At 35.2% G+C, this 72,089-nt stretch overlaps 5 protein-coding genes and 1 pseudogene across 5 annotated transcripts; 3 read left to right on the plus strand and 3 right to left on the minus strand.

The window, feature by feature from the left end:
* Positions 1–19,548: 19,548 nt before the first annotated feature.
* On the minus strand, positions 19,549–20,478 carry LOC122479089 (olfactory receptor 14A16-like). The gene has a single exon (XM_043573076.1). The coding sequence runs from the start codon at positions 20,476–20,478 to the stop codon at positions 19,549–19,551; it is 930 nt and encodes a 309-aa protein (XP_043429011.1).
* A 2,453-nt stretch (positions 20,479–22,931) lies between these two features.
* LOC122479093 (olfactory receptor 14A16-like) lies at positions 22,932–23,861 on the minus strand. Its single transcript, XM_043573089.1, has one exon. It carries the CDS (start codon positions 23,859–23,861, stop codon positions 22,932–22,934), a length of 930 nt encoding a protein of 309 aa, XP_043429024.1.
* A 13,232-nt stretch (positions 23,862–37,093) lies between these two features.
* Positions 37,094–38,041, plus strand: LOC122470572 (olfactory receptor 14A16-like). The gene has a single exon (XM_043558369.1). It carries the CDS (start codon positions 37,094–37,096, stop codon positions 38,039–38,041), a length of 948 nt encoding a protein of 315 aa, XP_043414304.1.
* A 9,415-nt stretch (positions 38,042–47,456) lies between these two features.
* Positions 47,457–48,407, plus strand: LOC122479100 (olfactory receptor 14K1-like). Its single transcript, XM_043573101.1, has one exon. The coding sequence runs from the start codon at positions 47,457–47,459 to the stop codon at positions 48,405–48,407; it is 951 nt and encodes a 316-aa protein (XP_043429036.1).
* Positions 48,408–49,480: 1,073 nt separating this feature from the next.
* On the plus strand, positions 49,481–50,541 carry LOC122479106 (annotated as a pseudogene).
* Positions 50,542–64,740: 14,199 nt separating this feature from the next.
* Positions 64,741–65,685, minus strand: LOC122470629 (olfactory receptor 14K1). Its single transcript, XM_043558481.1, has one exon. It carries the CDS (start codon positions 65,683–65,685, stop codon positions 64,741–64,743), a length of 945 nt encoding a protein of 314 aa, XP_043414416.1.
* Positions 65,686–72,089: the final 6,404 nt, after the last annotated feature.

The raw sequence follows: 72,089 nt of genomic DNA on the forward strand, positions 1-72,089 counted from the left end.
ACTGCGCCACCCAGGCGCCCCATGGGTGACATGTTCTTAACCACCCACAACTGAAAATAGAATTCTTTATTCTTGTTAATATGGTAATATTTCCAAATCTAATTTTTTGGCCAGAATATATCTATATCTTCCCTTTTTTTATTATGCTAGTCATCCCAAAGCTCTAACTGGATTTTTCATTTTTTTTTAAGATTTATTCATATTTGAGAGACAGGGGGTGAGTGAGGGAGGGAGCAGAGAGAGGCAGGGAGACATAGAATCCGAAGCAGGCTCCAGGCTCTGAGCTGTCAACACAGAGCCCCACGTGGGGCTCAAACTCACAAACTGTGAGATCATGACCTGAGCTGAAGCCAGATGCTTAACCCCCTGAGCTACCCAGGCACTCAAGTATCTGGATTTCTTTTAATGCTAGGGCCAACCTGGGAACAAATGTGTCTTGAGACATTCATGACTCAATTTAAACACATACAAAAGAAGCTTTCCTGTTCCATTCATTCATTTTCATCCCATTGTTATATTTTTGTAACTTCTTTGGTCTTACTTTCAAAAACTGCAATCAAGGTGGTTCATTGGAAAGCTATCCATTACAAGCTGGTTCATTGTAACCCTAGTACATGTTTAAGCAGGATGCATTAAAGCAAATTATCATGGAATCTCAAAATCTATCCTGCTGATGATATTCATAAAGCAGTGTAATAGCATAAGACAAAATGCAAATGTGAGTTTAAAAAAATGAGGAAAACTAGTTTAAAAATTAAAAAAATGAGGAAACATCAAAATAAAAGTCAAATAATATTTAATTTTACTTTGATTATAGGACTACAAGTGTTTTATGAAACTTCACAAAAGGTACCAGAGATGAGAAATATATTGAGAGAACATTTACTTGTTGTTTTCTAAGTTGAGACAATATATTCATACATAAAGTTTTGTGAACAGAGTTGGCAATAAATGTGTATGTAAACATTACTTTTATAAGTATTTAAGAAACTTCCTGAAATAGGAATTTGTAAACATCTTATTGGTCTGACTATAGCTTTCTCTGTGGTGTAAATGTTCTAGAATAAATGTTACCTTTTATATTTTTAATGCCAACTTTTTACTTATGTATTTCTTTGAAATACTAGTTATGGGATTTCATGTAAAATATCTACTTGTCTCATTGATGATTTCATAGTGAGATCGAAGGCTTTTGTAGGCTTGTGCTGTGAAACCTCACACGTAGAAAACTGAAGTCAGCTTTATTCCACCCTCCTCAAGAAAAAGAAAAGAAAACTATATTGTTAGAGGCTCCTCAGTATTTAGGTTGGAAAGTATGGCACCAACGCCATCACTATTCTCCTATGCTATCATGATTTATAGCCAATCCATCACAAATTCTTATTTTTACTACCAAATTATTTCAAAATGCATGAACATATTTCCAAGTCCTTAGACATTTCCAGAGTCTGAACTACAATGCACTCATACTTGAATATCTTTATCTCAGGACATACATAGTTCAGTGAGAACTACATGCACAACCAGAGGTGACATTTTACAGAACACGTTTTCTCCCTGCTGAAAATAGATCAATACCTTTGTCATGCTTTAAAAATATAAACTGAATAAGTCATCCTGACTGAGAAGCCCTGTATGGCCCATCACTAATTGCCTTGCTCTTTCTTTTTTCAAAGGTAAAGCCTCACTAGATTGTCTTATCACTATGTCCTTACCATGTTCGTTCTCCCACATGCCACAGCTCACATTGTTTCCTCCACTGGACCCCCCCCCAGCAGCAACCACAGTGTGCTGCTCTTCCTTCAGGATGTTTTTGTAGGCATCACTTCCTAAAGGCAGTCTTGGAACTCACTGAAAAACTCAACCCTTTCTATAGCACCATTTCCCACTCAACAGGTATCTTTCACTCAAACATTGCTCACTTAAAGTTTCACATAGTTCATATGTTTATATATTCATAGTACCTAATTCATGTTATTTTATTTCACTTCAAATAATAAATTATGTCATGGTTATCAAAAATCAAAGCTATTATAAGAAGACGTACATTTAGAAATCACAACACTTCACTTTTCTTGTCTACCCTATTTTCTTTTGCCTACATAGGGAAACAATTTAGAGTGCTTTCTTGTATTCAGATCCAGTGTTTATTTGACATTCTCCTAGATTTTTTTTTTAATTTTTTTTTCAACGTTTATTTATTTTTGGGACAGAGAGAGACAGAGCATGAACGGGGGAGGGGCAGAGAGAGAGGGAGACACAGAATCGGAAACAGGCTCCAGGCTCTGAGCCATCAGCCCAGAGCCTGACGCGGGGCTCGAACTCACGGACCGCGAGATCGTGACCTGGCTGAAGTCGGACGCTTAACCAACTGCGCCACCCAGGCGCCCCGTCCTAGATTTTCTTTGTAAAAAGCTAAAGACATAGGTTTATGAAATAAATAGGAACTTACAATACTTACTACACAAAAACCTAGTATACTATACACATCATACTGTAGCTTAATTGTTTTTACTTTGTGATTAAATATATTGAATAATGATTAATGCTGTGGTAAGGAGCACTTTTAATTTGTTACTTTATATTCATGGGATGCCATATATTTTTAAAATCTCCCTAGTACTAGATCCTAATTACTGCCCTCATACATTGTGACATATTGCCCTAATCTGCAATTAGATAAGTGTCCCCTTAAAGGTAACAATCTGCCCAGGAAATTCGAGCAATCCTGGGGTTATTTCTGGAACCCAAGAATTTTATCCATATTTTTAGAATTAAAAGCGTGTCCAGCCTACTCAACTGCCCTTTACCTTGTGTTCAAGAGTGAAATTTGCAAATGGACAAGCTCCACTCCATAATGTTCTCTCACTTTAGGATAACAGATAATAGCAAAGTATATGAACTATAAATTATAAAGATATATTCTTTAGTATGTATTTAAAAAAAAAAACAAAAAACCTCTACCCCTGATAGGAATTACTACCAACGTTAAACAATGAAGGTAAAGAAAATTAGTTCAACTAAATTAAAATAAATACTCCAGAAAGAACATGGGGCATCTGAAAAAGTAGCATACTTTTAAAAATAACCATTATATATCAAATAAAATTTCACGAACAAATTAAAGCGTAGTAAGAGTCTCTCTGATATAAAGATTACAACAATTAGGATAAAATGAATCTCAGTGTAATTTGCTTATTAAATACTGTGAATTGTCTGTATTACCTTTTATTTATCTTCTTTTTTCTTGAAGTATAATTAACATATGGTGTATAATATTTCATGTATACACGATAATGATTCAACAATTCTATATATTACAGTGCTCATCACAATAAGTGTACTGTTAACCCTTTTTTACTATTTTTCCTTTCCACTTACACACTTGCCTTCTAGTAGTAACCAACAGTTTGTTCTCTGCATTTAAGGATCTATTTTTTTTTCTTTGTTTTTCTGGGCTCTTAAATTCCACATATGAGTGAAATGGTATGGTATTTGTCTTTCTCTGGCATTTCATTTAGTATAATACCCTCTAAATCCATTCATGTTGTTAAAAAATGCCAAAGTCTTGGGTGCCTGGGTGGCTCAGTCCGTTATGCATCTGACTTTGGGTCAGGTCATGATCTCATGGTTTGTGAGTTAGAACCACATGTCAGGCTCTTTGCCAACAGCCCAGAGACTGGAGTCGGCTTCGGATTCTGTGTCTCCGTGCCCCTCACCTTCTCACATTCTGTCTCTCTTTCTCTCTCTCAAAATAAACATATTAAAAAAAAATTAAATGCCAAACTCTCCTTCTTATGGTTAAGTACTATTCCACAATATTCATATATATATACATACATGTATAAGGAAGTTCATATATTTATATATGAATGCATATATTTATATATGAATGCATATATATATATATGTATGCATCTGACTTCAGCTCTATTGTCTGTTCTATTGATGTATATATCTGATTTTGTGCCATAAATAGTATTTTCTCTATCCATTCATCTGTGTATGAATACTTGGGTTGCTTCCATATATTGGTTATTGAAAACAATGTTGCATTAAACATAGAGGCCATATATCTTTTGAAGTTAGTGTTTTAATTTATTTGGTAAATACCAAGTAGTGGAATTAGTGGATCATATGGTAATTCCACTTTACTATTTTTTTGAACCTGCATACTGTTTTTTCCACAGTGGCTGCACCAGTTTGCACTCCCACCAACAATTCATGAAGGTTATTTTTCTCCACATCCTCTTCAAAACTTGGCTATTTCTAGTGCTTTTGATTATAGCCATCCTGACAGAAACAAAGTGATATCTTGTGGTTTTGATTTGCATTTCTCTGATGATGAGTGATTTTGAGCATCTTTTCATGCATCACTTGGCCACCTGTATATCTTTTTTTTTTTTGGAAAAATGTCTACTTAGGTCTTCTGCCCATTTTTTAATTGAATTTTTGTTTTTTTCTTTTATTTCTCCTTTTTTTGGTACTGTATGTTTATTATGTATTTTGAATATTGACTGATTATTTTATATATCATTTACAAATGTCTTGTTCAAAACAGGTTGCCTTTATTTTTTTAATTTTATTTTTTTCTTTTTTTAAAATTTACATCCAAATTAGCATATAGTGAAACAATGATTTCAGGAGTAGATTCCTTAGTGCCCCTTTCCCATTTAGCCCATCCCCCCTCCCACAACCCCTCCCATTACCCTCAGTTTGTTATCCGTATTTATAAGTCTCTTCTGTTTTGTCCCCCTCCCTGTTTTTATATTATTTTTGTTTCCCTTCTTTTATGTTCATCTGTTTTATCTCTTAAAGTCCTCATATGAATGAAGTCATGAGTTTTGTCTTTCTCTGACTGACAAATTTCACTTAGCATCATACCCTCCAGTTCCATCCATGTAGTTGCAGATGGCAAGATTTCATTCTTTTTGATTGCCGAGTAATACTCCACTGTGTGTGTGTATACATATATATATGAAATATATATATTTATATAAAATATATATAAATATATAAAATTTAAATATATATACATATATATGTGTGTCTGTATATATATATATATATATATATATATATATATATAACATTTTCTTTATCCATTCATCCATTGATGGGCTGCCTTTAAAAAAAGGTTGGCTTTTTGTTTACTTGATTGTTTCCTTCACTGTGCAAGAGATATTTAATTTTGGTGATGTTGTCACAGTAGTTTAATTTTGCTTTTGTTTCCCTTGCCTGAAAACACATATATAGAAAAATGTTTCAACAGACAAAGTCAAAAAATTACTGCCTAACTTTTCTTCTAGGAGTCTGATGGTTTTCGGTATCACATTTATGTCTTTAATTCATTTGGAGTTTATTTTGGTATATGGTGTAAAAAGTGGTCCACTTTCATTCTTCTGCATATAGGTGCCCAATTTTCACAATACTATTTGTTGGAGACTCTCTTTTCCCCATGGTACACTTTTGCATCCTGTGTCATTGACTATAAAGCCCGAATTATATTTCTGGGTTTTCTATTCTGTTCTATTCATCTATGTGTAGGTTTTTGTGCCGGTGCAATACTGTTTTGGTTATTAAACATTTATAGTATATCTTGTAATCTGGAACTGTTATGATCCAGTTTTATTCTTCTTTATCAAGATTGCTTTGGTTATTTGAGGTCTTTGTGGTTGCATACAAATTTGAGGATTATTTGTTTTAGTTCTGTGAACGATGTTGTTGGTATTTTGAAAAGGATTACAATAAATCTTTACGTTGCTTTGGGTAGTATGGACATTTCAACAATTGTGGTTCTTACAATACATGGTGGTTCTTCCAGTACCTGGGGATAATATATCTTTGCATTTGTTGGGTGTTATCTTCAATTTATTTTATCAGTCTACTTTTCAGAGGGTAGGTGTTTTACTTCCTTAGCAAAGTTTATTCCTAGGGACTTTACTCTTTTGGTGCAATTGTAAGTGGGATTGTTTTCTTAATTTCTTTTTCCTCTACCTCATTATTGGCATATAAAATTACAACTGAATTAATTTATCAATTCTAGTAGATTTTGGTGGAGTCTGGAGGGTGTCCTATACATTCTATTATGTCATCTGAAAATAGTGAAAATTTTATATTTGTCTTATTAATTTGGATGTCTTTTATTTCTTCTCTAGTCTGATCCTGTGGTTAGGACTTTCAGTACCACGTTCAATAACAGGGGTGAAAGTAGATATCTTTGTATTGCTCATGGTATTAGAGAAAAACTTTTCATTTTTTCACCATTGAGTATGATGTTTGCTTTGGCTTTTTCATATTTGGCCTTTATTAATTGATACATGTTTCATATAAACTTACTGAATTGCAAGTTTTTTTTTTTATCACAAACTGATGTTGTTCATTGTCTCATGTTTTTCTGCATCTATTAAGGTAATAGGTTCTAATCCTTTTGGTTGTTAATGAATGTATCATATTGATTGGTTTACAAATGTTGAACTATCCTTGCACCCTTGGAAAAAATACCACCTGATTGTAGTAACTTTTGTTTTTAAATATATTGTTAGATTGGTTCACTAATGATTTGGTGAGCATATTTGCACCTATCTTGGCCATTGGCTTTTTGTTTGTTTGTTTGTTTTGATTTTTTCCCTTTTCTTTTGTTTTTTTTTTTCTTTCAGTGTCTTTGTCTGCTTTTGGTGTCAGGGTAATGTTGACCTTATAGAATGCATTTAGAAGGTTTCCTTCTCCTTTATTTTTTTGGAAAAGTTTGAGAAATGTGTGAGAGATTGCAGTAGTGACTCCAATGTTAGCCTTCTGACTTGTGAACAAGTCAGACCATCCACTAGATGGTCCTCCTGAGGCTATGTGCTCTGGGGCCCCTTGGACATGAATATATATTCCTTATAAATGTCCACCAATCTAGGATGGAGAGAGGTTTGCTTCAGTCCTCCATAAATATGTTAAATATAACATCATCACTCTTCTTCCTTATGCACAAGTGATTCTATTATATCTAATTAAATATTACATGTTAATTAGGTGCATATAAGATCTTTGAAATGCATGTAAAGACTCTTTTTTTTAATATATGAAGTTTATTGTCAAATTGGTTTCCATACAACACCCAGTGCTCATCCCAAAAGGTGTCCTCCTCAATACCCATCACCCACCCACCGCTCCCTCCCACCCCCCATCAACCCTCAGTTTGTTCTCAATTTTTAATAGTCTCTTCTGCTTTGGCTCTCTCCCACTCTAACCTCCTTTTTTTTTTTTCCTTCCCCTCACCCATGGGTTTCTGTTAAGTTTTTCAGGATCCACATAAGAGTGAAACCATATGGTATATGTCTTTCTCTGTATGGCTTATTTCACTTAGAATAACACTCTCCAGTTCCATCCATGTTGCTACAAAGGGCCATATTTCATTCTTTCTCATTGCCACGAAGTACTCCATTGTGTATATACACCACAATTTCTTTATCCATTCATCAGTTGATGGACATTTAGGCTCTTTCCACAATTTGGCTATTGTTGAGAGTGTGGCTATAAACATTGGGGTACAAGTGCCCCTCTGCATCAGTATTCCTGTATCCTTTGGGTAAATTCCTAGCAGTGCTACTGCTGGGTCATAGGGTAGGTCTATTTTTTAATTTTTTGAGGAACCTCCACACTGCTTTCCAGAGTGGCTGCACCAATTTGCATTCCCACCAACAGTGCAAGAGGGTTCCCGTTTCTCCACATCCTCTCCAGCATCTATAGTCTCCTGATTTGTTCATTTTGTCCACTCCGACTAAATTGAGGTGATATCTGAGTATGGTTTTGATTTCTATTTCCCTGATGAGGAGCGACGTTGAGCATCTTTTCATGTGCTTGTTGGCCATCCGGATGTCTTCTTTAGAGAAGTGTCTATTCATGTTTTCTGTCCATTTCTTCACTGGGTTATTTGTTTTTCAGGTGTGGAGTTTGGTGAGCTCTTTATAGATTTTGGATCCTAGCCCTTTGTCCGATATGTCATTTGCAAATATCTTTTCCCATTCCGTTGGTTGACTTTTAGTTTTGGATGGTTGTTTCCTTTACTGTGCAGAAGCTTTTTATCTTCATGAGGTGTCAGTAGTTCATTTTTGCTTTAATTTCCTTGCCTTTGGGGATGTGTCAGGTAAGACATTGCTGCGGCTGAGGTCAGAGAGGTCTTTTCCTGCTTTCTGCTCTAGGGTTTTGATGGTTTCCTGTCTCACATTCATGTCCTTCCTCCATTTTGAGTTTATTTTTGTGAATGGTGTGAGAAAGTGGTCTAGTTTCAATCTTGTGCATGTTGCTGTCCAGTTCTCCCAGCACCATTTGTTAAAGAGAGTGTCTTTTTTTCCATTGGATGATCTTTCCTGCTTTGTCAAAGATTAGTTGGCCATACTTTTGTGGGTCTAGTTCTAGGGTTTCCATTCTATTCCATTGGTCTATGTGTCTGTTTTTGAGCCAATACCATGCTGTCTTGATGATGACAGCTTTGTAGTAGAGGCTAAAGTCTGGGATTGTGATGCCTCCTTCTTTGGTCTTCTTCTTCAAAATTCCTTTGGCTATTCGGGGCCTTTTGTGGTTCCATATGAATTTTAGGATTGCTTGTTCTCGTTTCGAGAAGAATGCTGGTGCAATTTTGATTGGGATTGCATTGAATGTGTAGATAGCTTTGGGTAGTATTGACATTTTGACAATATTCATTCTTCCAATCCATGAGCATGGAATATTTTCCCATTTCTTTATATCTTCTTCAATTTCCTTCATAAGCTTTCTATAGTTTTCAGCATACAGATCTTTTACATCTTTGGTTAGATTTATCTATAGGTATTTTTTGATTCTTGGTGCAATTGTCAATGGGATCAGTTTCTTTATTTGTCTTTCTCTTGCTTCATTATTAGTGTATAAGAATGAAACTGATTTCTGTACATTGATTTTGTATCCTGCAACTTTGCTAAATTCATGTATCAGTTCTAGCAGACTTTTGGTGGAGTCTATCGGATTTTCCATGTATAATATCATGTCATCTGCAAAAAGTGAAAGCTTCACTTCATCTTTGCCAAGTTTGATGCCTGTGATTTCCTTTTGTTGTCTGATTGCTGATGTTAGAACTTCCAACACTATGTTGAACAACAGTGGTGAGAGTGGACATCCCTGTCGTGTTCCTGATCTCAGGGAAAAAGCTCTCAGTTTTTCCCCATTGAGGATGATGTTAGCTGTGGGGTTTTCATAAATGGCTTTTATGATCTTTAAGTATGTTCCTTCTATCCCGACTTTCCAAGGGTTTTTATTAAGAAAGTTGCTGAATTTTGTCAAAGGCCTTTTCTGCGTCGATTGACAGGATCATATGGTTCTTATCTTTTCTTTTATTAATGTGATGTATCACATTGATTGATCTGCGAATGTTGAACCAGCCCTACAGCTAGGAATGAATCCCACTTGATCATGGTGAATAATTCTTTTTATATGCTGTTGAATTCGATTTGCTAGTATCTTATGGAGAATTTTTGCATCCATAATCATCAGGGATATTGGCCTGTAGTTCTCTTTTTTTACTGGGTCTCTGTCTGGTTTAGGAATCAAAGTAATACTGGCTTCATAGAATGAGTCTGGAAGTTTTCCTTCCCTTTCTATTTCTTGGAATAGCTTGAGAAGGATAGGTATTATGTCTGCTTTATACATCTGGTAGAACTCCAGAAGTTCTGGGAAGCCATGTGGTCCTGGACTCTTATTTGTTGGGAGATTTTTGATAACCGATTCAATTTCCTCGCTGTTTATGGGTCTGTTCAAGCTTTCTATTTCCTCCTGATTGAGTTTTAGAAGCGTGTGGGTGTTTAGGAATTTTTCCCATTTCTTCCAGGTTGTCCAGTTTGTTGGCATATAATTTTTCATAGTATTCCCTGATAATTGCTTGTGTCTCTGATGGATTGGTTGTAATAATTCTATTTTCATTCATTATTTTATCTATTTGGGTCATCTCCCTTCTCTTTTTGAGAAGCCTGGCTAGAGGGTTATCAATTTTGTTTATTTTTTCAAAAACCAACTCTTGGTTTCATTGATCTCCTCTACAGTTTTTATAGATTCTATATTGTTTATTTCTGCTCTGATCTTTCTTATTTCTCTTCTTTCCCTGTGTTTATTCTGTCTTTGCTGTTCTGCTTCTATTTTCTGTAGTTGTGCTGTTAGATTTTGTATTTGGGACTTTTCTTGTTTCTTGAGATAGGCATGGATTGCAATGTATTTTCCTCTCAGGACTGCCTTCGCTGCAGCCATCCCAAAGCATTTGGATTGTTGTATTTTCATTTTTGTTTGTTTCCATATATTTCTTAATTTCTTCTCTAATTTCCTGGTTGACCCACTCATTCTTTAGTAGGGTGTTCTTTAACCTTCATGCTTTTGGAGGTTTTCCACACTTTTTCCTGTGGTTGATTTCAAGCTTCATAGCATTGTGGTCTGAAAGTATGCACGGTATGATTTCAATTTTTGTATACTTGTGAAGGGCTGTTTTGTGACCCAGTATGTGATCTATCTTGGAGAATGTTCCATGTGCACTCGAGAAGAAAGTATATTCTGTTGCTTTGGGATGCAGAGTTCTAAATATATCTGTCAAGTCCATCTGATCCAATGTCTCATTCAGGGCCCTTGTTTCTTTATTGACAATGTGTCTAGATGATCTATCCATTTCTGTAAGTGGAGTGTTAAAGTCCCCTGCAATTACCACATTCTTATCAATAAGGTTGCTTATGTTTGCGAGTAATTGTTTTATATATTTGGGGGCTCCTGTATTCGGCACATAGACATTTATAATTGTTAGCTCTTCCTGATGGATAGACCCTGTGATTATTATATAATGCCCTTCTTCATCTCTTGTTACAGCCTGTAATTTAAAGGCTAGTTTGTCTGATATAAATATGGCTACTCCAGCTTTCTTTTGACTTCCAGTGGCATGATAAATAGTTCTCCATCCCCTCACTCTCAATCTGAAGGTGTCCTCAGGTCTAAAACTAGTCTCTTGTAGACAGCAAATAGATGGGTCTTGTTTTTTTTATCCATTCTGATACCCTATGTCTTTTGGTTGGCGCATTTAGTCCATTTATATTCAGTGTTATTATAGAAAGATATGGGTTTAAAATCATTGTGATGTCCATAGGTTTCACGCTTGTAGCAATATCTCTGGTACTTTGTCTCACAGGATCCCCCTTAGGATCTCTTGTAGGGCTGGTTTGGTGGTGTCGAATTCCTTCAGTTTTTGTTTGTGTGGGAAGACCTTTATCTCTCCTTCTACTCTAAATGACAGACTTGCTGGATAAAGGATTCTCGGCTGCATATTTTTTCTGTTTATCACATTGAAGATCTCCTGCCCTCCTTTCTGGCCTGCCAAGTTTCAGTAGAGAGATCAGTTACGAGTCTTATAGGTCTCCCTTTATATGTTAGAGCATGTTTATCTCTAGCTGTTTTCAGAATTTTCTCTTTATCCTTGTATTTTGGCAATTTCACTGTGATATGTCATGCAGAAGATCAATTCAAGTTACGTCTGAAGGGAGTTCTCTGTGCCTCTTAGATTTCAATGCCTTTTTCCTTCCCCAGATCAGGGAAGTTCTCAGCTATGATTTCTTCAAGTATACCTTCAGCACCTTTCCCTCTCTTCCTCTGCTGGAATACCAATTATGCGTATATTATTTCTCTTTAATGCATCACTTTGTTCTCTAATTTTCCCCTTATACTCCTGGATTCTCCTATCTCTCTTTCTCTCAGCTTCTTCTTTTTCCATAATTTTATCTTCTAGTTCACCTAGTCTCTCCTCTGCTTCTTTAATCCGAGCTGTGGTTGTCTCCATTTTATTTTGTGGCTCATTGATAGCATTTTTTAGCTCTTCCTGGCTGTTCCTTAGTCCCTTGATCTCTGTAGCAATAGGTATTTGCTGTCCTTTATTCTGTTTTCAAGCCCAGCGATTAATTTTATGACTATTATTCTAAATTCACTTTCTGTTATATTGTTTAAATCGTTTTTGATCATTTCGTTAACTGTTGTTATTTCCTGGACGTTTTTTTTGAGGGGAATTATTCCGTTTCGTCATTTTGAATAGTCCCTTGTGTGGTGCGGAACTGAGGGGCACTTCCCCTGTGCTGTCTTGAATAACTTGCGTTGGTGGGCGGGGCAGCAGTCAGACCTGATGTCTGCCCCCAGCCCACTGCTGGGGCCACAGTCCCACTGGTGTGTGCCTTCTCTTCCCCTCTCCTAGGGGTGAGATTCACTGTGGGGTGGCATGGCCCATCTGGGCTACTTCCACACTGCCAGACTTGTGGTGCTGGGGATCTGGCGTATTAGCTGGGGTGGATTGGCAAGGTGCACAGGTGCAGGAAGGGTAGGCTCAGCTCGCTTTTCCTTCGGAGATCCGCTTCGGGAGGGGCCCTGCGGCACCAGGAGGGAGTCAGATCCGGTGGAGGGATGGATCTGCAGAATCATAGTGTTGGGTGTTTGTGTGATGCAAGCAAGTTCCTTTGCAGGAACTGGTTCCCTTTGGGATTTTGGCTGGGCGATGGGCTAGGGAGATGGCGCTGGGAGCGCCTTAGTTCCCCACCAAACTGAGCTCTAGAGCTCAACAACTCTCTTTTCCATTGTCTTCCAGCCCTCCCGTTCTCCAAGCAGAGTTGTTAGCTTATAACCTTCCAGATGTCAAGTCCCGCTTGCTGTCAGAACACCCTCCATCCAGCCCCTTGGCTTTTGCAAGCCAGACTCGGGGGCTCTGCTTGGCCGGCAGGCTGCCCCTCCATCCTGGCTCCCTCCCACCAGTCCGTGTAGTGTGTACCCCCTCTCTGCACTTCCTACCCTCTTCTGTGGGCCTCTTGTCTGTGCCTGGCTCTGGAGACTCCGTTCTGCTGCTAGTCTTCTGGAGGTTTTCTGGGTTATTTAGGCAGGTGTAGGTGGAATCTAAGTGATCAGCAGGACGTGCGGTGAGCCCAGCGTTCTCCTACACCGCCATCTTCCTAAAAGCATGTCAAGACTTTCATATCACTACAATACCATTGTACATGTCCTCTTTTATAAAATTCTTTACAATTATATAAAATTTTAAATTAAGGTCCATACTGTACACAGCATAACTATATAGCTGGATTTTTTCTTGCTCAACCTTTTCTGTTAGTAAGTGGACCTGAATAAAACTCTTTGTAAACTGTATGGAGTGCCCTGCTTTGTTATTTAGCCTCAATGTCTTTTAGTTTGGGAGATACTTTACAGTCACTTCACCTTCCAACAATTGTCAAGCCAACCAGGAGGAAACCATAACTGGGTAAATGAGCCATGCTGGGAGGAAAGCCTTTGGTCTGTGGGAAATTCAAAGTTTGCTCTCCACCCTCATGTTTGGAGACTTGGCCAAGTGTTTTGAGTGTTTCAGATAGGTGTGTGGGTATGAGGGCATCCTGAAAAGTGCCCACACTCTTGTTAGATACCTTATACAAAACAGTGAGGAAGGGAAAATGGAGAAGAAAAAGTGAGCGAGTTATTGTAAGTGGTAGGTTGACCATTGCTCTGTGTGTTATGAATGCCACAAAAAAGGTATCACAAGTAAGGACAAAATTGGGACAGGCTAGGAAAATGTTGTCTTTAGAAAGAGATATGAAAGCTGCATGTTCCTCTAATACAGACATTAAATACAAAATAATTCAATGGTAGGAGAAATGCTTGGAAAATATAGCATGTAAGATGACAAAGATGTGGGCACAGATTACCACTTACTAAAGTGAGAACTATTATATCTCAAGAGAATTAGGACCTTATTATGTGGGATCCTTCAGAAAATGATTTTGATGGAGGAGGAAAAATTAACATGGTGACCTTTGATTGAAATGAAGAACGAGACCCCTCATGAGCCTGGGGATGACTGCAAGAAAATTCTCACTAGTCAGAAACTATGATGAAATATTGTGCCACTCAATTAGTCAGACTAATGAGCTACTATTAGCAAAAGTGTCAAGGGGCGGCATTCAGGGACTCCAGGGTGGCTCAGTCAGTAAGCATCAAACTCTGGATTTTGGCTCAGGTCATGATCCCATGGTTCGTGAGATAGAGCCTCATGTCAGCCTCTGTGCTGACAGTGCAGAGCCTGTTTAGGATTCTCTCTCTCCCTCTCTTTGTGTCCCTCCCCCACACATGCTTGCTCTGTCTCTCTCAAAAATAAATATATAAACATTAAAATAAAAAAAAAGGAATGTGCCTCCAGCTGTTTTAGGTTGGAATGTTCTGAGCATATATTTTAAATACATATGTTCCAGTATGCCATTCAAAGCCATTGTGTCCTTGTTGACTTTCTATGTAGATGATCTGTCGATTGATGTAAGTGGGTTGTTTATGCCCCCTAATATTAATGTGTTATTATCAATTAGTTCCTTTATGTTTACTATTATTTTTGTTTTAAATGGGTGCTCTCATCTTGAGTGCATAAGTATTTACAATTGTTAGATAGTCTTGTTGGAATGTCCCTTTTATAATTATATAGTTCCCTTTGTTGTCCCTTTTCACATTCTTTGTTTTAAAGTCTAGTGTCTCTGATTGTATCAAAATCAGACAAGTACAGGAGCACCTGGGTGGGTCAGTCAGTTAACTGACTCTTGGTTATGGCTCAGATCATGATCTTATAGCATTGTGAGTTCAAGCCCCACATCAGGGTCTGTGCTGGCAGCATGGAGCCTGCTTAGGATTCTCTCTCTGCCTCTCCTGCACTTGTGCTTTCTCTTTCTCTCTCAATATATAAACAAAATTAAGAAAATTTAAAAAAAATAACTAGAAAAAACAGACAAAGACATTTCAAGAAAATAAAACTATAGGCCAATTTCCCTGATAAGTATAGATGCAAAAGAAAAAAGAAAAAAAAGAAAAGAAAAGAATGTGCATTCTGCTATTTTAAAATGGAATGTTCTGAGTGTTTGTTTTAAGTCCATCTGGTCCAGTGTGCCATTCGAAGCCATCGTGTACATGTTGATTTTCTGTTTAAATGATCTGTTCATTGATATCAGTTGGTTGTTAATGCCCCCTAGTATAATTGTATTGACTATATAAAACTAAAAAGATTTTGTATGGCAAGTGATCAATGAAAGAATGACCTACAAAATGGGAGAAAATATTTGCATATCATGTTATCTGATAAAATGTTAATATCCAAAATATGTACAAAATTCATACAACTCAAAAGCAAAAAAAAAATTTCCACTTTCAAAATGGACAGTGGAATTAATAGACACATTGCTAAATCAAATATTAACAAAACTTTCAACAGTGAATTAAAATAATCATGTACCATGATCAAGGGGATTATTCCAGGGATGCAAGGATGATTCAACATCATCAAACCAATCAGTGTGATACACCACAGTAACACAAGTATGTAAATCATATGATTATTTAAATAGATGCAGAAAAACATAATTGACAAAATTCGACATCCATTCATGATAAGAAGTCAATATATTTGGTATAGAAGGAAGATTCCTGTAATAAAGGCTACATATTACAAGGCTTCAGCTAACATCATATTCACCACTCTCACCACTTTCATTCAACATGACCTGGCAATCTTGCACAATTTATTAAAGAAAAAATAAAGGTATTTAAATCTGAAAGGAAACAAACTTTCACTATTTGCAAATAACATGACATTATTATAGAAAACTCTAAAGATTATACAAATATTAGTAGAACTAATAATTAAATTCAGTGTAACTCCAGCACACAATATGTGAAGTTTTATTGTGTTTCTATACCATAACAATCACCTGTCAGAGAGGGAAATTAATAAAACAATTTCACAATTGCATCAACAAGAATAAAATATCTAGGAATAAATTTAACCAAGGACCTGAAAGACTTCCAGACTGAAACTATGACATTGATATAAGAAGTTAAATCAAACACGAATAAAAGTTATTCTGTATTCATGGATTGTAAGTATTATTATTGTTAAAATGTCTGTGCTACCCAAAACAATCTATAGTTTTAAGGCAATTATTTTGAATACTTCAATGTTTCCTTTCATAGCATATTTTGGGATTTTTTTTGGAGATGCTGGCCATTTTTATAACTTTGATATTGAGGGGAAAAGATTCTACTTTTATACAGCTGTCCTAAATGTCATCAGAAATGCAAATAAAATTTTACATGTACAAAATTATTTGGGCATTTATTCATAACAGCCATAAACTAGAAATAATCTCTTCATAAGAGTTGGTTAAGGACTATTGATATATGTATAGACTTCCATATTATATAGTAAAATATATATTTTTAAGAAATTGTATTGACTTACATATGACATTGAAATATCTGAGCACATGTTGGGGAAATGTAATAACAAACATAAAAGTAATTTGTTAATCAGGTAATGAATCCAATGTTCAGAATTTATGTTACTATGTTTAGAGGAATTAATAGTCTCCTTTCAAATCACATAAAATATATTTTAATTAAATTTATTAAATAATTTGTCAGTATAGAGTTGTAGGTTCAGTGTTATTGTTAACAACTTTCTCCTCAATATCAGTGTTATAAAAATGACCAGCATCTCCAAATAAAATCCCAGAAATCCACTATCAAAGGAAACATACTAATTATTAATTTTGTGCAAATTAACTCACAAAATCATACTAGTTCTAGATTTGTGTTATAATGTAGTCATTCATCTGTACTCAACAGAACTAATCACATTGTGTGTTAGGTTGGTTAAATCTTTGGTTTGTGTTTACTTGAACTTAGAGTCATCAAATTTTACTATGGATCACAGACAAGAATTACACACACAGAATTCTATTTCATTCAGCATTTACAAAGCAAGGAAAATATTTAGTAAAAGGAAGATGAAGCTGAACACATACCTGGGAAAAAAGCATTCCAGCCAGGGAAGCATCAAGGACAAGGTATATTTGCCATCTGAACCCTGGGAACACTACATTTGAGTGGGATAATTCAAACACAAGAAACACCAACGGTGAAAAACAATGGAGAACATTGTGTATATAAACCACAATTTCTTTATCCATTCATCAGTTGACGGACATTTAGGCTCTTTCCATAATTTGGCTATGGTTGAAAGAATGAAATATGGCCCTTTTTTAGTAACGTGGACGGAACTGGAGAGTGTTATGCTAAGTGAAATAAGCCATACAGAGAAAGACAGATACCATATGTTTTCACTCTTATGTGGATCCTGAGAAACTTAACAGAAACCCATGGGGGAGGGGAAGGGAAAAAAAAGAGAGGTTAGCCTGGGAGAGAACCAAAGCATAAGAGACTCTTAAAAAATGAGAACACACTGAGGGCTGATAGGGGGTGGGAGGGTGGGTGATGGGTATTGAAGAGGGCATCTTTTGGGATGAGCACTGGGTGTTGTATGGAAACCAATTTGACCATAAATTTCATATATTAAAAAAAAAACAATGGAGAACACAGGGTTTGGCTTATCCTTATGTGACCCAAGGAGACATTAGTGTCGATTCTACCCTTAGCTCTAAGTCTCTAAGTCTAGAATGAACTGAAGGAAGGAGAGGGAGAAAGGCAGTACACAATGTCTCTACTATGACAAAATCAGAATGACAGGTGATAGGGGTGCAACTCTGATTGGTAATATTGTAATTTGTAAGAATTGCTCAGTTCCTAGGTATACTTTTCGAAAAGTGAGAAAATTATTGTTAAGTTATTTAATATGGCTGAAAGAGAGAGCACACGAATCCAAATTACACCAAGTAACACCCAGAACTTCTGGAAGAATACAGTGAACATAAAGCAGAAAAAATTGAGTTCAACATCAGGAAAGCCTAAAATTTTAAATTAAATAATCGTAAATTGAATATATAATGATCAAAAGGTGTTATATATTTCCAAATAAACATGAAAACTCAGTATTTTGCTTAAATATTCTCTCCCCAAATCTGGTTTAAAAATGCTCAAGAAATAATGCTTTTTAAATTTTTTTTAATGTTTTTATTTATTTTTGAGACACAGAGAGACAGAGCATGAACAGGGGAGGGGCAGAGAGAGGGAGACACAGAATCTGAAACAGGCTCCAGGCTCCAAGCCATCAGCCCAGAGCCTGACGCGGGGCTCGAACTCACGGACCGCGAGATCGTGACCTGACTGAAGTCGGACGCTTAACCGGCTGTGCCACCCAGGCGCCCCGAAATAATGCTTTTTAAGTTATAACATTAAAATGACAGAGAAGTGAAAGAATATATTATTCTATAATATAATATAATATAATATATTATATTTATAAGTATAATATATCATAATATTATATATTATTATATAATTATAATGTAACATAATATATTAATATTATACATTATATAAATACATACACAACATAAATATATATATCTTAAATAGAAAGATAGATAGATAGATATAGATTAAAATAAAGCATTGTTATACATGTTATACACACATACACATATAAATGTATAACAAGCTTAATCCATCTTCATCCACTGGAGGGAGGTTGAATAGGCAAGGGTAACACTTGGGCTCAGATTCAGTGGTCCTTATTTCTATACCAAGATTATCACAAAAAATGTAGAAGTTTTATGTTTTTTGTAAGTAGTAGGGTTATCTGATTGGGAAGAAAGGTAGATTATAAAGTAGTTTGAGAGGAATTCATAATTGAGTAGATGTAAGAAAAAATAAATTTATTTTTGAACAGAAAAAGAAAAGACCAAAAAAAGAAAAAAAGTAGAAATAAAGAAAAAAATAAAAATGACACAAATACAATAAATAACAGGAATGAAAAAAAATGATTGAGGAATGAGAAAAGAACAAAAGAAGAAAAGAAAAAAAGAGATTTAAGAGATGTGTTCAATATCATTTCAATGTTGGGTAATTTTAAATTTATTTATAACAAAATAAAGCGTTCCTATTGAAATTATGTTTTGAACCAGGTCTTTCAGATGAATGCTGTCATCATCATCTTTAAATATTCTTAATTCTTGAATGAACAGTAACCACAGCAATTTTACTACTCCTTTGATGGATTTCCTCTGATACCCACCAAAAAAATATTTAACTAGCATAACCAAAAAGATTCTCTAAGTTCAAATTTTAAGATTTATGCAAATAACTTGAGAAAACAAAAAAGAATGTTTTCAATGCTCAACGAATACAAACTTGCCATTTAGTAAGTAAACCTGGATACTTACGAATAATTTGAAAAATATGAAACCTCATTTTTACTTTTACTATATTCCTAGAATAAAAGTAAAAGGTGCCATAATTTGTGACTACCCTGAAAAAATTATGTGATCATAATGCACTTATGAGTACCATGATAAATACAAATTATTTAGAATGTTACCCTAGTAAAATACTGTGATATACAATCAAAACAGGAAAGAACCATTTAATTAAAAATTTTCAACACCCTAGACCACTACATAAGTTAAATTTTACCCTGGTACCCTGTTAGGCAACAAATTACGGAGGTTTTTTTGGACCTGCAAAGGGAAATGGAGGCATCTCTTTGGAAATAATTATTGTCAATAAAATTATTCATTTTAATGAAATTTTACATATTTAAATTTAAAAAGGTATCCTGAACTGCTTCCCAGATATCAGTTTGCCCAAGGCCATTTGCACATCCCCGTTTCTGAGGCTGTAGATGATAGGATTCATGATGGGGGGTAACACAGTGTAAAGCACTGATATCAACACTTTCACTGAAGATGAAGATTTAAAATTTTTAGCTAAATATGTGATGCTTCCAGAAAAGATAAACAGTGTCACCACGGTGAGGTGGGGCAGGCAGGTGGAAAGACATTTCATTCTCCCATTTGCAGATGGGATTCTTAGAACGGTAGAAAAAATGTGAACATAGGATACAATCAATAAAATAAAGCATATAAACCCAAAACAACAACTACCAATTATAAATGCATATTCTAGAGTTTTCTGTCCAGAACAAGCAAGTGTGAGCAGTGATGGGACATCACAAAAGAATTGGTGCACTATGTTGGAACCACAGAAACGAACAGAAAATGTTCCTGCAGCATGAATGGATCCATAGACACACCCACTAAACCATGATGCTGTCACCATCTGCACACAGGCACCTCTATTCATGATGGTCTCATAGTGCAGAGGACAGCAGATGGCAGCATAGCGGTCATAGGACATCACTAGGAGAAGGGCGTACTCTGTGCCAGCAAGAAAAATAACAAAAAAAACTTGTGAGGCACATCCTATGAAAGAGATGGAATGGCTGTTGGTCAAAGAGTTCATGACAGATTTGGGGACAGTGACAGAAATGTAACAGATATCAATCAAAGACAAATTCTTTAGGAAAAAAAACATGGGGGACTGAAGATACTGGTCAATGGTGGTGAGGGTGAAAATGAGGAGGTTCCCCATTAGTGCTGCTAGGTAAACCAGGAAGAGGAATGCAGCATAAAGTCTCTGTAGCACCTGATCATCAGGGAATCCCATGAGCAAGAATCTTGTTATGTTGGTCATAGTGGCTTATTTCTCAGCCACGCTAATTCTTATCTGCAGAAATAAAGATGACACTGATAACTAGTCCTTTCAGATATTGTCATATCATCTTTACTTGACCTTTGGCAATGTTTGGTTCTGAGTGAGGTGTAGCTCATCAGAATACCAGCACAGAGATACACAGCATACAGCAATAGCCCCCTACTATTCCATATTGAGATATTTACACAGAGGTCAATGAGCACATAGCCCCCTACCATCCATATTGAGATATTTACTCAGAGGTCAATGAAATGTGGTTGGCTTTAAGGACAATTTAAAGAGGCAGAAAATCCAGTAAATTTCCGACTGTTGGTTAGTAGAATATATATATATATATATATATATATATAGCCTTAGGAGTCTAACAGAGAGTCATAAATCCTTTCAGACAAATCTCTCTAAGAAGTAGCTAACATACTTCACAGGTGCAGCTGAAAAAAACAAAAATAAAGTTACCTTCTATGATGACTCCTTCTAGAGATCATTGGCCAAATACTGCTCTTGACCAAAAAATAAATAAAATAAAAATATAGGGGTGTCTGGATGACTCAGTCTGTTAGGCGTCCAACTTCAGCTCAGGTCATGATCTCATGGTTCATGTGTTGGAGCCCTGTATTGGGCTCTGTGCTGACAGCTCAGAACCTGGAGCCTGCTGTGGCTTCTATGTCTCCCTCACTTTCTACCCTTCCCTCGCTCATGCTCTGTCTCGCTATGTCTCTCAAAAATAAATGAACATTGAAAGAAATTTAAGTAAAAAAATAAAAATATAAATGTTTGTGTTTGTCAAATGAGATTAGGCAGGCAGAAGGCAGAATAGAAGAGAAGCAAACTGGGTTGTTAATTTTTCTACTAGATATTAACATGAATGATAAAAATATAAAATGCCCAAATTGTCACATCCTGAATATTCATGATAAATCAATTCCCATAATATGTTATTTACTCAGTCCCTATAACATAACACCACAACGGTGTCTTGACTATGACCATAAAATTAGTCTTTCAATAATCACTTAATAATGATTCAAGGCTACTTCTATAATCTGTTGTCTCCTTGATTCTAACTTTCATTTAAACAAAACATAGGTGGTCTAGGAATACAGAGACAACAAGTTCGATAATTGGAACATTCTCCATTCCCCTTAGTTCTTGAAACGGAATGGTGAACAATGTCATCACCAATTATTACAGGTGATATACATAGCAACGTTAAAATTGCTTCTTCCTGAGGACACAGGAAAAAAAAAAAACTTGAGCAAATTTACCCCTAAGAGTATGTGCTTTTTTTCTTTCTTACCATTCATTAAATGTAACAGTTAAGTATAAAGTGAGAAGAGCCAAGTAAGTACTTTGAGATGTGGCACATATTTCTGTTCCATCCCTTAATTCTGTGTTCTCATATGTGTGAAAGAAATATTTTGTCTTAAGTATCTTCTCTGAGAAGATACTTTCATTCATAATAGCTGCTTTTTCCACAATCAGCCATGCTTGATTATCTCTACAATTCACATGTAATTGCTGAGTTGCAAGCTTTATTTCAGTCTCCAACATTGTTCAAGTTTAACAATCTTATGGCTTTCACATGAGATTGTAGTTGCATAAATGGAATGGGAATTAATTAGAAGAAATTACCAAGTTTTTGACTGTAGTGAGCATCCCGTGAGGAACCAGAAGGCAACCTTAAAACCCAGACCTATGACAACTCAGAAAGACAATTTATTTGCTTCTTGCAATTTTCCATGCTAAGCATATTACAACAAGTCTACAAATAGTTTCAGGATGTGCCTTTCTATATATTGATGTGTTATGAAATGAAGATTTTAATGGAAAGAGAACATTTGAATTCAAGAATTGAAATATTGATTGAGGACCATACATTAAGTCATGGATGCTATTTTGCTTTATTTCCTTCCAGTTCTATGTTTTGGTTTTTGTTTGTTTGTTTGTTTGTTTTTTGTTTTTCATTTTTAACACGGGTATACATGCAAATGTTATCCATATAAATACCAAGCAATGTAGGAAACCATAATTAAAGTGAAACTTATCTCACTCCCACTTGTCTTCCCAGGGACCATAGGAGATACAAGATTTGGAATGTGAATCCAATATACATCCTGTGACTTTGGATACATAATCATAAAAATGCAACATCTGATATTCACCATGCATGATTTAGAAACTTACATTTTACACACAACAATATTTCACATGGCTTCCTGTTTTATGTAATAGCATACTATTAAATATTATGGATATTCAATATTTTGGCAAGTTTATTTTCACCATCATATGTAACCTTATGATTAACATTATTTTATATACTTTGCCTGTGGATGTACGTACATGATTCTTTGACTAAGTCTCTTGAAAGGTAATTAGTATATACACAATATGGTCATATCAATTTTTAATAGATTCTACTAAACTGTTTCTTAAAATGTGTTTAAGTGTCTATTCCCAGATATCAGTTTGCCCAAGGCCATTTGCACATCCCCGTTTCTGAGGCTGTAGATGATAGGATTCATGATGGGGGGTAACACAGTGTAAAGCACTGATATCAACACTTTCACTGAAGATGAAGATTTAAAATTTTTAGCTAAATATGTGATGCTTCCAGAAAAGATAAACAGTGTCACCACGGTGAGGTGGGGCAGGCAGGTGGAAAGACATTTCATTCTCCCATTTGCAGATGGGATTCTTAGAACGGTAGAAAAAATGTGAACATAGGATACAATCAATAAAATAAAGCATATAAACCCAAAACAACAACTACCAATTATAAATGCATATTCTAGAGTTTTCTGTCCAGAACAAGCAAGTGTGAGCAGTGATGGGACATCACAAAAGAATTGGTGCACTATGTTGGAACCACAGAAACGAACAGAAAATGTTCCTGCAGCATGAATGGATCCATAGACACACCCACTAAACCATGATGCTGTCACCATCTGCACACAGGCACCTCTATTCATGATGGTCTCATAGTGCAGAGGACAGCAGATGGCAGCATAGCGGTCATAGGACATCACTAGGAGAAGGGCGTACTCTGTGCCAGCAAGAAAAATAACAAAAAAAACTTGTGAGGCACATCCTATGAAAGAGATGGAATGGCTGTTGGTCAAAGAGTTCATGACAGATTTGGGGACAGTGACAGAAATGTAACAGATATCAATCAAAGACAAATTCTTTAGGAAAAAAAACATGGGGGACTGAAGATACTGGTCAATGGTGGTGAGGGTGAAAATGAGGAGGTTCCCCATTAGTGCTGCTAGGTAAACCAGGAAGAGGAATGCAGCATAAAGTCTCTGTAGCACCTGATCATCAGGGAATCCCATGAGCAAGAATCTTGTTATGTTGGTCATAGTGGCTTATTTCTCAGCCACGCTAATTCTTATCTGCAGAAATAAAGATGACACTGATAACTAGTCCTTTCAGATATTGTCATATCATCTTTACTTGACCTTTGGCAATGTTTGGTTCTGAGTGAGGTGTAGCTCATCAGAATACCAGCACAGAGATACACAGCATACAGCAATAGCCCCCTACTATTCCATATTGAGATATTTACACAGAGGTCAATGAGCACATAGCCCCCTACCATCCATATTGAGATATTTACTCAGAGGTCAATGAAATGTGGTTGGCTTTAAGGACAATTTAAAGAGGCAGAAAATCCAGTAAATTTCCGACTGTTGGTTAGTAGAATATATATATATATATATATATATATAGCCTTAGGAGTCTAACAGAGAGTCATAAATCCTTTCAGACAAATCTCTCTAAGAAGTAGCTAACATACTTCACAGGTGCAGCTGAAAAAAACAAAAATAAAGTTACCTTCTATGATGACTCCTTCTAGAGATCATTGGCCAAATACTGCTCTTGACCAAAAAATAAATAAAATAAAAATATAGGGGTGTCTGGATGACTCAGTCTGTTAGGCGTCCAACTTCAGCTCAGGTCATGATCTCATGGTTCATGTGTTGGAGCCCTGTATTGGGCTCTGTGCTGACAGCTCAGAACCTGGAGCCTGCTGTGGCTTCTATGTCTCCCTCACTTTCTACCCTTCCCTCGCTCATGCTCTGTCTCGCTATGTCTCTCAAAAATAAATGAACATTGAAAGAAATTTAAGTAAAAAAATAAAAATATAAATGTTTGTGTTTGTCAAATGAGATTAGGCAGGCAGAAGGCAGAATAGAAGAGAAGCAAACTGGGTTGTTAATTTTTCTACTAGATATTAACATGAATGATAAAAATATAAAATGCCCAAATTGTCACATCCTGAATATTCATGATAAATCAATTCCCATAATATGTTATTTACTCAGTCCCTATAACATAACACCACAACGGTGTCTTGACTATGACCATAAAATTAGTCTTTCAATAATCACTTAATAATGATTCAAGGCTACTTCTATAATCTGTTGTCTCCTTGATTCTAACTTTCATTTAAACAAAACATAGGTGGTCTAGGAATACAGAGACAACAAGTTCGATAATTGGAACATTCTCCATTCCCCTTAGTTCTTGAAACGGAATGGTGAACAATGTCATCACCAATTATTACAGGTGATATACATAGCAACGTTAAAATTGCTTCTTCCTGAGGACACAGGAAAAAAAAAAACTTGAGCAAATTTACCCCTAAGAGTATGTGCTTTTTTCTTTCTTACCATTCATTAAATGTAACAGTTAAGTATAAAGTGAGAAGAGCCAAGTAAGTACTTTGAGATGTGGCACATATTTCTGTTCCATCCCTTAATTCTGTGTTCTCATATGTGTGAAAGAAATATTTTGTCTTAAGTATCTTCTCTGAGAAGATACTTTCATTCATAATAGCTGCTTTTTCCACAATCAGCCATGCTTGATTATCTCTACAATTCACATGTAATTGCTGAGTTGCAAGCTTTATTTCAGTCTCCAACATTGTTCAAGTTTAACAATCTTATGGCTTTCACATGAGATTGTAGTTGCATAAATGGAATGGGAATTAATTAGAAGAAATTACCAAGTTTTTGACTGTAGTGAGCATCCCGTGAGGAACCAGAAGGCAACCTTAAAACCCAGACCTATGACAACTCAGAAAGACAATTTATTTGCTTCTTGCAATTTTCCATGCTAAGCATATTACAACAAGTCTACAAATAGTTTCAGGATGTGCCTTTCTATATATTGATGTGTTATGAAATGAAGATTTTAATGGAAAGAGAACATTTGAATTCAAGAATTGAAATATTGATTGAGGACCATACATTAAGTCATGGATGCTATTTTGCTTTATTTCCTTCCAGTTCTATGTTTTGGTTTTTGTTTGTTTGTTTGTTTGTTTTTTGTTTTTCATTTTTAACACGGGTATACATGCAAATGTTATCCATATAAATACCAAGCAATGTAGGAAACCATAATTAAAGTGAAACTTATCTCACTCCCACTTGTCTTCCCAGGGACCATAGGAGATACAAGATTTGGAATGTGAATCCAATATACATCCTGTGACTTTGGATACATAATCATAAAAATGCAACATCTGATATTCACCATGCATGATTTAGAAACTTACATTTTACACACAACAATATTTCACATGGCTTCCTGTTTTATGTAATAGCATACTATTAAATATTATGGATATTCAATATTTTGGCAAGTTTATTTTCACCATCATATGTAACCTTATGATTAACATTATTTTATATACTTTGCCTGTGGATGTACGTACATGATTCTTTGACTAAGTCTCTTGAAAGGTAATTAGTATATACACAATATGGTCATATCAATTTTTAATAGATTCTACTAAACTGTTTCTTAAAATGTGTTTAAGTGTCTATTCTTACCACATGTTCAAGCATTTTGCATTAAACAGTAGATCAGACTATTTCACGTTTTATTTATATTTATGCATTAATTTTTTTAGAGAAGGAATGAGAGAGCATGAAAGTTTGGGAGAGGGGCAGAGGGACAGAGGGAGAGAATCCCCAGCAGGTTCCATGCTCACTGCAGAGCCCAATGCAAGACTCAATCCCATGACTTTGGGATCATGACTTGAGGAGAAATCAAGATCCAGACACTCAACTGACTGAGCCACCCAGGGGCACGCAGACTATGTAATATTTTAATTACCATTTTTAAAAAATGTTTATTTATTTTTGACAGAGAGAGAGAGAGAGAGAGAGACAGAGCATTAGTGGGGGAGGGGCAGAGAGAGAGGGAGACAAAGAATCCTAAGCAGACTCCATGCTCTGAGCTGTCAGCACAGAGCCCAATGTGGGGCTCAAACTCACAGACCGTGAGATCATGACCTGAGCCAAAGTCAGATGCTCAACCCACTTAGCCACCCAGGCACACTTTAATTACCATTTTCAATTTGTTAATATACATAAACAAAAATTTACTATTTTAACCATTTTTAATATACAGGTAAGTGGCATTAAGTAAATTTACTATGTTGTGCAACAATCACTACCCCCCACCTCTAGAACTTTCATATTCCTGAACTAAAACTGCATACCCATTAAAAATAATAACTACCATGGGGTTTTTGATTTGCATTTCCTGATGATTAGTAATGTTGAGTAAATCTTTATGTATCTGTTGTCCATCAATACTACTTCTTTGGCCTAATGTCTATTCACAGATTCTGTCCATTGAAAAAACAATAATGTTAATTTATTCTTGAGAGAAGGAGAGAGAGAGAGAGAGAAAGAGAGAGAGAGAGAGAGACAGAGACAGAGACAGAGACAGAGCATGAGTGAGGGAGGGGCAGAGAGGGAGACACAGAATTCAAAGAAGTCTCCAGACTCTGAGCTGTCAACACAGGGCCAACATGGGCCTCAAACTCACAGACCACAAGATCATGTATTTGAAAAATAATAGCTGAAAACTTTCCTAATTTGGGGAAGGAATTAGATAGCTAGATCCAAGGCACACAGAGTCTCAGACGAAATCAACAAAAGCAGATCTACACCAAGACAAATTGGAACTAAGATGGAAAAATGTAATGATAAAGAAGAAAATATATATCAGCAAAACAAAAGAAGACAGGAATATAGTAGGGGAAAACCCATAAGGTTATTAATAGATTTTTCAGCAGAAAATTTGCAAGCTGGAAGGGAGTGGCATGATATATTTAAAGTGCTGAATGGTAAAAATTTGAATCCAAGAATTCTCTATCCAGAATAGAAAGAGAGATAGTTCCCAGACAAACAAAAACTAAAGGAGTTCATGACCACTAACCCACTCCTGCAAGAAATGATAAACGAGACTCTTTGAGAGGAAAGGAAAGACCAAAAATACAGTATAAAAGTAGGAAACACAAAAGCAGTAAAAATAAGTATTTCTGTAAAATAAATCAGGCAAGGAACGAAAACAATAAAAGGATGTAATAGTATGACACCACATACCAAAAACGTTTGCAGGAGAGGAATAAATAACAGGTTGAAACTTAAACAGCCATCAAATTACTATAGAGTGCTATATGCAGAATATGTTATATGCAAACCTAATGGTAATGACAAATCAAAAACCAATAATAGATATGCAAAGAATAAAGAGAAACAAAACCCAAATATATGGTCAAAGAAATCCAGCAAACCATGAAAGAGAGAAAAAAAATGATCAGAAAAAAACACAAAACAAGTAATAAAAGTCAATGTATACATATCTATCAGTAATTCCCTGGAATGTGAGTTAAAAAAAAACAAAAACAAAAAACAAAAAAAAGCCAAAACAAGACCCATCTATATGTTGCCTAAAAGAGAGCAATTTCAGACTTAAAGTCATATGAAGAATTAAAGTGAGAGGATGTAGAATTATTTATCGTGAAAATGAATGTCAAAAGAAAGACAAAGTCACAATACATATTTCAGAAAAAAATAGGTTTTTTTGATGAAATAAATTTTAAAACAATGACTGTAAAAAGAGACAGCGAAAGACATTTTATAATAAAGGAAACAATCCAGCAAGAGGATAATAAATGTTTATGCACCCAGCAAGGGAGTACTCCAATACATGAAACTGTTTATAACAGAGGAACTAATCAAAAGAAATACAATAACACAAGGGGACTTTACTGCCTACTTACATCTAGAACATCTAGAACAGAAAAATCTAATCTTAAAGTCAAGAAGAAAACAAAACTTTGAAGTACACACTGGAAAATGGATTTAACAGACATATTCAGAAAAGTGCATCCTAAAAAAGCAAAATATACATTTTTCCAAGTTCATAAGAAATAGTCTCCAGAATGTATCACATATTGGCCTACAAAACAAACCTCAGCAAGCTTAAGAGGATTGAAATCATATCATGCAAATTTTCTGAACATAATACTATAAAACTAGAAGTCAACCACAAGGAAAAAGCTGGAAAGACCACAAATCTATAGAAGTTAAATAGCAGGCTGCAAAACAATGAATGGATCAGCCAGATAAATCAAAGGAGAGATAAAAAGTACATGGAAATATGTAAAAATGAAAACACAATGTCCCCAAACCTCTGTATGAGGAAAAAAAAGCGGTTGTATGGGGAAAGTTTATAGCAATACAGGCCTAAATCAAGTGACAGAAAAATCTCACATAAACAACCTAACCTTACTCTCAAAGGGCCTAGGGAAAAAAGAGAGAGATAGAGAGAGACAGAGAGAGAGAGACAGAGAGAGAGAGACAGAGAGAGAGAGAGAGAGAGGGAGAGAGATCAATGAAACCAGGAGCTACTTCTTTGAAAAAGTCTATAAAATTTATAAACATCTAGCCAGACTTATCCAGGAAAAAAGAGACAGGACCAAAATCAATAAAATTACAAACGTGAGAGAAGAAATAACCAACACACAGATATACAGTGAAAAGAGAATATTATGAAAACATATATGCCAACAAATTTGCCAACTGAGAAGAAACAAATACTTTCCTAGAAACATATAAACCACCAAAACTGAAGCAGGGAGAAATATAAAAATGGAACAGACTGAAAACTACCATAGAAATTAAGGCAGTAATCAAAAATCTCCCCAGAAACAAAAGTTCAGGACCAGGTGGTTTCAGAGGTGATTATTACCAAACATTTAAAGAAGAGTTAGTACCTATTATTCTAAAAATATTCCAATATTTTTCGGAAAGAAGCAAGAAAATTCTCAAATACACGACCTAACATTACACCTAAAGGAGGAAAAAAAGGAACAGTAAATGAAGCCTACAGCCAGTGGAAGGGAAATAATAAAGATTAGAGCAGAAATAAATGCTACACAAACAAACAGAACAGATCAAGGAACTAAAAGCTGGTTCTTTGAAAGTATTAATAAAATTGATAAACCCAAAGCCACACGTACCAGAAAGATAAAGGAAAGGATCAAAGTAAATAAAAGCACAAAGGAAAGAGGAAAGAACACAACTAACACCACAGAAATATAGTTATAAGAGAATTCTATGAAAAAAAAAATATGCCAACAAGTGAGACAGTCTGGAAGAAATGGACAAATTTCTAGAAACTCACAAACTACCAAAACTGAAACAGAAAGAAATAGAAAATGTGAGCAGACCCGTAGGAAGAAAAGAAATTGAATCAGTTATCAAAAACCTCCCACAAAACAACAGTCCTAGGCCAAATGGCTTCCAAGGGGAATTCTACCAAACATTTAAAGAAGAGTTAATACTTATTCTTCTCTAACTCTTCCAAATAAATAGAAATAGAAGAAAAACTTCTAAACCCATTATCTGAGGCCAGCATTACCTTGATTCCAAAACAAGACAAATACTCCACACAAAAAAAAGAAAATTACAGGCCAATATCTCTGATAAAAATGGATATAAAAATTATCAGTAAAATACTAGTAAATTGAATCCAACAGTACATTAAAGATATGTTCACCACAATCAAGTGGGACTTATTCCTGGGCTGCAGGGATGGATCAATATTTGCAAATCAACCAATGTGAAATAACATATTAATAAAAGAAAGTTATTTGGTATAATTTCAGTCTTCCTAAATTTTTAAGAAATTTATTGCGGCCTAACATATTATCTATGTGGGTGAATATTCCATGTGGGCTTGAGAAAAATCTTTATTTTCCTATTGTTGGACAAAATAGCAGGTACATGTTTATATGTCTATTTGGCCTATATTATAGCTCCAGTCCATTTTTAAAATGTATTTCCTACATGGATGATCTATCCATTATTGAAAGTGAATATTGAAGTCCCTTACTATTTTTGTATTTCTATTTCTTTCTTCAGATATGTTAATATTTCCTTTGTATATGTTTTGTGCTTCTATAATGGGTGCACATGTATTTACCATTGTTATACCTTCTTGATACACTGACCTGTTTATATAATGACTTTCCTTATCTATGTTACAATATTTGTCCTAAAGCCTATTTTGTTTAATATAAATATGGTTACCCTATTCACCTTTGATTTCCACTTGCATAGAATAACTATTGCCATTTCCTCCTTTCTAGCCTGTGTACTTTCAATGCTGAGGTTAAGTCTTGTAGGCATGATAAAGTTGTGTCTTCTAGTTTAAAATCAATTTAGCTACTCTGTCTTTTGATTGGTGTATTAATGTATTTACATTTAAAGAGGCTCTTAAAAACTGAGAATAAACTGATGGTTGATGGGGGGTGGGAGGAAGGGGAAAGTGGGTGATGGGCATTGAGGAGGGCACCTGTTGGGATGAGCACTGGGTGTTGACAATACTGGCTGTCAGCACTGGGTGTTGACAATTTGACAATAAATTTCATATTTAAAAAAAAGAAACCAATTTGACAATACATTTCATAAAAAATAAAATAAATAAAATAAACACACAACTTAAAAATAAAAAAGTAATTATATTAAATGCTGAATTATTATTATCATCTTATTATTTTTTGGCTGATTTTTATTGTAGTTATCCCTTTGTTTCACATATGTTCTTTGTAATTTAATAATTTTTGTGGTGTTATAATTTAATTTCCTTCTGTTTATCATTTGTTCATCTACTATACATTGTGTGTGTGTGTGTGTGTGTGTGTGTGTCTACTGTGTGTTTACTATAGGGCTTATCTAAAACATAGTTATAATAATCCATATTAACTGATAAATTCGATCATATACCAACATTTTATTTCTTTAATTCCCCTTTCACATCGTTTGTTTTGATATTGAAATATATATTGTTTTATATTGTGTGTCCATTAACACATTATTGTAGCTATTGTTATTTTAATAGTTTTGCCCTCTAACCTTTATATGAAAGCTAAGTGATTAACTCACAACCATATTACAGTATTAGAGAATGATGCTTCAAACTATATACTTACCTTTATGAATCTGTTATATATTTTCATGTATTAGTGTTTTTATAATAATTTAAGCTTGTAGAACTCACTTTAACATTTATTTTAATTCATATTAAAATTTTTTTTTTTCAACGTTTATTTATTTTGGGGACAGAGAGAGACAGAGCATGCACGGGCGAGGGGCAGAGAGAGAGGGAGACACAGAATTGGAAACAGGCTCCAGGCTCTGAGCCATCAGCCCAGAGCCCGACGCGGGGCTCGAACTCACGGACCGCGAGATCGTGACCTGGCTGAAGTCGGACACCCAACCGACTGCGCCACCCAGGCGCCCCTATTTTAATTCATATTTAATGTTAAACTACTTCTGCTTTTGTTTGTTTGGGAAATTATTTTTCCTCAATTCTGAAGAACAACTGTTATAGGTAAAGAATACTTGGTTGGATCTTTCTTTTTCTTTTTCTTTCTTTCTTTCTTTCTTTCTTTCTTTCTTTCTTTTCTTCTTCTCTTTCTGTCTTTAATTTCTTTGATTTTTGTTTCTTTCTTTCCTTCAATATATCACCCTACCTCTCCTGGCCTGTATTGTTTCTTTCTTTTTCTTTTCTTTTTTTTAAGTTTATTTATTGAGAGAGAGAGAGAGAGAGAGAGAGAGAACAATGGGAGAAGAGGCAGAGAAAGAGAGAGAGTGAGAGAAGGCAAGAGGGAGAGAGAATCCCAAGCAGACTCTACACCACCAGCGCAGAGCCAGAGGTAGGGCTTGAACTCACAAACTGCAAGATCATGACCTGAGCTGAAGTTGGAGGTTAACAGACTGAGCCACAGGGGACCCTTTGGCCTGTATTTTTACCTCTGAGAAATATGCTGATAGATTGTTACCTTGTATGTGAGGAATTTCTTTCTTTTTATAAAATTATGTTTTTGTCTTTGTTTTATATAGTTTAATTATAAATCTTGGGCACCATGAGCTTTAATAACTTGGATGTCCATCCACTCTCTGGATTTAGGACATTTTCAGTTATTATTACTTTAAATACACTTTCTTACACTTTCTCTCTTCTTCTGGGGCTTCTGTAGTGCATGTGTGCGTGTGTGTGTGTGTGTATATATATATATATATATATACATATATATTTCCTTGATGATATTCCCTAATTGTGTTAGTTTTCTTTTTTTAATTTTTTTATTAAAATTCTTTAATTTTATTTATTTTTGACAGAGACAGAGTGTGTGCATGAGCTGAGGAGGTGCAGAGAGAGAAGGAGACACAGAATCTAAAGCAGGCTCCAGGCTCCAAGCTGTCAGCACAGAGCCTGATGTGGGGCGCAAACTCACAAACCATGAGATCATGACCTAGGCTAAAGTTGGATACTTAACCGACTGAGCCACCCAGGTGCCCAATTGTGTTAATTTTCTTTACTCTTTTTCATTCTTTTTGTGTGTTTGTTCACCTCTGACTGGTTAATTTTATATGACCTGTCTTCAAGTTCGCAGTACCTTTTTTTTCTTTGTTTGATCAAATCTATTCTTCATTTTTCTGTTGCAATTTTTAAAAATTTCATTTACTATTCTCCAGAGCTCCAGAATTTTCATCTGGTTCATTTTTATGATTTCCCTCTCTTGAATTCTATTTTTTTCTTTATTGTTTTCTGTCTCTGTTGATTTGTTGTAGTTCTCACTGCGCTTCTTTATAATAGATATTTTGAATTATTTAGGAGGCAAACTAGAATTCTTTATCTTGAGGGGACCAATTACTAGAAAATCATTATATTCCTTTGGTGGTATATTTTATGGATTTTTCAAATTCCTTAAAGTCTTATATTACTGTCTTGCACTTGAAAAAGTAGTCACCTCCTCTAGTCTTTAATGGATGGCATCAAGCAAGAACTATCATCCGTCAGACCTACTAGGTATTCAGGTTTTTCCAAACCTCTTTCTTCTATATACAGACTCCACACTTCCTGTTTCCTTTTTTGGAGGAATCAAGATATTATGCCTTCTCTTCCACCTGCCAAGTGAGATAAGTGCTGGAAACCTCTTATTTGTTTTCCCTATTGTAATGCTGAATGTTTAAGTTTATGTACTCATTCTAATCCCACAGATTTGGGTCACCTTTATATACATGTTCACTCACTGTCTGCAAACTCATTCTTTTTTTTGTTTGTTTTGTTTCCCTCTGAGAAATGCACAGGGACTTGGCCATAAGGCAGGATGTGTGTGTGTGAATGAAGCATGCAGAGCATGGAGGGTACCCATGAACCACTTGGAAGATCTGCATGTGTAATGTAACAAATGGCTCCTGTGTGTGCTTCATGATGGAGTCTTTGAAATGGCTAATAGGATCCATCTACTTTTGATGCATTCTGGCCTTTATCACTGTTTCAGGCCTGTCCCCACCTCTCACTTTGGAAATCACCTCAGTATTGTGCATGGTCTCTTTGGCAGTTTCCCACATAATGTAGAGATAGGAGTGCTTATTCACGTGCCCTTACTTCCCTCTTTGGAAGACATTTTAAAGCAAGAGGATCTCTCTTGACATGGATCTGTGCTGCCATAGGAAAATGGTGACATGGGTAGAGTGAAATATTCCCTTTCCCTCTTCAATGCATTCAGTCATGGACACTTTGCTATAATGGTTTGCTTGAGCTTTGGTACTGGACTCCTGGACTCAAGCAAAGACATTCTTATCCATAGGTAATTGTCAAACCTAGTGCTTTTGGGGGGTAAAATGTTATAAAACTCCGATTCCATGATTTGGTAACATCAGTCAAATTGTATAAGACTTGAAAATAAATTGTATATAGTAGCCAAGAGTTAAGTGGGAAAAAATGACATTTTACTTACCTTTTGAAAAATGTTTATTTATTTAATTTGAGGGCTTAACAGGTAGAAAGGGAGAGAGAGACTCTCAAGCAGGCTACGTGCTGTCAGCACTTAGCCTGGCAAGGGGCTTGATTTCATGAACCAGAAGTGCCAAAATCAAGTCAGACACTTACCCAACTGAACCACCCAGGGTCCCTGATATTTTACTTAATTACTGTACATACATTGGTAAATTTGGAATTGGGAATAATTTTGACTTTTATGAAGAATTATGAGTTTAGTTATGCAATTAATCAATTTTAAATTGTAATAGTATTCTATGTGCTTCTGAAAAATGTTTTAAAAAGTCGGTAAAAAAAACCTAGTAAGATCTTACTTATATCAATGTATATGTCTTTTGCATTTGTGTATTCCAAATACACAGGAAACTGCAAAAAATGAGTACAGGTAACATACCTGCTATTTCCCCCCAAGGAAATAAAATACAGCGGAGATTTAAAAAAAAGGGAATTTAAGTTTCTCCATCATCTTTTATCTTACATATTTTATATGGTGTAAGGAATGATGTCCTGCTTATGACAAATATTTTAAAAAATCAAATAATTAGCAAAATAAAAAGAAAGAGTCAATCACTTTTGTTCAAATATGAGTTTATAGGGACACCTGAGTGACTCAGTGAGTTAAGCGTCCTGACTTGGCTCAGGTCATGATCTCATGGTTCACGAGTTTGAGCCCCAAATTGGGCTCTGTGCTGACAGTTCGAGCCTGGAGCCTGATTGGGATTCTGAGTCTGCCTTTCCTTGTGCCCCTCCCCTTCTCCCATTCTCTCTCTCTCTCTCTCTCTCTCTCTCTGTTTCACTGTCTCTCTCTCTCAAAAATAAACATTAAAAATTTTTAAAAATATTAGTTTATGAACTGAAATCAATCCATTACCTGACAAAGTAAAGTTTCACAAAGGTCTATTAACAGTATTCCTGTTACTAATTAGAAGGTTTCATGGTATGCAGCCTTACTGGGGGAAAAAATCTCAATGTGGACCTAATTGCTTGCACTTCCAACTTCATATTGTATGTGATGACAACATGAGACAATCAGAGCATATGGTTAATGCAGTTAATTAGCTCTCATTCTAGTTAGTCAACTGTAAATACACACAAAAATCTAAGACCCATATAAGTGCCCACTGAATCTGTGCTCCAGCGGAGAGGAGACTGTCATTCAGCAATGCACTGGAAACCAGAGCAACAGCAGCATTTAAACAGAAATTTTTACCTGTTGGACTAAAGATCCAGCTTTCAACTTTGATTCAGAAGTGAGAAAGTGTACTTTGTTAACTTCATTTTTCTCTTTAAGGTCCACAGTGCCTTAAATAATTGACTCCTAAAATTAGGGAAACTGGATTTGTATTAGGTAAGTGAATTTCTTTCAAACCTCTATGCATTCATTATAAGCATCCCAATGTAATTCCAGCTCTGTTGATATGTCTAAGTAAGTAAGTTTATTTCACCGTTTACATTCCACTTTCCTTCATGAAAATAAGATAGTATTGTATTTTAATTTTGTTTATTAGCTGCCTAGTAGTCATGTGTCCTTATTGAAGGAAAATACATAATTCATAATATATAAATACTTTTTGGATTTGATTGACTTCAAATAAATCTTACATATTTTCTTCTTAAAGTCTTGGTATGAATGTAGTGATTTTATTGTGACCGTGATTACACTCAAAATGTATATTATTGTCACAGTCTCTATCATTGTCACAGAAAAATATACAAAGATAATATTCAGCTCTACCCATCTCTTCCCTCCTTATTTACCTATGCTGTAATAGGATAGAGATAAGTAGAGAAATAACCTCCCCATTATTCATATTGAGTCGTCAAAGCATAAGAGAGACTGTTAGTTATAGAGGACAATCTGAGCTTTCTTGGAGAGAAGGTAGGAGGAGGATGGGCTAGAAGGGAGATGGTCATAACAGAGGGCACTTGTTGTGATGAACATTGGGTGTTATATGTAAGCGGTAAATCACTAAATTGCACTCCTGAAACTAATACTACACTGTATGTTAACTAACTAGATCTTAAATACAAACTTGAAGCATAAATAAACCAGAAATATACCAAGAACACAGTTCACAATGAACTAAAGCAAATTTCCAAGAATGGGTAAAGAAATTACCCATTTCATTCCAAATTTTCCTGCTACTTTTAACCTATTCCATCAAGGTAAAAAAAAATCTCTCATCTATGGATGTCTGAGGTAATATTTTCTATTTTGTGCATAAATTTTAGGATATCACATGAAAAAAATTCCTCATCTGACTAAATGACTGTCTTAATATAATACTTTCTCTATTCATTGAAGAAATTATAGTCTGCAAGATCTGCTTTACCTCAGAATAACTTCACAATAAACTGAAAACAGAACCAACAAAAAGAGATTCTGAAGATGACAAGAATTTTTTTTCTTATGTTTCCAGATAAAAGAATCATCATGCCTGAGACACTAACCAATATGACCCTAGTAACACAATTTTTGCTCCTGGGACTTCCCGATAATGAGGTGCTTCAGAGACTGTATGCCCCATTCTTCTTGCTGATATACCTGGAAGCACTGATGGGCAACTTGCTCATTATCACAATCACTACCATTGACCAGCATTTCCAATCCCCTATGTATTTCTTCCTGAAAAATTTGTCCTTGATTGATATCTGTTATATTTCTGTCACTGTCCCTAAATCCATCATGAACTCTCTGAACAACAGTCATTCCATCTCCTTTGTGGGATGTGCCTCACAGGTTTTTCTTGTTGTTTTCTTTGCTGGCACAGAGTTTGCCCTCCTTCTAGTGATGTCCTATGACCGTTATGCTGCCATCTGCTGTCCCCTGCGCTATGAGGCCATCATGAGTAGAGGTACCTGTGTGCAGATGGTGACAGCATCATGGTTTAGTGGGTGTGTCTATGGATCCATTCATGCTGCAGGTACATTCTCTGTCCATTTCTGTGGGCCAAACATGGTGCATCAATTTTTCTGTGATATTCCAGCATTGCTTACTCTTGCTTGTTCTGGGGAGCAAAGTCTAGAATATATGTTTATTATTGTTAGTTGTTGTTTTGCTTTTGTATGTTTTATTTTAATGGTTGCTTCCTATGTTTATATTATTTCCACAGTTCTAAGAATTCCTTCTTCACAAGGAAGGTCTAAAACCTTCTCCACCTGCATGCCCCATCTAACTGTGGTAGCCTTGTTCCTCTTTTCTGGATGTATTGCATATTTAGGTTCAACCTCAAAATCCCCATCATCACTGAACCTCTTTATGTCTGTGTTATATTCTCTGTTACCTCCCAGCCTGAATCCTGTAATTTACAGCCTGAGAAACAGGGACATGAAAGTGGCACTTGGAAAATTTTTGGGTGAGAAAATGATACCAAATATATAAATATGCAAAATGTCAATGTCTCTGATACCTACTAACTTCAAATTATTACCTACCTTCAAATTGTTATCAATAATAATGATCTGGTAGCATCAAACTATTGGTTTGTACATGTAATTCAATAATTACAAATAAAAATATTTTCCAATACAAATTCAAATAATTTCAAAATATCTGGTTAATACAAATTGTTGTAAAGTTATTAGATATCCATTGTATCATTGGTACTGCTCCACAGGATGCTGCATTTACATGGTTACATGGGTCTGAATGTTGGTGGAGTGTCTTAGCAATTTCTAACTCAGGGGAAATGTTTCAATCTCTGTGTTCACATCAATAGGCCCCTGGTATAACGTAATATTGTTTTTCATTTCAAATTTAACCCAATCAGCCCTGGGTTAATTCTCACTTGGGAATATCTTATGATAATTTCAAATTTTACACAATTTAGTATAGTCACAGATTGCAATTTTTTTCTAACTTACTCTTGCAGTAGTTATGGAAAACCAGTAATACCAAATTTGTTATATTTTTTTCCTTTCTTTGTATTGGCAAGAATAATATTACAAGCTCATTTTAAATGATTTATTAAATTAGTCTCACAATATTAGACTTGCAAATATTACAATTATAACAGGCTTTGAAAAATTTTGTAAGTATAGTATAATGTTAGCTGGTGTCAGTGAGAGTCACATAATGACATTTTTTAAAGTACTGAAATTGGTTTGTAAAGGAGACAATACTCATTATGCAATCCAAACAGAAAAAAATAGTATGTTAATCTCACATATCCAGTAACAGGATAATTAAAAAAGACAACACGTTTTATTCCTACACTTATTCTTTATACATTTATTTTTGAACTTTTTATGTTTCACATAAATTTATGTAGAAATTTAAATTTGTATAGCAAAAAATTGAAAGTAAAGTTTAATTTACTTTCTAAATTTTAGTATGTTTGTTTTCACTTATTTCTTAGTTTAATTATTTCTTCTTATGCTTGTTTTTTAACATTAAATTTCTTATTATTTTTTTAACATTTATTTATTGTTGAGAGACAGAGACAGATAATGAACAGGGGAGAGGCAGAGAGAGAGGGAGACAGAATCTGAAGCAGGCTCCAGGCTCTAAGCTATCAGCACAGAGCCTGATGTGGGTCTCGAACCCACAAACCGATCATGACCTGAGTCGAAGTCGGATGCTTAACCGACTTAGTGACCCACACGCTCCTAATTTCTTATTATTTTAAATGTACTTCTGGTTAACTTATGTGTATGATTACCTTTGAATAAAAAAACAATTTACTTTTAAATTATCTTAGCTTTTATTCCATTGTCTCTCCCTTCATGTCCCCCTACTATCTTCACACTCTTGACCTTCTATATGTCTTCTTTCTGTCCATCTCATTTACCTCATATTTATTTTTCTTCTTTCTTAAAAATTTTTCCAGATTTGTCATCAATTATAACATAATTTCTTTATTATTTGGTTGTTTTCTTCTCTGGCATCTCACTAGTTTTTACCCATAAGTTTCTTCCTTATGTTTCCTCTTTGTGATAATATTGGAGGTGATGTGATGCTAGTTTGTTCTAGTCTTGGAACAGAGAACTTGATGATGAGGATGAGATTTCTGAGTATATCTAAGTTATACATGTGAATTTGCCAATTATTTCCTTTATTTCTGCATAAACATTCTGAAAGATAACTACTACTGACTTTTATACAAAAAATTGGAATCAATAAATGGTAAGAAATGAATCTTAAGTCAGTTAGCCAATAATTAACACTATAACCATCTAAACTTAACAAAGAAACTATTCTGTATTAGCTAAAGACATATTTTGATATTATTCTCCAATAGTGGGTATTATTTTCCAATATTCTCCAATGGTTTTTGCAAGTTTTTAAAAATATTTGTATATTACTGTAAATCAACATTTATCTGAACCCTGTAATAAACATATAGCTGCTAACATTTGTTGTCATCATTGTACAAAAGTGTTATTGTTTTTCATTGATATAAAATGGATAGAAAAAATGTAGTTAATACATATATTGAAAAAACATATACAATACAATACATATATTGGGAAACATTCAGACTGTTTTCCATAATGGGTGTTGGAATTTACATGCCTTTCAATAACATACAAGGATCTACTATTCTCTACACTCTCACCACACTTATTTTCAATTTTCATTTTGATAAAAGGCAAGTAATGTGTATCATGTGACATATAGTGATTTCAGTTTCTATATCTTTGATTATTAGTGATATTCAGCACCTTTTTATATACTTGATGACCATTTATATGTCTTCTTTAGAGGAATGACTTTTATGTCTTTTGCCAGTTTTTAATGGATTTAAAAATTGTTTGCTGATGATTTTTATATACTTTTATTTATAAATCTATATTTCACATATGTTTATTTGCATTTACATATGTTTAATTAATTAAATATAGGTATATATTTTAATATATATTTATATATATCCATATTTAGTTAAAACATTTTAATTATATGATTTTTAAATGTTTTTACATGTTAACACCTTATCCAAAATATGATTTACAAATAATTTCTCCCATGTCACAAACAACTAAAGGTTTTTAATTTGATGCAGTATCATTTGTTGATTTTTGCAATTGTTGCTTGTGCTTTTGGTCATAGCTAAAAAATCTTTGCCAAGATTGATATCAAAGAGCATTTTTCCATATGTTTCTTCTAGTTACTTACTCTTTCAAGTCAACTCATAATCCGTTTGGGGTTCTCTTTCATGTGTGGTGTAATACAATATCTAATTTCATTCTTTTTTTTAAAGTTTTATTGAAATCCCAGTTAGTTAACATACAGTGTAATATAAGTTTCAGGTGTACAATCAAGTGATTCAACACTTCCATACAACACCCAGTGCTCATCACAAGTAGTTCACTCCTTAATCCCCATCCTCTATTAACCCATCTCTCCATCCCACTCCCATCCTGTAACCATATCTTGTTCTCTATAATTAAGACTCTGTTTCTTGGTTGCCTTATCTCTCTCTTTTTCCATTTGCTCCTTTGTTTTATTTCCTAAGTTCCATATATTAGTGAAAACGTATGGTATATATCTTTCTCTGACCCATTTGGCTTAGCATAACACTCTAGTTCCATCCACATTATTGAAAATGGCAAGGTTTCTTTCTTTTTGATGGCTGAGTAATAGTCTCTTTTATATATTTATATCACCTCTTCTTAATCCATTCATCAGTTGATGGACATTTGGGCTTTTTCCATAGTTTGGTTACTGTTGATAGTGCTGCTATAAACATCGGGGTGCATCTGCCCCTTCAAATCTGTATTTTCATATTCTATTGGTACAGGGTAGTGTGACTGCTGGGTGGTAGGGTAGTTGTATTTTCAACTTTTTGAGAAACTTCTTCGCTGTTTCCCAGAGTGGCTGCACCAGTGTGCATTTACATCAACATTATAAGAGGGTTTCCCTTTCTCTGCATCCTTACCAACATCTGCTGTTGTTTGAGTTGTTAATTTTAGCCATTCTGGCAGGTGTGAGGTGGTATCTCATCATGGTTTTGATTTGTATTTCCTTGATGATGAATCATGCTGAGCATCTTTTCATGTGTCTGTGAGCCTTCTGGATGTCTTCTTTGGAAAAGTGTCATTTATGTCTTCTGCCCATTTCCCATTTCTTCACTGGGTTATTTGGCTTTTGGGTGTTGAGTTTGATAAGTTCTTTATATGTTTTGGATATTAACAATTGATCAGATATGTGATTTGGAAATATCTTCTCCCCTTATGTAGCCTGTTTTGATGATTTTTTCTTCCTCTGCTGGACAGAATGTGTGTGTGTGTGTGTGTGTGTGTGTGTGTGTGAACTTCCAATAGTTTATTTATGCTTTTGTTTCCCTTGCCTCTGGGGATGTGTCTAGTAAGAAATTGCTACAGTTGAGGTTAAAGAGGTTGCTGTCTGTGTTCTTCTCTTGGATTTTCATGGTAAATATTTTAAATGAAAGCAGATTTTACAAACTTGGGAAAAACAATACACAGTGCTATAAATATAAATAACAAAACAATTAAAACAAAATTTATTTGCACCCTCAAATATATATACCATATCAATATTCAGCTTGTTATATAATTTATAACATATATTTTCATTCTCTCTTGATTTAAATCTAACATTAAATATAGTGCACTGGGCTCTATCCCCTGTTTTTCCTATTTGAAGAGCCCTGATAAGATATTTCTAATGATACACCTGGGACAAGATGACGGCTCAAAAGCAAGACTGTGAGGTGTCAGATATTCATGCCAGGGCTACATCCCATGATTACTCCTGGTTGAAATGTTTCACACAGGAATGTACTCATAGTATTTAAGGGAAAATAGCTTCTCTTCAAGACCATAGTTTCCCCAAAGGGTCACATATAACAAATTGAAAAGAATTTTATGCTCTTTGAAACTATGAGTGGAAAACCTCAGACAAGATGAACTTCATTAATTTCCCTCTCATACCATGGATAGCAGAAGAGCTGAAAGAAAAAGAAGATTTTGGTAATCAATATAACACTAGAATTTTGAATCACAGCAGGTGAGCACAAACATTGGGGATTCACAAATTTGTAGGAGCATAAATGGGTTAAAAAAGCCTCCATGGGCTACTTTTGACCAGAAAGGTGCAAAAATGCCTTTCTCTTTGAAAAAGTTCATTTCAAATAGCTGATATATGTAAGTAGCATGACATACACAAATGTTTATATACATTTCCTATTAAGTATTCATTTTAATTGCTTGAAGAATCCCCCCCTTAAAATGGCCAGAATTAAATAGGAGGCCAAGATAGCAAAGATCACAGTCTTTGTCTAGACAGCATATCTATGAGGTGTTATGTCTGATTCAGGCTCTGTGAAAATGATGATTCCAATGGAAATTATTAGGAATCAAAGATATGTATTGCCTTATTTTACCATGGACATGAAACTAAATTTGAATCATATTTATAATATCACAAAGAAAATCTCACTAAACATCCTCTATGAAATCTTAGACCTAAAAAAATGACACTAACTGTTCAATGATATTTCATAAAGAATAAAAACATATTGAGTCAAAACAAATCTACATAGCAAAAGGAATCCTCTCTTTCACTTTTTATGAGTGTGAATCTGAACAAATTTTTAAAGCTCCCTAAGCTTGTCTTATCTCGTACAATATGGTGATAACACCAATTTTTAACTGAGGGTGTTGCTGTGGCATTCATATTGGACTGAAATATAATATGCAAAATTATTAAGATAGTGCTTGCTACACACTTGAATTTCATCAATATATTATGAACTGTAAACAATAAACCCAGGTTAAATATGAAAGTTTCACAGGAAACATGAATCCAATCTCTCTATTTTGTAGTGGGAAGGAGAAGGGCCAGACAGTAAAAATCAAATGTCCTCAATAAGAAAATATGTTAATTACAGTGCTTAATGGAAAAATGTCTTCTTTGGTCTTCTGTCATTTTTACCATCCTGTCTTCACATTTTCCGTTAACTTTTGTCAATGCATTTAGTTTTTAGTCATTTCCAGTAAATTGCTTTTAGTTTTGTCATTTCCAGAAGGGTGAAAAATAGGATATTGAAAGAAGACTTAGACAAATGATTCTTTTTCTACATCACAAAAATTTATATTCTAAATGTGTCCTCTCAGGGGTGCCTGGGTGGCTCAGTTGGTTAAACATCTGACTCTATCTTGGCTCAGGTCATGATCTCACAGTTTGTGATTTTGATCCCTTATTCTGGCTCAGGGCTGAGAGTGCAGAGCCTGCTTGGGATTCTCTGTCTCCCTCTCTCTCTCTTCCCCTCTGCCACTTATGCACTTTCTCTCTCTCCTCTCTCTCTCCCTCTCTTTCTCAAATAAATAAATAAACTTAATTTTTTAAAAAAATGTGTCCTCTAAGAAGATAGTTACTTGGAAAAATATAAATAAAACAGTGAAAAGTTCTGAGTTTTATGGGAATAAGTAATTCCAAAAAAATATATCCAATGATTTTATTAGTAAAGATATAATAAAAACCTACTGTATCTTCCTGCATATTTTGGGAAAATTTGCTAACATTTTACTCAACAGTGCAATCTGGCTGGGAAAGAAAGTCACTCTAACATAGCAGTGAGATTTTTTTTAGGTTTCATTGCTTCCTAATTGCCAAACACCAAAGCAGACAAGATTCCTTCCATCTCAACTTCTTATACTTTTTCACGGGAATCATCCATAAGAAGTACCAGGTTAAAATGGTCCTTACACCAAATTCTACATTCATGATGAATGCAGTCATCATATTTTTATGATATGCCTCAATAAAAGAAAAATTAAAAAAATTGTAGTCCTTACATGAGGAAATAAATTATAAATTACCTTGATAGTCTTATGGGTTTGAAATACAAATTAATTTTCTAACATTCATATTGATGTCACACTTTTAATATGAACCATCTAAGGGTGCTACTGTATTATCTAGAATATTTGTTTACTAATGGGAGAGAGAAAGAGAACCAAACCTTAAACATCTCTTAAGGATAGAGAACAAAGTTAATGGAGGGAAGTGGTTGGGGAATGGGCTAAAGCGGTGATAGGTATTAAGGAGGGCACTTCTTGTGATGAGCACTGGATGTTATAAAAACAAAAATACCGTAGTCCTTACACTAGGAGATAAATTACACATTACGTTGATAGCCTTCTTAGTTTGAATTCCACATTAATTTTCTAAAATTCATATTGATGCCACCCATGTAATATGAGCTTTTAAAGGTGCTACTGTATTATCTAGAATAGTTGTTTACTCCTCTCTTTCAAGAATCTGTGAAAGCTTGACATATCAGATAGAATTCAGTTGAGATCCTCTTTCTTTTTTAAATATTAGTAAAAAAGAATATATATGTGTATATATATGTGTGTATATATATATATATATACGTATACCACATCTTTCCATCCATTTGTCAGTTGGACATTTGGACTCTTTCCATAATCTGGCTATCACTTATAGCGCTGCTATAAACATTGGGGTAAATGTGCCCCTTTGAATCGGCATTTTTGTATCCTTTTAATAAATGCCTATAAGTCAGAGAAAGACAAATATCATATGATTTCACTCATATGTGGAATTTAAGAAACAAAAACGGATAAACATAGGGGAAGGGAAAGAAAACTAAAATAAAAAAAAAAGAGAAGGAGGGGCGCCTGGGTGGCTCAGTTGTTTAAGCGTCCCACTTCGCTCAGGTCACGATCTCACCGTTTGTGAGTTTGAGCCCCACGTGGGGCTCTGTGCTCACAGCTCAGAGTCTGGAGCCTGCTTCCAATTCTGTGTCTCCCTCTCTCTCTGCCCCATCCCCACTCATGCTCTGTCTCTCTCTGCCTTAAAAATAAATAAAATATTTTTTTAAAAAAAGAGAGAAGGAGGGGCGCCTGGGTGGCGCAGTCGGTCAAGCGTCCGACTTCAGCCAGGTCACGATCTCGCGGTCCTTGAGTTCGAGCCCCGCGTCGGGCTCTGGGCTGATGGCTCACAGCCTGGAGCCTGTTTCCGATTCTGTGTCTCCCTCTCTCTCTGCCCCTCCCCCGTTCATGCTCTGTCTCTCTCTGTCCCAAAAATAAATAAACGTTGAAAAAAAAATTTAAAAAAAAAAAGAGAGAAGGAGGCAAACCATAAGAGACATTTAAGTACAGAGATAAAGTTTGCTGTAGGGGAGGTGCGGGACAGGTTAAATGGGTGATGGGCATTAAGGAAGACACTTTTTAGGATGAGCACTGGGTGTCATGTGTAAGATGAATCACTGGCTTTTACTCCTGCAGAAGTAGTAACACTATATGTTAACTAACTTGAATTTAAATAATTTAAAAACTTAGTAACAAGTAGATATTTTGTAGAAAGCCACAAGGGGTGTACAGCTAAATTTCTCGTATGTTAATAAATAGTTCCAAGCTTTTTCCATTTAATTATTCAGTATTGCTTTTAGTTTTTTTAATTTTGTTTTATTTTTTTAACTTATTTTTGACTAAAAGAGACACAGAGCGTGAGCAGGAGACTGGCAGAGAAAGATGGAAACAGAGAATCCCAAGCAGGCTCTAGGCTCCGAGCTGTCAACACAGAGCCTGACCCAGGGCTTGAACTCATGAACCTGAGATCATGACCTGAGCCAAAGTCGGCCGCCCAACAGACTAAACCACCCAGGTGCCCCTGTGTTGTTTTTATAAAATAGTTCCTACATTGTATTTTTCTCAGATACTAAGTAACCTATCATTAAAGGAAATATTTTTGCCAGGGATGTTATTCATCGTTACTCTGTTTCTATTTATCATATTCACTTTTATTTCAACCGCTTTTTCTGTAAAGTGTGCTACCATTTTGACGATAAAAAACATTGGCTAAACATCCTGGGAATGAGTGTCTGCAAGATTGTGAGTGTTCATGAACACATGTGGTTCAGTAGATGTATAAGCAGCCAGTGAGTTGGGAGAGGTAGACCTTCCCCCATATTCCATATCCTTCTCCCACATTACATCTATCACTACTGTTGCTTATTTCATGGTAATGACACAACTCCATATTTATTAATTTCCTGTTCACATTTGCATTTTCTTTATACCATAAATCTCATTGTTTTTCATTTATTTGGTTTTTTTAAAAAATGTTTATTTTTTATTTTGATAGACAGATTGCACACAGGTGCAAGTGGAGGAGGGATAGAGAGAGAAGGAGAGAATCCCAAGAAGGCTCCATGCTGTCAATGCAGACCAGATGTGGGGCTCAGTCTCACCAACGATGAGATCATGACTTGAGCTGAAATCAAGAGTCAGACACTTAAATGATTGGGCTACTCAAGCACCCCTCACTTTTTACCATGTAGTGTGATGTACTTTATCATAAAATTAAATACAACATTTTTTCTTACTTTTTGGGGTGATAAAGGTAATGAGTGAAAGCATGTGCTTTTACAATAATATTCATTGATTACCTTCTATTGCCTGAAATGCTTTAAAAATGATTCTGTTGTAGTAAAGGCTTTGTTTAGCATATTGAACTAATAATTCAGGATATATTTTATAAAGATACATGTTTCATCAGCCAATTTATGAAGTTCCATAAATGAAAGCAATTTTCCTATTCTTTCTTCCTATTCTTCCTGATCTGCTCACTTAACCTATTACAAATTCAGACACATACTAAAAGTGGCAGATTGAGGAGGTCATAAACCTTGACATGCATGTAGGAAGACCGAAAATGTACATGACTTATAACACAAAACAGATGAATTCTTACAGGAATCAAAAACAGTATTGGAAAGGAGGAAGGCTTAGCATGTACCTGATGTTGTGTCTTTACTCTCCTTTGTGTCATATAGAGTGAGGATGTGCATAGAGTGGAAAACATGGCCAACCACTCAGCAGTGATGGAATTCTTCCTCATGGAAGTCTCTGCCACCAGGGAGCTCCAGATTATACATGGCTTTCTGTTTTTGCTTCTTTACTTGGTAACTCTTATGGGAAATCTTCTCATTTTTGTCCTAATCACTCTGGATCAGTATCTTCATACTCCCATGTACTTCTTCCTGAAGAACTTATCACTTTTTGATGCCTGCCTTATTTCAATTACAGTTCCAAAATGTATTATGAACACTTTATGCCATGAGAATACCATTTCTTTCTCAGGATGCATATTACAAGTGTTGTTGGTGATTCACTTTGCTGGGTCTGAGCTTTTCATTCTAACAGCCATGTCCTATGACCGCTATGTGGCCATCTGTCGTCCATTGCACTATAATATCATCATGAACAGGAGAGTCTGTATGGGGATGACAGTCACCTCCTGGATTCTTGGGAGTATCTTTGGGGTCTTATACTCATCTGGCACTTTCTCTTTATCTTTTTGTGGCTCTAGAAATCTTCCTCAGTTTTTCTGTGATGTCCCCTCCCTACTGAAGGTTTCTTGCTCAAAGACTCATATCACCATTGATATTAGTGAGGCAATTGGGGTTATGTATGCACTTTTCTGTTTGGTGTCCATTGGATTTTCATATATTTGCATTTTCAATACAGTGTTGAGAATACCATCATCACAAAGGTGGTCAAAAACCTTTTCCACTTGTACCCCCCATCTCATAGTTGTAACAACATTTATTGTAACAGGTACCATGGCCTATCTAAAGCCAGTCCCTGATTCCCCACATCTTGTGGATTTCTTGGTGTCTGTATTCTATTCTGTATTGCCTCCATCTTTGAACCCCATCATCTACAGCCTAAGGAACAAGGAAATTAAGGAATCTCTGAGGAAGTTTCTGTGGAAAGTAAGTCATTATAGATTCTATGGAGAAAAACAATAGAACTAGTATCTATAAAGCCAAAGTCCATTGTTTTAATCCTTTGGCTTCTTATAATCTAATGTGGACCTCAATATCTATACAATAAAATAGTCACCTTATTTAAAAGTGCTAGGATAAAGTTGACATGTTTATGGTTATGAATAAACAGTCATTATCTCAGAACTGCCAAGAGTGCATATTCATTACCTAGAATTTGTGCATGCAAATTAAGCTTTATAGACATATGACAGTTTTTCAAGTGGCTTACTGAAGATGTCCGTGTACCAATTTTTTTTAAACTTAATATAGTACTTTACGTGGCACAAGGAACTCTGTGGATGTAATTCAACTAAGGAGTATTAGTTAAGGTGTTTATCCTGGACCACCTAATGGGTCCTAATCTAATCATAAACTGTTAAAGGCGGAACTTCTCAAAGCTTTGTTAGAAGGAGATGTGTTTATGAAGAGTGGTCTTCCCTTATTGGCTTTGAATATAGAAGGTGGTCATGAGCCCAGATATAGACAGAGGCAGCCTCAAGACTAGAAAATGCAAGGAACAGATAGTTCAGTGGAGACCCAAGAAAATAATGCAACCATACCAGCTGCTCCTGCACTTTAGCCCCCCGTGTGATTGGTGTTGGATTTCTAAATTACAGCACTTTACCGGCACCTGGGTGGCTCAGTTGGGAAAGCATCCAACTCTTGGTTTTGGCACAGGTCATGATCTATAGTTCTGACTGTGCAGAGCCTACTTGAGGTTGTCTCTCTCTCCCTCTCTCTCTCTCCCCCTCCTGCAAGCTCTGTCTCTCACTCTCTCAAAATTAAAAAATAAAAAAATAAACTTAAAAAATTAAAAACAATAAAATAAAATAATACATATATGTGATGATAAAACACAGAGTTTGTGATAATTTGTTACAACAGCAACAAAAATTTAACAAAAGCATTTTGTTATACTTGTCTGTATAAAATCACTTAAATCAGAATTTGTTCAGAATAAGTATACAGACTATGAAACTAAAAGTTTTAATTAAAGTTAAAACATATGGCAGTGGGAGTGGAATATGTCAGTGGGGCTTGGCAGGGGACAGGGAATGGGTTGCAGCATGAGTGCTCAGGACAGGACAGCGGCCCAGGGCTCTAAGATGATCTACAAAACCTGTTGGGTGATGGTGAGAAGGTGATACGGGAGGTGAAGCTGCTACTTTTGGGTGCTGAGGAGTCAGGGAAGAGCATCACTGTCAAGCAAAGGAAGAACATCCAGGAGGCTGGCAGTCTCAGGCAGTCCTCTACAGCATCACCATCCAGCCCATCATGGCCCCTGTCAAAGCCATGGACTATCTGAAGATAGAATTTGCTGGCCCTTCCTGTACACATGACGCCAGGCAGCTGTTTTCACTGTCCTGAACTGCTGAGGGTAGGGGTTGCTTCCTGAGGGTCTACCCAGTGTCATCCACAGGCTTAGGTCTGACCCTGGCCTGCAGGTAGGCTCTGGCTGCTGGCTGGAGTGCCAGCTCCACCACTCTGCTGCCTTTGACCTCACTGCCCTGGGGAGCATCACACGGAGTAACTACATCCCCACAGAGCAGGACGTGCCATGGTCTCAAGAGAAGACCACTGGCATCGTGGAGACACACCTCACCTTCAGGGACTTACCCTCAAGATATTTGATGTGGGCAGTCTGCGGTCTGAATCAAAGAAGTGGATCCACTGCTTTGAGAGTGTCACAGCCATCATCTCCTGCATAACCTTGGGCACACATGACCTGTGTTAGCAGAGGATGAGGAGATGCACCACATGCACTGGAACATGAAGCTCTTTGACAATGACTTCTCCAACAACCAGTGGTCACAGACTGGTCCACTATCCTTGTCCTCAACAAGAACTTGTTTGAGCAGATCACCCACACCCCAATACCACCTGTTTCCCTGAGTACAGAGGGGCCAAGAAATATGACCAGGTAGCCAGCCACATCCAAGGTAAGTCTGAGACCCTGCACAAGAGCAAGGATACCAAGGAGATCTACATGCACTTCACCTGTGCCAACCACACCAAGAACTTGTGGTTCCTGTTTAAAGCTGTCTCCCACATCATCATCAGGAACAACCTGAATGTGACCGCAGGCCACATTAGTACCCTGTTGGTTAGAATGTGAATTCATAGAGTCATAATGGAAAACAGTATGGAAGTTTCTAAAAAAAAAAAAAAAATAGAACCACTGTAAAATCCAGCAATGTCACATTTAAGCATTTATGCATTGTAATATAATCATCATTTTGAAGTGATATATGTACTCTAATGTTTATTGCATGATTATTTACAATACAATACAATTGCAATGACATGGATGGAGCTAGAGTGTGTTATACCTGGCAAAATAAGTCAGTCAGTCAGAGAAAGAAATGGTTTCACTCATATGTGGAATTTAAGAAACAAAAAAGATGAACATAGAGGAAGGAAGAAAAAGAGAGAGAGGGATGCAAACTATAAGAGACTCTTAACTATAGAGAATAAACTATGAGTTGCTGGAAATTAAGTGGGGGATGGGCTAAATGGGTGATGGGTATTAAGGAGGGCACTCTATGTGATGTGATGAGCACAGGTGTTATATGTAAGTGGTGAATCACTAAATTCTACTGCTGAAACCAAAATTACACTTTATGTTAACTTTATGTCAAAAGTTAAATAAAAACTTGAAATAATAAAAAGGAAATTTTCTGAGATCTTTAATTTTTGTGGCAAAAAAGATAATTATGTGAGTTAATATGTTAATTCTTATAATCACTTCACAGTGTATATGTGTATAAAATCATCACATTGTACACTTTAGTTATATTCAATTTTATTCAACAATTATACTTTATAATAATAGAAAAATAAAATGTAAAAAAATAAATATTTTCAAGTTTGGTAGATTGCAGGATTATTTCTCAAAGAGAGATCTTCTCAATAGATATGACTTTGAATTTTAATTGCCTTTAATCCCTGCAAATCCATATTATAAGTATTAGAGGTATACTTTTGCTAATTAGAACAGTAATTTTTCTGTCTCTTAGCTCTTTATCCATTTATATATTTCACTTCTAAAACCTTCATGAAGAATGTGTCACTGCAGACATTTGATTTTTAAACCACTTTAAGATACCTACAACTATTTGAAATTAGGGAAACAAATAGAATCAAAGTGGAATCCCTACTTGTATTCATGGACTGCTGAGGATTAGCAGCACGAGCTGCTGTAGGATTTTGGTGCTGTTTACAAATATGTATATTATTATGACAAAACAAGGACAACAACAAAAAAATGTTCTCTGGGCCTTCTAAGGGGCACAGATAACATATGACTTGGGAAATTGATGGTAACATATCTCCATTTCTCTGAGCCTTTGTGTCCTTGCTAAACTGTGACTGACAGGAGTTTTGGCATCTCAGTCTCATTTTCTATAGGCCACCCTTAAATTCAGACCTCAATTAGCTAATACCGTAGACTATTAGTACTCTTCTCAGGTACTCAAAGAACACAATAAATTATAAACTTTGTATGAGTATACCTGTGGAAATGAGTACTGTCCTATCCAGTTTTATATTACATTCTCTTTGATCTAATAACCTTAGAATCAACTTCCATACATGTTATCCAGATTTCTTCCACCATAGGTTGTCAGTATCCTGTGACTATTTTTAGTTCATAGCAATATTTTTCAATACAGGTTCTATGCTTCTGCAATGCTGTGCTGGAAACTTAGTCTCCCTATGTTATTGGAAGAAATTAGGAAAGTTTGGAAACATGTCAAGAAGAGAATTTCACCTGGTAAACTATTCTCACAGGTGAAGCCAATGGAAAAATTCTGCATATGTGTTAGTTGATTCTTGCAAGTAAGGGGGATGGTGTGGAATTCTTACATCATCAAAAAATGTTCCAGTATTTTAGCTTGAAAGTTGCAAGTATTGTCTGTGTCCACACAAATGTCTGCCATCCATTTCCCAGGTCCTTCTTCTCCCAATCTATGTCTTTCCCTAGCAAAAGTGATCTTGGATGATCTCTATATTCAAATTCTCCAGGGAGGGAGGGAACAGAACAAATAGGATGGATGTGTGTATAGATAGATAGGTCTATCCATCTATTATCTATCTATCTATCTATCTATCTATCTATATTTCTATCTTTCCATCTACCTATCATCTATGTATCTATCTATACATCATCTATCTATCATTTATATATCTATCTTTGTCTATAGATAAGTTGTCAGAAGGACATATTTCTAAGTGAAACAAGCAAAAAACACTCTATGTTATTATCTATATGTAGAATTAAATAAAAAGAAAAGTCAAACTTTGTAGATAAGTAAATACACACTTATCTTAAGAAACTGACTAATGCAATTATGTAATCTGGCAATGCAAAATCTGCAGTGTGTGTTAGAAGGCTGAAAATCCAGAGGAGAGCTGATATGTCAGTTCAAGCCCAGTGGTTGACTACTGGAAATCCAGGGAAGAGCTGACATCGAAGTTAATGTCCAAAAGCCAGCATAGCTTCAAAATTCTCTTACTAATGATTAGCAGGAAATAATCTTTTGCCTATGTATTCAACAGCATTGACCACTCCTCATTCTTCAAACATGATATTATCTAGGCATCTGTGACAACTATACACTCATAATTTTCTGCCCCAAGTGCCCCCTTTTTTATCCTGCATTGAATTTCTCCTTAATTCAACTTCTACTTTTTAGTGGAACCCAAGGATCTGGTCATGATTTTCTACTTCATGTTATCTTTTTCAGATAATGTATATCAAGTAATATTCTCTCCTACTCCAAATATTTCTGATATCTAAAAACAATTGTTCATATCATCTGTGACTTTACTTGTTCACACCACTACAATTCTTTGTTATGTTACCACAAAAACCACCTAAACCATCTCCCAAGTTTATTTCTTGTTCAATAAATATTTCTGTGCAGGCCAGTGATATTTAATCTTAAAACAAATAAGGAAAAAAAAAGAGATATAGAGAGAGTGCAAACAAGTAAAGAAACAACAACAATGTCAAATTACTTCCCTCCTATCTTGAAATCTTTAAAATAAAATTTTATGGGTGCCTGGGTGGCTCAGTGGTTGAGCGTCCAAATTTGGCTCGGGTTATGATCTCGCAGTTGACGAGTTCGAGCTCTGTGTCAGGCTCTGTGCTGACAGCTCAGAGTCTGGAGACTACTTCTGATTCTTTGTCTTCCTCTCTCTCTGCCTCTCCCCTGCTCATGCTCTGTCTCTCTCTGTCTCAAAAATAAAGATATACATTAATTTTTTACATAAAATAAAATTTTAAAAATTTACTAAGAAAAATGTAAAAATTTCTTAGTATGTTTCAAAGTTTTAAATGAATGTATTACTGTCTAACTTTATGACTTCATCTAATACTAGTATTATTTTATCATTCTGCATTAGCAACACTGTATTTTTTCCATTACTAAAACAAATTTTATCTAGCCTTCAGGTTTATAAATGCCGCTCACTTCAGATAGAATAAGGGATACAAGGATGGTTAAAAAACTCACTCCTTTTATCTAACAGACCTCAACTTCTCACATTGCTAAGAGGTTTTTCCTTTACTACTAAATATGAATCATGATGGAGGATGATGAAGATGAAAATGTATTTTTAAACTTTAAGCCTTCATAACTACTTGAAATTGTTGTGTTTCCTACTCGTCAACTCCTTTATTTTGTATCATTTCCTGTAGATTGTAAACCCCATAAAATTAAGGAAATATATATTTTCCCCGATGATCCTCTAGTTTATATAAATTTTCTTTGAATATATTAGGTATAGAAAGTATTTGTTAAAGAATTGAATGCTGATAGATGGAAAATACACGATGATTTATCAGATTAATTGGGTAAAGAGACTTAACAGACTCTCATGTCTTGATTTCAGGTGTAGACTAATAAAAGGACATTGGTCACATTCTCTGATATGTAACATCATGGGGCAGGATGAGAGGGGGTAAACTTGAGTCGGGGGAAGATTAATTGCAGTATAATGACCACAGATTTGGGCATGCATGTGGAACAACTTGATACATAAAAATACTCCACATTATAATATATATTTAGTTTCAGAGTTCAGAAGGAATTTGAGGTTACAGATATTGTTGAAAGTGAGTAGTAATTAAACCAGAAGTATGTGTAATGTAAAGAGAACATGGCCTAAAATCATGCAATGGGAAAAAACACCAGTACTTTAGAGACTGGTAAATGAACTAACCTACAATGGTGACTAATCCTAGAAGCCAAATAATGATGTTGAATTTAGAAATGTAGCCATCAATGTGTCAAGCAAGTGAATGATTAATATAATGACAAAAATATATCAATGATCTTGGCATGGATAATTCTCTAAGGTAAATTTGGTAATGGGAGTCATATTTCAGGAGATTCAGGAATGAAATTGACAAGAAGTAGAAACTGAGTATCAACAACTCTTCTTTTAGATATTGGTTTGAATAGGGGGATGGGGTATATTATGGTTAGAAGATGCTGGCAACAAAAGCTAGTTGTAACCAGTTTTCATGGTCTCCTATAGTTTTTGAAAAAGCTGAGAAAAATCGCCCAGACCTCTCTGCAACTAGTTTGGGCAATGTGTCAAATTCTGAAGAATGAAATAATGAGAACCAATATCAGGGCTAGTCCAGAAATAGTTCTTGCAGACACAAAAAGAAATCTGTACCCAGACAAGCAAAATTGAGAAAATGAAGTAAATTTAAAAGAAATTAAATCTTAGGAGTAGTAAGCAAATAGCAAAAAATTTTTAAAAATCTGTTTCAAATGTCTTTATTTAGATAGATAATTGATTTTTAGTTAACAACAAAGAACGCCAAAAGGAAGTGGTGTGATACCTCAAATAATTTAGAGAAATTAATGGCCATCTTGTAATAAATATATTATTCCATGAGGCAGTCATGGGGATGTATCTCTCAGATCACTGAAGGGAACATAACTGACTAACATCTCTAAGTGCTGTGCTTTCAAATCCATCGCCAAGGTTTCCCCAATGCCACACATCCATGGGCTGCCCCCAGATAGTCTGAGCACAGCAGGTAGGCTAAGACAAACTAATTCCTGAGAGACATAACTCCTGTGATGAGTGATTTTGAATAAAGGACTCCCCATCAGCCTTGCCAGAACATTGGTAGAGCTTTACAGCATTTCCTTTCATCTCTGCTTCATGTGAGTCAGATTTGCATTTGAGGCTGACTGTTCTTTACTTTCCTGGCTCCTTCCCACAATAGATGAATTGTCTAGGATGTAACTTTATTTTACCTGAAAATTAATAAGTTAGATGTTACTCTTACATGGATCCTGGCAGAAGACACAATATTCTTGCACTTGTCCCCAAGGCCCATGGTCCCCAAGTCTGCTTACCCTGATGCTGAAATAACCCATATGAGTGTCCTCAGTTCTTACATTCTTTGCATATAAGGCAAGGTATAGGTGTAATAAAACCTATGGGGAGGGTCTTCCAACAATAGATAGTCTTCCTGTCTAATCTTTCTTGGCATCTGTTTACCAGAGGACTAAGATTAACACAACAAACTAATGAAAAACAAAGCAAACAAACAAAAAACTTAACCCACAGCAGCATGCCTTAAAGAAAATAAGTATTCTTCAGATAATGAGATTTATACAAGAAGAAAAGTCAGGTATCTACTAAATGAAGAAGATCAGTGAAAATATTTATGAGTTAGAAAATACAATTGGTAAATATTAAAATTTATTCAACTAAAAGAATTCATATAAATGTAGATACAAATAAATTCTATTTAGCACACTTGTCTGGCTCAATCAATCAGAAGAGCATGAGACTCTTGATCTTGTGGTTGTGAGGGTGCGCTTTATGTTGGGTGTAGAGATTACTTAAAATAAACAAACAAACAAAAAAAACAATATTTTTAAAAAATCCTGCCTTATGTTTTCTGAAACTTTTTTGAAAACAAATTTATACAAATATAATGGAAAGAGTTAATTTTAGGGTAAAGAAAGAATAACTTATTCTAGAAATGAAGACATATTATAAAATTATATTTAAAATTTGGTATTTATTCAAGTATAGTAGAATAAAGGCCAAAAACTCTAAAATGCATAGATATGACATAAGTAGGGAAAAAGCAACGCAGAAAAATAGTAAGTGTAACATCATTTGGATATCTGTATCTTTATAGTTAAAATAAAATGTAATGTCTACCTTACTTTACTCATGAAAAATCAATGCAATGGAGATAATTGATAAAAATTTGAATTGAAAAATATCAAGTTTTGAAAGATAATATGACAATATATTTATGACTTCAGACTAGGAAAATAATCCTTTAATTGAACACAAAATGTTCAAAAATACAGGACCTTTTTTAGCCTGTCCCTCACACTAATTTAAGAATATCTGTTCTCTTTACAGACATTATTAAGACAATTGAAAGGATGAGTCATAAAAAACAAAAATATACTCAAAATGCACAACCAACAACCATTTCATTCAGACTGTTTAAACTTCAAAGGAAACAACAAAACTAAAAGGCAACCGACCGAATGGGAAAAGATATTTCCAAATGACATATCGGACAAAGGGCTAGTATCCAAAATCTATAAAGAACTTACCAAACTCCACACCCAAAAAATAAATAATCCAGTGAAGAAATGGGCAGAAAACATGAATAGACACTTCTCTAAAGAAGACATCCGGATGGCCAACAGGCACATGAAAAGATGCTCAACGTCGCTCCTCATCAGGGAAATACAAATCAAAACCACACTCAGATATCACCTCATGCTAGTCAGAGTGGCCAAAATGAACAAATCAGGAGAGTATAGATGCTGGAGAGGATGTGGAGAAATGGGAACCCTCTTGCACTGTTGGTGGGAATGCAAATTGGTGCAGCCACTCTGGAAAACAGTTTGGAGGTTCCTCAAAAAATTAAAAATAGACCTACCCTATGACCCAGCAATAGCACTGCTAGGAATTTACCCAAGGGATACAGGAGTACTGATGCATAGGGGCACTTGTCCCCCAATGTTTATAGCAGCACTCTCAACAATAACCAAATTATGGAAAAAGCCTAAATGTCCATCAACTGATGAATGGATAAAGAAATTGTGGTTTATATACACAATGGAGTACTACATGGCAATGAGAAAGAACGAAATATGGCCCTTTGTAGCAACGTGGATGGAACTGGAGAGTGTGATGCTAAGTGAAATAAGCCACACAGAGAAAGACAGACACCATATGTTTTCACTCTTACGTGGATCCTGAGAAACTTAAAAGAAACCCATGGAGGAGGGGAAAGAAAAAAAAAAAGAGGTTAGCATGGGAGAGAGCCAAAGCATAAGAGACTCCTAAAAGCTGAGAACAAACTGAGGGTTGATGGGTGGTGGGAGGGAGGGGAGGGTGGGTGATGGGTATTGAGGAGGGCACTTTTTGGGATGAGCACTAGGTGCTGTATGGAAACCAGTTTGACAATAAATTTCATATAAAAATATATTACTATGAATCAATAAAGAATAAAAATATGAATAGGCAACTTACAAAAGAGGTAACCCAAACACTTAAAAACAAGCTTAGTATCATTAATTATCAGGCAAATGTAAATTAAAAAACAAAGTGAAATATCTATGCAAACCCATTACAATGGCTAAAATAAAGACTACCACAACCCAAGTTGTCCTGAAACATTGCAGCCACAGGAATTACAATGAATGATGATTTAGAGTGAAAGCTGATGCAACCATATTGCAAACCGTTTTGAAATTATTTACTTTAATGGTATGTAAAATGTATAAAAAATAATTACACTCCTAGAAAGACCAATGTTATATCTATTAGACCTATTAAAATGGCTCTTATCAAAATTCCAGAAATAGCTTGTGCTGGCAAGAATTCAGAGAAAAAGGAAACCTTGTGCATTTTTGGTGGAAATGTAAATTTTTTGCAGCCACTATGGAAAACAATATGAAATTCAACAAAATTTAAAAAGAAGCAAAATAAAACTATAGAATTATCCAACCATTCATTCCACTTCCAAAGGAAGCTAAAACACTAACTCAAAAAGGCACCCCCATTTTCATTTCAACAGTTTTACAATAGCCAAGATATGTAACCATGTATCTATTATCTAAGTATATTTTGATGAATGAATGGATAAAGATAATGTGGTATATAAATGCAATGGAATCCTATTCAGCCATAAAAATAAAATATTTCTATTTGTGACAACATGGATGGATCTTGAGGACATTATGCTAAGTGAAAAGTTAGGAATAAATAAAACAGAGAAAGACAAGTACTGTATGATCTCACTTATATGTGGAATCTAAAAACAACCAAATGGTGAGATCATTTCTCCTCATTTTGTTTAATGATAAAAATTATACAAGTAAAATTGCAGGAGATCTGTCTGTATATTAATCAATCTACTGTCTATCTTTTCCTATATCTATCATCCATCAATTTTTGTGTTTTTTTTTGTTTGTTTGTTTTTTAGTAGGCTCTACACCCAAAATGGGGCTTGACCTCATAAGCCTGAGATTGAGTTGCATGCTCTACTGACTGAGCCAGCCAGTAGTCCCATTTTTTCTTTGTTTGCTATATGCATAAACATGTACATATAGTGTATATTATATAAGGAATATTATTGTATTTTGTATAATGTATACATTATGTATAATGTTCACAGGGGCAGTAGAGAATTTTACATGCAAATGCCTGGCTATATATAATCATATCTTATATTAAAATCTTAAAAGAGAAGAAAAAGCACTCAAATATTTGTAATTCACAGAAACCTTCAATTTCTGATTTCATACAGTAGACTACCTATTTCTTAATTTATTGCATATAGGATAGCTATTGACATTGTTTTCTGTATTTCTCTTTAAATTCTCATCAGAAGATCTTGTTATCAATTAGAGAAACCTAGTGATTTAGGATGGTGAAAGCTCAATTACCAGGACACCAGTCAGTTAAGCATCTCACTGTTGATTTGGTCTCAGGTCATGATCTCATAGTTCATGCGATCAAACCCTGAATCTGGCTCTACACTGACAGTGTAGAACCTTCTTAGGATTCTCTCTCTTCTCCTCTCTCTTCCCCTGTCCCACTTACATTTGTTCTCTCTCTCTCTCTCTCTCTCAAAATAACACACAAACATTAAAACAACACTCAGTTGCATAGAGAAATAGTCATTGTTAGTTTGTATTATTCAAAATGAACTACTTAAATATATGTTAGAAGCAAGAGCAGCCTGAACAAAACATTTTATGAGTCAGAGCTTAGTTTAAGTAAAAAAAAAAAAAAAAAGTAAAAGGATGGCCATCTAATAAATGGAAAACAGAATTGAAAAAGACCTCAACTAGATAGAGGAAGTGGGCATGTAGCATGACATCAGAGAATCTCAAAAGATCATGAAATGAAGAGGAGATCAGCATGGGATTCACATAAGAGCAACTCCCAGACTTCAGTCTTTAGTCACTGCGTTGTGCTTAGGTATCACCTGTTCCAAGCAGTGACATTAGCTTTTCTCACTTATGTCTTATGGATGGTCACCATACAAAGCTGCATGCATCGTTTCAGCACAATTTTTAACCAAATTGAGGTCCATAATTGTTCATAAAATTTGCTTCATCTATCTGAAATTCCCATTCTAAGTTCGGTTTTGATTGTCAATGGACATTTTTGATATCTGCCCCCCCCCACACACACACACACACAAAGTAGGGAGTCTTGTTGGGTGGAGGGAAATGGCAGTCAGCACCAGGGTGGGAGTAATCTGAGGTTAAACCATCCCTCCTTATGCATACACCTTGTTTTTTTCTATGCAAAGATGGGCTAAAATTCTTTTGAATTAGGAAAGAATTAAACAGTTACTCTATTATTTTGTATTACAATGGTTATTTAAAACCATACACTTCTAAGAAAAGGAAGAGTATTTTATTTTCCTCATAGTATCCATTTTAAACAAATGAAATCAGTCCCCATTACACTAATTTACTCAACTCTATTCCAGCACACTGAAAAAGCTAATGAGGGTAAATTTTATTTTTTATATATTTGGGGTGAAATTTACAATCATGTGTTTCATTGAAAGCCACATATATATCACAAATACAGTATAGTCTCTTGGTTAAATATTATGAGTTTGGAAACCACTAAACGTTGGCTTGACCATTGGCTTTGCAAGTTACTATTATGTTTATTTTTTAAATATTTATTTCAACCCTCTTGAACATCTAGTCTAGCCATACCTCATCTCCCTTTCCCTTCAAAATGAATCATTCGAAATAGTGCTTTATATTCAGTTACCATTCAAATTGTGTCTCACTCATTGCACATGATTCTACTCATTTATTTATGTAAAAATAAAGATAATCTCTACCAAAGCAATTAAATACACGTTTTTTTTATTAGATTCTTATACCCAATTTCATTCAAACACACTTTTAAATGTTCCAATAACTGACTCAAGTATCATTTTAAAATTTAAATTAACTAAAACTAACTCTTTTAGTTCCTCAGCCATATTAGCCATATTTTAACACCTTAGCCACATATATATATAGGTACCATATTTGATAGCACAGTTCTAGACACCTAACTTTAACGCCTATGTCTAGTGACAGATTTTTTTACCTCTTTTTATTTAAAGTTTATTTATTTATTTTGAGATACACACAGAGAGAGCACTCTCAGGCACGGGGGTGGGGGTGGGGGGAGAAGGGGCAGATAGAGAGGAGAAGAAAGATCCCAGGCAGTCCCCACACCTTCAGCGCAGATCCTGATGCAGGGCCCAGGCCCACAAACCATGAGATTATGACCTGAGATGAAATCAAGAGTCAGACACTCAACTGACTGAGTCATACAAGCACTCCAGGGATTTTCCTCTCATTAAAGAACCTACTGTTAATTTTTCAATAAATGTTGTTTTAAAACTTCTGTGCATTTTGTGTCTTTTCTTGTTCTTTCCACTTGTGTGCTTTTCAAGTTATGCTGTTCCAAATCATTGTTCCCACAAATGAATTTTACAAATTTGTTAATTGAAATGGCAACTATTTGTCATCTTCTTAATTCTCTACTTGCATTATCGTATTGAATATCCTCTGGCATTTGGTTCACAGTTAGGAAGCCTACATTCTGTGGGGAAGCAGTCAAATGGCTAGTATTGGATATTTGATTCAATTTCCAACTGTGGGGTCTTAAATAAATATTTTGATATAAATATATGTCATAAAATAATAAATAAATCTGTTTATACCATACCAAATTCAGACTCTTCTACAAACCCATTAAAAACTGCAGAAGTTTCTAAAAGTGCCATATAGGTTTTAGTTCAAGTTATGAAGAATAAAATGTTTTACAAAGGGCTTCTTTTGAACTGAGGTGGAAAAAACATTTCCATTTATTTTTGTCGGAATCATCATTGTGATAGAAAAGTTTGGTGGGGAGGCCTAAATTATGATATCCTCAAAGAAGTGACATATAAGATTGCAGGGTCTCAATGGCTGTGCCATATTCCCATCTAATGCATGCAAATATTTATAACATATAATATACTAATAATATGTAGCATAATAATACACTGCAAATACAAATTTCCACAAAGTGGACAAAGGAGGACCAAGATGATGGAGACAGGATTTCATAGAAAAACTGCCACAACAATAAACTCTATTTTTGTAACACTACATTAACAAAGGATGCATGACTTCTTACAGTTCTCTTTGCTTTAACTGTAAAAATAGATAATCTTCTCAGATCTACTTCATTATACTACTCATTGATTCTTTCTTGTATTGAAAATTTTGTTGTATTTATATGTCTGTATATGTATACTTGTGTGATTAATAAACTACCCTTTATGATTTCCTTAAAAATTAAGTCATTACATCATGTCCTTGATTCTAAGATAAACTTTTTTTTTCATATTTTACTGCTTCCATAAAAGGGTCTCATTCAAAAATTTATATATTCATTTGATGTAATGTTTATTTTTCAGAAAACAAATAACTAAATTTGTGATGCATTTGAAATGAATAGAAATGGATTGATATCAAAGTATGTTAAAAGAGAAGTTAAGGTATAGCTATTTTCTGCTCAGAGCTATGATTTGCACTGTAAAAATAAACCAAAGTTTACTTCTATATGGACCTTTCACATAGGTATCATATAAACCAGTTGTTGTGTGTTAAATCAATTTGCATATTAGAAGGGAGATATATCATATATATATGTTTGTTTATCAACAATATATATAGATGTATATATATACATCTATATATATAAATATACATCTATATATATACATCTATATATTATATACATCTATCTATCTATATCTATATCTATATCTATATCTATCTATATAAATGAGTCTCATTAGAAGAGATACTAAAGCTATTTCCATCAGCTATGTATAAGGTTTTAGAGATGGGGAAATGTGTAATTAAGTGCTTCATAATTCTCTATATCCAGACCTTATTTAAGCTACACTTTGAAATTTGGGTATAATTTGGGAAAGTATGATGTTTTTTATCAGGAAGGTAGTATAAAGCTTCATCAATGCTATGATGAGCCTACAGATCATGAAAGGTATTGCTACAGACAAGAAAGGTATTTTCCCCATGTCCCTATGTTGTGAGCCATATAACTGAAAACATGCTACCCATCTTCCCTCAATCTCAGTTTTCCCATCTGTTTATATTCACATCACTTCATATTGCTAGACACCATTAGTAGAGATGGTGCACATAGAAGTGTCTGATATAGTGAAAGTGATCAACAAATATTGATTTTGATCATAAAAGTGTATGGGCTCACCTGGGTGGCTCAGTCAGTTAAATGTCAGACTCTCAATTTCAACTCAGGTCATGATCTCATGGTTCAATAATTGGAGCCCCGAATAAGGCTCTGCGTTCACATTGCAGTTTGCTTGAGATTCTCTCTCTCTCTCCCTCTTTCTGTGCCCCTCTCCTGCTCACACTCATCTCACCCTTTTTCTCTCTCTCTCAGAATGAGTAAATAAACTTAAGAATTGAAAGAGCATGTGGAGTAAAGACTGAAAAGAATAACAGTGACAAGATAGTTTTCTGCAGTAATAAGTGGAAAATAATTTTGAATAATTAGGATATTGGAAATGTTATATGATACTGAAATCTGGAAAGAGTGGATATGGGATTTATCACAATGTGAGAAACAATGCCGGATGCTATTTTCTTAAGTTCCAACATTAAAAAAAGAAAATTAGACCAACATCTAGCATCAACACATTAGATAACAATAAATTTTATAAACAGAAAAGCATCTGAATCAAAAACAAATAAAATTTTAATCAAAAGCAGCAAAGATTTAAGAGAATCATTCTCTTAAATGTATGAGTAATTGTATAAAATCCTCATCAAACACATATTAGTCAAATAAATGAAGCTTGTGGGGTTTCTGGGTGGCTCAGTTGGTTAAGCATCCCACTTTTGATTTCAGCTCAGATCATATCTTACAGTTTGTAGGATCAAGCCCCACATCAGGCTTTACACTGAAGGTGTAGATCCTGCTTGGGGTTCTCTTTCTTCTCTCTCTCTTCCCCTTACCCACTCTCTATTTCTCTCAAAAATAAATTTTAAAAAATCATTTAAAAAATAAAATAACTGAAGCTTATGACAAAATAAAGTATTTTTTAAAACTGCAACATTCCATTAAAATAATTTCACATTAAAATCAAATTTCCATCAGAAGATAAATAAATGCAAAATTTAGTTAAAATCATTTTAAATTAAAATCAAATTTCCATCATAAGATAAATGATAAAATGTCATGGAAGTTGATAAGTTTGGAGGAATACAAATATATAAATCTCATGTATATGGAGCTCAGAACAGAAGTCCAAATCAGTGAAGATGTAAAAGGAAAACATTAAGACAGAATGTGAAGGAATATAAGAGAAGATTTATTTCTATTAAAACTGACATCCTGAGGGGTGCCTGGGTGGCTCAGTCGGTTAAGCATCCAACTTCAGCCCAGATCATGTTCTCACAGTTTATGAGTTAGAGCCCCACTTTGGGGTCCATGCTGACAGCTCAAAGCCTGGAACCTGCTTCAGATTCTGAGTCTCCTCTTTGCTCTCCCCTGCTCATGCTCTGTCTCTCTCTGTCTGTCTGTCTCTCAAAAATAAATAAACATTAATTTAAAAAAACCTGATAACCTGAGGTCATTACTAACAAGTTTCCAAAATATATTAATCTCTAATACAAATAATTCCAAACAGCTAGTTAATTGTGGAACAACAAAACTTCCTACTTCCTAACTTCAACTTTAGTCATCTTTCCATTATTCCACTCCTTTCAACTTTACTTAGGATTTTCCCTAGGGCTGATTTAATATCTTTGCTTCTCAGACAGTAAATAACAGGGTTCAAGGTTGGAGGTACCACAGAATAGAACACAGACACAAACAAGTCCAGAAGAGAAGGCTCATCAGAAACTGGCTTTAAATAAGCAATAGCACCTGTTAGAAGGAATGCACTCACCACAATGAGGTGAGGCAGGCAGGTGGAAAAGGCTCTGGACCGCTTCTGTCTGGTTGGGATCTTTAACACGGTGGTAAAAATATATACATAAGAGATCACAATGCAAACTAAACATGAAAATGCATAACAGACCCCAATGGCCACACAGACATTAATAGTTGCATATTCCTTAGAACAACTGAGTTTTAGTAGAGCAGGGACATCACAGAAGAACTGATGGATCTTAGTTGACCCACAAAAGTTTAAGGAGAATGTCCCAGATGAGTACAAGATTCCCAAAACCCGTCCATTGAGCCAGGAAATAGTCATTAGCTGGACACAGACCCCTTTGCTCATAACACCCTCATAATGCAGAGGATGACAGATGGCAATATAGCGGTCATAGGACATTGCAGTGAGTATGCCAATCTCTGACCCAGACAGTAGTACCACACAGAAGAGCTGTAACACACATCCCAGAAAAGAGATGAAGTCACTGAAGGTGATGGAATTGAGGATGGATTTGGGTAGTGTGGCAGAAATGAGGCACAGATCTACAAAAGACAAATGCCTTAGGAAAAAGTACATTGGACTGTGGAGGCGTTGATCAAGAACTGTGAGGAGGATGATAATTAAATTCTCCATCATGGCCACTAGGTAGATCAGTGAGAATACCACAGTATGTAGCCTCAATAGCATCTGGCTCTCAGTAAATCCCATGAGCGAGAATTCCATTAGTAGTGTTTGATTCATCATATTTTAAAATTATTTGCCACCTATTGAATAAAGAAAATATACATCAGTGTAACAAAATATTATTTACTTCTTTATTTTTGAAGTATGTATACTTTAGCATCATGAGATAGATGGAAATTTTTAAATACCAAAATATTCATATTTATAGTTGACTTGGGAATGAAACAACTATTAGCATAACAGTCCAATAGAACTGGACTCAGATTCATTGTGGAAGATGAACTCCATTTTGCTCCCTAAGTGAACATTTCGAATTATTTTTACTAAATGTATTTCCAGTGGGAATTGTAGAATTGGCTCCATAATTCCAATCGTAATAGAATGCATATTTGTTTGCATAAGTATTATCCTACCTGATGCAAATTTTGATGTGAGTTAGAAGTCACAGATAAATTTTGTTTGTTATGCAATCTGTTTAAATAATTGCCGGGGTCCAGCCCCAGCAGGTCCAGGGTTTCCCAAAGGATGAAAGACGTCGGCAAGGGTACAAATGGACACAGACAACAGCAGTATGTTAGACTGGCCGCTTTATTGTTATGAGTCTGGCAATATATATGTTAGCAATTTCCTTAACGAAAATTTCCTTAGCATGCGTCATCAATGTTTTTTGGCATTACCTAATGCTTAGAATATTCCCTTGTGCATTCAACCATTAGGGCACATCTTGGTTATTTCCTTGAGATTTCTCCTCATGCTCTTTTGCTTTTAGATTTAATTTCTCTTTTTCTCATGTTACCTTGATTATAACAATGTCTACTTATAGCCTATAAAGCTCTATTTTGTTATTTCTATGAAGGGTTATCTAGTTCTTAGCATCTCAAGTGGAACGTTTACAGGGGCATGTTTTTCTGATTGTTCCCTTGAATCATTTACAATACAAAGAACAGAAGTACTCCTTTTGATCTGGGGTAGGGCACCATGGGAACCCTTGCTTTAAGATTTCCCAGGGAGACAATGTGTGTTTTGGAACCAAAGAACCATTTTGTACTTTGACCCACCAAGTCCAGTTATCATCTGGAATGCTTTCTGGGGGCCAGGTGGACACAGGAATCGGAACCTGTATCCACAAGTACATTCCCTTATTACCAGAGCAGGAATTTCGAATCCATTTGCCTCCCTCATTGGCAGGGGGAATATATGGGGCTATCCTGCCTTTGGGCAGAGAGCGAGCAGGAGGTGGGGTGGCACCTGCTGGATATAAAGCTTCATTATCCATCTTCAGACTCTCATGGTTTTTCCCAGAGGGAGTTTTTCCTGGGGGCCATCCCCAGGAAATATCCCCGAGTTTGTCCCCATGGGTTTATTTTGAATCATTGGTGCCAATTGGATCATGGGGATGGCCATGATGAGTAACAGGAGGGATACCAGTAGCTTCCCATTCAGAGGGTCGCTGTGTCTTGCCCTTCCATCAACCACCTGGGCTGTGCCATCAGGAAGGCTGGATGGATCGGCTCCCAGAAAATAACCATTAATATTATTTGATATTCTAATATATTATCCACTTCTCATTGAAGGACATTAAGATTTATCCCATATTTTTGTTAAAAAAATATGTTTTGGTAAAAATGTCCTCAATAATATTTTCTATTATTTTTTCACAGATATTCACTAAAACAGAAAACAATTAGAAAACTACTGTGGTAATTTTAACCAATTGGTTTACAAATGTATCATACCATTTTTTCATTAAAATAACAAGATTTAAGACTGTAAGCCAGATATTTATCATGAAACACTAGTAAATACTTAATTATTAACGAGAACCAACAAATATTAAAGATGTCAATTATATCTAATGAGAAAAACTGAGTGTCCTCCCATCTTAAAGTCACACCGGAGTTATAATCCATGATCACTCACAAACCCCATGGGGGAGATACATGGTCATATTTTTCTCCCTCAGATCATCTTAGTCTTTAGAGACTCTCTTTGATTTTACTTTAGCATAACTTCAGTGACAATTTATTTAGTTCTCCATGCAGCCTCTTTCAACCTCTCCCAATATTTGTGGATTTCTCAGTGAACGCTCTAAGAAAAAAAAATAATTAAAAAAATAATTTTCCATAACCTTTATAAATGAACCACACTTTTGATACACAAAGCTCTAATTGAGTAATAACTATAGAAATTGTAAGGACATTTTCTCCATCCTTAGAATCTTTCTCATCACCCTTTCTCTGTTTTGAGTCAGACTTTTGAAAAGTTCCTGTCCCTGAGCCCATCTCTGTTGAATTAACATTCATTTTCCCAATCATCCAATTTACACACAATGACAAGGAGTTTCTCTCAAAAGCTAAAGGTTGTGGGAATTGATAATCATTATTCTAGTTAGATTCCTCTACTTATGGTTAGCCCCTCAATCATTTTAATTTCAGTGCCTTAATTATCTGAGTAATCCAAGGTCTACATAGTGTGCAACTGGAAAAAGAGCACATTCTCCATGTGACAGTGAGCCAAACTGAAGTTCCTTTGTTCCTACTTTGATGTTTCTTCTTTCCACCTGGAAAAGTAGGCTCAGACCTTGTATTGATTCTTTAAGTAGTTTCTGAAACTTTCAATGTTATGGTTTTTCAACTTTAGCCAAGGTCCATTTTGTTGATCTCTTATTAACCTGTAATTCCAAGAAGTACAAAGTAGGCATATACACATAATTTGACCAGTGTTGTTTCATGTCTCACAATGTGAACATAATTTTTTATTAGTAAAGTCGGTATTTACTTTAACATCTGAAAGCCACCCCTACTGGTTTCACAATCAGACACAAGTATTATATTTTCCACAATTAAAAATTTTCCTATAGTTTAATATTACTTTTCCATTGATTAGGTTAAATTTATAAAACAAAAATGATAATTTTTCATCTTACAGTAAACAGTTGTAGGAAGATACCTATTTCCAAATAATTACTGTATTAATGGTAACATAAAGTCATATTTCAATGTAAAAATATGTGCATATAAATTTCAAATATTTTAAAATATCTAATAGGCAACACAAATATTTCTATCACTCCCATGGACTTTAAGCTCTCTTTCAAGATCACTTATAAAAATAAGATTTTTTTTAATATTTTGATTTCATGTTTTGTTTTGAAAGGTAACTAATCACATAAAATTGAGTAAATGAGAGAGAATAGATCACCCAATAAGGGAAAAAGATGTTAGACATATTTTATTTTTAATTAAAAGTGGAGGATAATATACACATATAGTAAACATATAATACATAATGAATATTATTCAGGCTTAAAAAATAATTAAATTTTAACATTTGCAACAATATGGATTGATCTAGAGAGTATATTGTTAAGTGAAATAAACCAGTCAAAGAAAGACAAAAACTTTATTCATATGTGGAAAATAAGAAACAAAATAAATGAGCAAAGGAGAAAAGAGAAAGAAAGATCAAGAGAGAAAGAATTCTTAATTACAGATAACAAGCTGATGGTTGTAAGAGGAGAGGTGGGGAGGGGATCAGGTATATGGATGATGGGTATTAAGGAGAGAACTTGCAATGAGCACTGGGTTTTGTATATAAGTGATGAATCACGCAATTGTACACCTGATACTAGTACTACACTGTTAAATAACTGGAATTTGAATAAAAACTTTAAAAAATATAAGAATATCATTCATAGAAGACTGATGAAAGATTTTTAACAAATATTTTTAAAATTCAAAATTAAAATTATTTTAATAGAGAACAAGTAAAAATAAAATAGCTAAGTAATTTGGAATTCTTTTCACAGTGCTCCTTAAAAATAAAGTTCTTACTTTCAAGTCAGAAGAAGAGCCAGAAAACTGCAAAGAATTTTCCCATATTCCTCCAGGATCCTGTTTCACGTGTTCCTTATCCCATCACACTTATAATGATTTTTATTGAACATTTCTGACCTCTACACATCAGGATTTTTTTCTTTGTGCAGTCTCCAAGTTCAAAAAGGAAAAAGTGTCCTTAATGCCCTACGCCTATGGCAATTCTTTCTTCAATACAGGGCAATGTTCTTAACACAGTTTCAAACAGATTTTTTTAGAGCATATAGGATTCTCCCTGGAGGTCAGACTTTAGCTGTGCCTAATTTCATTTCTCAGATTCTAAAGCCTTGGGACCCTGCCTTCCAGTCCCATCTCTGATCTGAGAGCTGATGCTACTGCCCTTTCCCAGTGAGATAAAAGATAAGATCTCATTTGGTCTCATTAGAATAAACTGTGCAGCATCGCTTCAATTATTTATTGTATGCAGGTGACCATTGAATTCTAAGATATTCATCTGCTTCTAAAGCATGTAACAATTTTAATTTAGGTCTCCATCCGCTAATCTTTAAACTGATTCTAATAGTTTTAGTTCAATTTCAATAGAGAGAAACACTAAGAGACACACTCCTCTGATTTTGGGTTTAATAACATGGATTTTAAGTCCTTGAGCCACCAATTCTCCATTGATTTTCCTTTACTATATCTCTGGTTTTAAGCCAGACTCCAGTGAGGATAACTTTCCTTCAGGTTCTCACTAATGAACAGAGATGCCAGGGTAGAAAGTCCTCCAAAACTCAATTCCTGATATCTGTAACAGTTCTCAAATAATGTCAGTGGCATTCAAATGAGCATGTGAGAGTCATGGCTTCTCTTATGGCCAGCGTCATAATGGAAGACATCAGGGTCTTATTGTTGGGATAAAGTGGGGTCTATTTGCAGAGCATGATCTGTAATATTCTCCTTATTTTCTAGAAAATAGATAATATTTTTACTCATTTGTTTAATGTTTGCTCTAAATTATTCCCTCTCCAAATACTGTGGATGACACAATTCCCATGTTTCCTGTAACTGGTTTCTATCATACAGGTGATGAGAGAACTTGGGGGCAAGCTGAGGGCAAAATACAGGCTGACACCACCACTATATCCCACCAGATGGAATATGTATAATATTCCTCGGACACTCCTGGCTACCCAAGAACAAAGGAAAGGAGTTTAAGTGCTTGCCATGGTAATATGAGAAACTAAGGCAAATACAAAATTAAGTTCCCTTACTGCCTATAGTCCATTGACAAGTCCTTGAAACTGGCAGAGTGATCTCCCTCTAGGAGATCAGCTGCCTCTATAATTATGCTTTGCTAGGAGCAAAAGAGAATCTTAGCTTAACATTATTGCAACCTTGAGGATCCTATAAGTCTACTTCCTTTATCTCAACTCTTCCAAGATATATGCTGGCAATCATACTCCAAGCTTATAACCTCCCTGATATACATCTTAAGGGTCTCATGACTGAGGTTTTATTAAACAGTAATAAGTGGTGTTTTCCCTAGCAACAGCTAGCCCCTCAAGGTCCTGAAAACCTTGCTTCCAAAATGTTTTAGAGACTTACTCTATCCTTGACTCCCTTCAAACCTGAAGGAATATAATGAGTCACGACCCCAGTGCAGTTCTTCCGGCCCATGGGTCCTGTCCCCATGCTTTAATAAAATCACATTTTTACACCAAAGATATCTTCAAGAATTCTTTCGTGGCCATTGGCTCTGGACCACCCCACCATTACCCCAAAACGTTATCAAAGGAATCTCTTATTAACACCACCACATTCACCACGTATTTCTTTGGAGTATATCTTTATCCTTATCCTCATATTTTCTGAGGTCATAAGGGCCTTTACAAAAAGGTAAGACATCCCACACATATGGATCATTGTCATATTAACTTTTGAATCATTTTAGAAATTTCAAAACCACTTGGAAAAATTTTGATTGAAATTGAATCTAGATCAGTGTAGAGAACATGTTATCCCAACAATATTGAGTACCATGAGCAATGGAGATGGTATATTTATTCAGTTTTTAAAATATTTTAAAAATTCTATCAGCAATTTTTACAGATTCAGGACACAAGTCATTCACATATTTTGCTCAATTCATCATTAAATACTGCATTTTCTTATCCAAATCTGTATTAGTCTGCCAGTGGTGCCATAAGAAAATAACACAGCCTGTGTGATTTCAACAAGAGATATTTATTTTCACATAGTTCTAGAGGTTAAAAGTCCAGATTAAAGTGTGGACAGGGTTTTTTCCTCTGAGTTATCTCTATTTTGTTTCCCTATGGCTGATCTCTTGCTGTCTCTTCAAATGACCATCCCTTTGTGCACCAGTGCCCACTGTGTTACTCTGTATGTCCTACTATCTTCTTATAAGAACAGTAATCTGATTGGATTAAGGCACTCACATATCCTTTTTTAAAGTTAATTATTCCTTAAAAGCCCTACTTTTAAGTACAGTCACATTCTGATGCTGTGGTACTTGAGAATCAATAAACATGTGAAATTTCTGAGAATACAAATAAACATAATAAAAATGATACTGTTATTACTTTCTGGTTCCATTCGTCTTTTTTACTACTACAAAATATTCTAATT

Source organism: Prionailurus bengalensis, chromosome A1 (genome assembly GCF_016509475.1).
Source record: "Prionailurus bengalensis isolate Pbe53 chromosome A1, Fcat_Pben_1.1_paternal_pri, whole genome shotgun sequence".
NCBI lineage: Eukaryota > Metazoa > Chordata > Mammalia > Carnivora > Felidae > Prionailurus > Prionailurus bengalensis.

Bases quoted from the DNA above. Each gene is read 5' to 3' on its own strand.
- LOC122479089 (XM_043573076.1), bottom strand. From the start codon at position 20,478: ATGACCAACATAACAAGATTCTTGCTCATGGGATTCCCTGATGATCAG.
- LOC122479093 (XM_043573089.1), bottom strand. From the start codon at position 23,861: ATGACCAACATAACAAGATTCTTGCTCATGGGATTCCCTGATGATCAG.
- LOC122470572 (XM_043558369.1), top strand. From the start codon at position 37,094: ATGCCTGAGACACTAACCAATATGACCCTAGTAACACAATTTTTGCTC.
- LOC122479100 (XM_043573101.1), top strand. From the start codon at position 47,457: ATGGCCAACCACTCAGCAGTGATGGAATTCTTCCTCATGGAAGTCTCT.
- LOC122470629 (XM_043558481.1), bottom strand. From the start codon at position 65,685: ATGATGAATCAAACACTACTAATGGAATTCTCGCTCATGGGATTTACT.